Source organism: Pygocentrus nattereri, chromosome 3 (genome assembly GCF_015220715.1).
Source record: "Pygocentrus nattereri isolate fPygNat1 chromosome 3, fPygNat1.pri, whole genome shotgun sequence".
Lineage (NCBI taxonomy): Eukaryota > Metazoa > Chordata > Actinopteri > Characiformes > Serrasalmidae > Pygocentrus > Pygocentrus nattereri.
The window spans coordinates 26,023,745-26,095,833 of NC_051213.1; the positions used below are offsets into that span (position 1 = coordinate 26,023,745).

General features: G+C 39.4%; 2 protein-coding genes across 3 annotated transcripts in view; one reads left to right on the plus strand and one right to left on the minus strand.

Annotated features, from left to right (window-relative positions):
* Positions 1–12,529: 12,529 nt before the first annotated feature.
* Positions 12,530–42,494, minus strand: emc2 (ER membrane protein complex subunit 2). Of its 2 annotated transcripts, XM_017709191.1 has the most exons (11): positions 42,408–42,494; positions 41,422–41,535; positions 37,252–37,316; positions 36,065–36,150; positions 33,282–33,339; positions 25,914–25,999; positions 25,695–25,754; positions 22,422–22,503; positions 22,066–22,176; positions 20,071–20,175; positions 12,530–13,161 (listed from the first exon to the last, which is right to left on the minus strand). In XM_017709191.1, the coding sequence occupies exons 1-11, from the start codon at positions 42,445–42,447 to the stop codon at positions 13,075–13,077; spliced, it is 894 nt and encodes a 297-aa protein (XP_017564680.1). In that variant the 5' UTR covers positions 42,448–42,494; the 3' UTR covers positions 12,530–13,074. The 2 variants fall into 2 exon arrangements, with proteins under 2 accessions (XP_017564680.1, XP_037393043.1); XM_037537146.1 differs by lacking the exon at positions 20,071–20,175.
* Positions 42,495–64,961: 22,467 nt separating this feature from the next.
* The window catches only part of eif3ea (eukaryotic translation initiation factor 3, subunit E, a), a 31,962-nt gene continuing 24,834 nt past the window's right edge, over positions 64,962–72,089 (plus strand). The window contains exons 1-5 of the mRNA XM_017709192.2: positions 64,962–65,113; positions 65,844–65,961; positions 66,089–66,206; positions 70,464–70,506; positions 71,129–71,233. Coding sequence (XP_017564681.1) covers positions 65,024–65,113; positions 65,844–65,961; positions 66,089–66,206; positions 70,464–70,506; positions 71,129–71,233 — 474 coding nt within the window. The 5' untranslated portion in view covers positions 64,962–65,023. The remainder of the gene's footprint in view (positions 65,114–65,843; positions 65,962–66,088; positions 66,207–70,463; positions 70,507–71,128; positions 71,234–72,089) is intronic.

Here is a 72,089-nt window from a genome sequence, read left to right on the forward strand (position 1 = left end):
CAAGCTGTGGCCAGAAAGACTAAGAGGGAGGAAGGAGAGAAAGCACAGAAAGAAAGGTATGCTCTTAAAAGTAAAGGTTTTTATACAGTTCTTGGCTTGGATGTAGAACCATTAGGTGATGTGGAGCTTCTTTAAACTTTACAATATTGTTTTTTTTAAGAAGCACACATTGAAAATGTGTTTCTTCTAAGGCTGTCACTCCACGGCAGACTCCTATTCAGCACCATTACTGTTAAGAGTTATGAATATGATAGTTTAATAAAAGTATGTTTTCTAGATGTTGTTTTACATAGTTCAAGTGGTGCAACTTTACTGCCCAACAAGGTGCTTGGAAAAAAGATACTTAAACTACGAGAACTACAATCAAGGAAACAAGTGGTGAATTCATAGTGTATGATCAAGCCATATTGTCACTATAAACCTGCATCAAACAAAACAAACACAAGAACCTTCACCCTCTGAGGTCTAAAGGCATATTCTTGATTTTTGCATATCTTCTTAAATTCAAGACACTTGCACATAATATGATACCCATATGTTCCATATCAAAACGCTTTGTTATCTTCATTGCTACTTTCCGAAACTGCTGCAGCAACTTCAGCGACTGTAAACTCTTTGCACGCCAATTCATATATATCTCCGATCATTTCATGTGCCTTCGAAAGCCATTTCACACATATCTCCATTGTCGCTTGAATGAAGAATAGAGGGTTTCTGACATGATGAGTCCTTAGTGATTTCCTGAGTGTCCACTGGTAAATTTCACACAAAATGTAGACGGGCACACAAATTCACTAATTACACACGGTGAGATTTCAACCCCTCCTCAGAGTCTCATAACTCTGAATGTATGATGTTGCAATGAGTCGAAAGGGTAGGCTCTAGAGATTCAGGAAATGTTCAAACCGTATTTCTTTACTATATTATTGTAAGAATAGAGTAATATATATATATATATATATATATATATATATATATATATATACACACACACACAAACATTTTCTAAACTGCTTATCCCCCTGGGTCACAGGGAGGTGCTGGAGCCTATCCCAGCAGTCACTGGGTGGAAGACAGAATGTAACATATATAGAAACATTAAATTTGGCACACAGGTGAGTTTGTGGCCCCCAAAGGGTTAAAGAATGTCTTAAATGATAAAATCCTCATCCATCCATCCAGGGAAGAAACTTTTAAGTTAAAAAAAAATCTACTCAGGATGTTGTGGATTTTTTCTTTTCTATAATATTCTTATTTTCAAAGAATAGGCCTAAAAAGAGAAGCCCGTGTGCGGAGCTTTACTTGTTTAGCATTGCATAATAGGCTTGCAAGGTGCAACAGTGCAGAGATGTTACCTGTTCACACTACTGAAATTCTGCATTAGCTTGCCCTAAAAACATATGTGTGCAAGCTTGGGCCTGCAGCACAGTGACCGGCCTGTCACCCTGAACATTGTATGCCCTACAGATGTGCAGAGGGATCTGCCTCAGGGAGCGAAATCAAACAAAAAAGAGAGGGAGAGAATGAGCTAGAGTTGTTTAGATCGTATCCATGGGGTTTTTTAAACCCTTCCATGTCTCCCAATTATCATTTTTTTAAATTAGCAGTGGCCAATTACTTCCAATCCTGTGGACAAACTGAACCTCTTCCATGAGGAAAACTAAACAGCCTACTGGTAAATCAAACCATGCGCATCCACAGTTATCTTCAGAACATGTGGAGGCCATCAATAACACTGTTGTTAGTTTAAGTGCTGAAAGGAGCGTGCGCACACACACATATGAACACATGCACATACATAAAAAACTTTGAGAAATGAAGTAACTTTGGGAAATTAAGTCATCCCATGATCAACTGCTTAAAAAAAAGATGCAAAAAAGGTTTTCTGTGGAGCAACATCATAGAAGAACAAATATGACCCTGAAACCAGATTCTGGTCCTAGATTTAATAATTACAGGTAAGTATAACACTAGATGGGCAAAAGGTCCTTCAGCAGTTAAATTAAAGGGGAATCTCCTCAAACTTTTCACAATTTTTGCACAAATAAATGATCAAGATATAAACAAAGTCATTCAGAGTGGTTTGAAATGGAATGCGCTGTTCTAGAGAAACTTACCGAGTCAGAAGTGTTTACAGTGATGGTGATAGGAACCAGATGTCTGAAGAGTTTAATGCCTCTAAAAGCTTCCTCAGAAAGTTATTAATGACGTGGTTATGCATATGTTGTCTGATTCCTAAGACTTTGTTTTATGAGAGAAGCTTAGAGAAAAGCTTTTGGCTTGAAATGTATTTTTTCAAATCCATTAATGGTGGCGAGATGTATGCATGCTGTTAGTCAAAACAAGTACCCAAAGTGTCCTTTTTTTCAAGATTCATGACCCCTGGTTCTTATCACCACTAGTGTGAACACAATCAGAATCAGTAAGTTTATCAACAATGCACCATTTGACATCAAAACACTTGAAATACATAACATAAGGTTCTATACTAATTAATGGTTTTTCCTAGTACTGTATGTCCAAGCCAGGAGCCCTGTAGGACCCTTTGGGAAGAATATTATGATGAGAAGTTGCCATGTAAGCTCAGCTTGCTGAGTCATGATTTAAAAAGTGCGATATGTGTGCGTCTACTACTTACTGCTGTTCACAGGATATCAAAACCTACGAGAGGAAGCATCAACGTCAAAGCAGGGAAATGTGGAGGAATTCCCTTCACCCCCCAAATAACTGCCATCAGAAACTTCTCTGGCACAATTCTAAAGGCTCCTTTGTCCATGAGCTGAAAGGCATTATTGTTGTGGAAGACGAAATGAGGAGAGAAGTGAACTGGTTGTGAAGAGGAGCGCAGAGCTTAGCGTGTGAAACTCAACACGGATTCAGATCTCCTTAGCAGAGCTGAACATGCTTCGGCCTGAATACCACTCACAAAATCCTGCCAAATCCTTGTAAAGGAAGGTTCCTGGTTTGAATGTACAGTTATATGAAAAACCTTTGACTGGTATGGAACCATTATATTACATGTGGAGGTTTTTTAAACTGTAAAAGCATCTTCAAATGGGTGGAACATCTTTGTGTATACCTTTCTCATCACCAGAAGAGAATGGAACACCACACCAATGGCTTTGAACTAAAATACAAATATTTTCATACAAATATTGTATAAAAAATGTAAACAGTATACTCACCTTGGCCCCTATAAGAAAGGGGATCATCCACAGGTGCATATTCTTATAGAGGCTGGGAGGCTCCATGGTAATCCTGGGAGGGGAAGCACAACCAAACCTGTAAGAGAAGAAATATTGTTAAATATTATTTTTATGAGTATATGAGGGCGGCACGGTGGCACGGTGGGTAGTGCTGTCACCTCACAGTGAGAAGGGCCTGGGTTTGATTCCCCGGCTGGGCGACCGGGGTCCTCTCTGTGTGGAGTTTGCATGTTCTCCCTGTGTCTGTGTGGGTTTCCTCTGGGTTCTCCGGTTTCCTCCCACAGTCCAAAGACATGCAGTCAGGCCAATTGGACATGCTAAATTGCCCATGGGTGTGTGAGTGTGAGTGTGTGAGTGATTGTCTGTCTGTCTGTCTGTTTGCCCTGCGATGGACTGGCGACCTGTCCAGATTGTATTCTGCCTTCTGCCCGATGACCGCTGGGATAGGCTCCAGCACGCCCTGCGACCCTGAGGGAGAAGCGGCTTAGAAAATGGATGGATGGATAGATGGGTGGATGAATATATGAATGAAATTAAACGAACACTATGTAGGATTTCAGGATTTGGAGACCTCTCTGGTGGAAATATGTAATTACATGCAATGTGCGTAAAAACATTTCGTAACATTGATTGTGCTTTGGACTCCCACAAGTGGCTGGATCAGACTTTCACAAGCACGTTGATAGAATATTTGAAGGGAATGTGTCTTCCATGGATGTGAATGAATTATCTGCTACAGATCTTCATCAGTATTTGCATTTAAGACCTAAACATTAAGTCAAACCTTGTTTTTTTGTTTTTTTTAACCTGTGTGTGTGATGTTAATACATGAAGATGTATGACTTGGTCTGTTCCTGTCAAATCTATCTCAGTACCTCTAAATGAATATGTCAGGTTTTACAGGGCGACTCGCAGCAGCACACACACACCATATTTTAGTGTTTTCTTTTTTTACTCCATACTAGTAATGCTACTTTTTCATTTTTAACAAAATATTACAAGGTGTGGTTTTAACATTAACTGTAGCTAAATAAACACTATGGAATTAGAAACATGTCTACAAAATTGTTAAATTGTAAATATTCTGCTGTATTGAGAGATAGTGGTGGGATACAAACCCTAAATGAGGGTGAAGTTGGGATCAAGTGTGTTGAAAGTTTCCATGTAGTTGGATCTAAATGCTACTACTGTATGTGTAGTCTGTTTCACTTTGCAGTCAGACACAGGCAATCAAACTGTAATCAAACTGTTTTTCACATCAGCAAAAAGAGTACTGGAGCATACCTGGACAAACTTGTCTGGTCCAGCTGTAGTGAACCCACTCAAGCGTCACACAACATCACAGTACACCATTCGGAATTTACCAAGCTGCAGCTTTTCCTTTCTCATGTTCTTTTCCTCCTCCTTCTCCATCATATAACCATCCTATGGATATAAAGTATCTCTCTGTGGTCACCAGTGATGCTCACCCAGAAGGCTTAATCAGAGGCCAAGCTAATTTTTACTCCAGGTTAGGAGGCTGGTGTGGGGCATGCTGCATGCCTTAAGGCTCAGACGACGATCCGTGAGGGGATTTGTGGTTTTGTGGGTTTAGGGTGGAAAAAACAACTGTGCAGTGAAGCCTGGAGCACAAGACTTTCCTTCCCATCCTCTGATGTGACACATGTCATGGGCTGTGACAGAGGAAGTGGAGGGGGTGCTGTTTGCTGGGCAGTTTTTGGACTTGAGCATCTTAAAAGAGGGATGAACACTTTAACATAAAGCATAGAAGCTGGCAGGAAAGCAGATTAATATGTCAATTACAGTCCTTTCAAGAATTTGAAGACAGTATTTTATAAACTTCACTTTTTTTGCTTACTTTAATTAAATGTTTAGATCTTGTTTACCTTCATGAGACCAAAAAGAGCCACTGGAGTTCCTAGAATAGTTCTCTTAGGAAAAAATGTTCATTACTGGTCATTCCCCCTGCTTGTAGCTGAGGTGAAATCCAGATCATTATACTCTGAATCAGCTTCTAACCAAACTCAAAACCAAAATGTGCACTTGAATTTTTATTTCCATCACATTACAACAATATGACTTTATTACTGTCTTTTTGAGGTTAAACCTCAATGTGTAATTTGTAATTTTGGGCTGTGTGTTATGTAAATCAAGGATTCAACTTTGGTCTAATGTATGTTTAATGAGTTCATACAATGAAATTACAACTTTTAAGTTGTCATTTTACATAAAGACATTGTCTATAAATATGCAATTACAATGTAATAAGAAAATGCTGAGCAGTCTGGACTCACTTTTTCCTGCTCAAAAATTAAGATTTAGCATAGCACTATTTGCAGTAGAAAGAAAAACAGCAAAAGGAATAGTATAGAAATGTATACATGATTAATGTTATGTATGCATTGTTTGCATTTTAGGAGCAATACATATCTGTCCTTCATAGAGCAGAAAACTACCTCTTGCAAAGGCCATTCTGAATCAGTCAGGCCTGGAAATAACCTTCTTACCCAGTAGTTAATATGCCTTGGTATTGCATAAATGCTTGGACAGTTTGGTAAATGAGGGGTAAACTTACAAGACAACGCTCTGTTCGAAAACGTCTGGGGTGTTTTTCATGGCCAGCTCTGTTCTTGGAGGATCATTACTTATGAAAACACATTGTTCCAGGAAACTGTGCATTTCACTCTGAACAACAGGAGAGTCTGAAGACAATGAAATATTGTTGAACAAATGTAACATATGTTTCTTTGCATGAAGGACCAGAAAAATAGCAGCCTTTAATAATAAACTGTAGCATTTAATAATAAACCTCCTAAGCTCTACAGCATGCTAACCAAGCAAAAACACATGCATTGCCTTCAAACTTTGTGATAGTGTAACATCTTTGGATATTATAAGCCAAGCTAGGACATCTCCAAAAAAGGTGGGGAAGTATGAAAAAAAATCTATCTTTTATTAGAAATTGACATCCTGAGAGGAGTCCGTGTTGGTAGACCTGTAGAGCTTCTCTTGAGAGTCAGACAGCAGAAACTGAGAGAATCAGTCAAAGAGAAAACAGAGAGACAGACCACATTGGAGCTGCCATGGTCTCGGAACATTTTGCCTGACAAGACAACTTCATGGCTGATTGCTACGCTGCCAAAGAGCTCAGTTCAGACACTGGATGCGATCCTGTTCATCCACGAAGCCACAAATAATTAAATTTTCTATGCAAAAGATTAAAGTCTTACTTGTGGTTCTAAACAAGAATTCTAGTCATTTTCTTCTTCTTCTTTCGCCTTTTTCGGTGGTATTCATGTTTATGAAGTGAACGTAGGTCACCAAGTGTATATGTATATTACTGTTCAACAGTCTGGAATCACTTTTTTCACTAACAAAACCAATTTTGTTGTGGAGATTAGGAGTATATTATTCATGATTGCAGTACATTATTTATCATGCAGCAGCTTCTTGGTGTTCCCAAGAAGACTGAAATGAGTAATTCTGTGAAAAGAGCCATTTCACTCCACAGCATCTGTACCTCAGATGCAAAGTGTACTTCAAACTTGAGTTTAAAAATTCAAAGTTCATTGTTGATATTGTGTATGGAAAAAGAAACTTATTACAGGTTCAAAAGGGTATGTTTTTATTTATAATTTTATTCATTTTACAGCTCTGTACAAACAGCCAGACTCATTTATTACTTAAATAAAAAATACATTCACATCCAACCTTTGCATTGCTATATACATCAAATTAATCCAAAGCATATTAATGGAATATAACAATTTTCTGAAAAAAAAAACACAACTCTCTGTGTCCTTTGAGTTTTGTACCACACTGCCACACCAATTAATTTAGTAGGTTTGTATTTCATAAATATAATGTCAAATTAAATGACATAATGAAAAGCAGGGGACATCATTTAAGCATTTAAAGGGGCCAAGTTCAAAATGTGGTACATTTTGTACCAGCTGTATTCAACACTGGTAATTTGTTGTTTGTCATGGTTTGTTAAGCATATGTTCATCCAGTCAATCAAAATAGACAGAGTAAAGCAATATTCATAGAAAAGTGAAGTGATTTACTGTTCAAAACTGACATTAGAATGTCTGACCTTACATAACAGGAAGTATGGCCAATTTTGCATGAAATACTTTACCAATTCATAGTAGTACGATGGCGCTGGACTTTTTTGTCTTAACTGGCACAAAAGTGAAGATGCTTATGGAGATTTCTTTAATAGAATGACTCAAATATTAAATAATACATGTTAAAATAGCTTGTAGTGTTATAGTATTTCAGCCTACACTGTTTAGGTTTTATATACATATATATATATATATATATCCTGAAATTTACACAAAATATAAAGGCCAACAGGCATTTTCAATATATATATCGCTGCTGCTGGAACAAAACCTCGCATCTCCATTTTTGCCAGTTTTTGAGATGATTTGAAAATCCCTGTTGGCCTTTATATTGTGTATAAATTTCAGGAAGAATGGACTAAAAGAAATGGCCCAAAATGACTTGAGGAAAACATCTGGTTCCATCGACTTACATTAAGAGTAAGGTGTGTGTTTTTTTCTTCTCTTGTAAAGTTACCATTTTGGAGATACAAGGTTTTGTTCAGACAACAGCGATATGTATACACACACACACACACACACACACACACACACACACACACACACACATATATATATATATATATATATATATATTGGGGCTCTTATTGGAAGGTTGTCCAGGGTTACAGACAACTGCACTAGACACTATAAACAATACTTCATCATTGCATGTTTCATTGTAATCGGTCCAGGTACAACAAGGTGCCCAAAAGGGTGCTGTGTAGAGAGGTCATAGAAGAACCACTTTTGGAACTCTCCAGTGGATTGTTCTCAGTCAGTCAGTCTCAAAACAGTTGAAAACAATCAACTAAAAGGTTCTTTCAGACAGCAAAAGTGGTTCTTGAGTTGCTTTCCAGTTTGTATTTTTAAGGGTGTATAGTTCAGCAAAAAAACGGTGATCTATCATCGGCACTTCTAAACCCTTTCCTAAAACAGACAGAGATGGATGTACCACTTCTCTTCACCAACCCCATTCACCCTATTTCCGATCTGGAAAATGGCTCCACCCTAGCCATGGAGAGACTCGTCTGTTTGCACCCTGTCTGCTCTGTACCCTTCAGATCACTGGTTTTTCATCTTAGTGAAGAAGCTGCTTGGACCAAAGGAACTCTCTCTCTCTGGATACTGTTGCTGTTGGTGTCTCCTGCTCTTTCAGTAAAAGCTGGCGCATATGGTGATGAGATACAGACTACTCATGATTAATACTGCTGTTGCGTCATCACCTGGGGGAGAATCCACAGGGGCTTAAATGTATAATATATAGCAGACTTCCAATGCCTCCTACTAGCACAGAATCACCTGTTTTCCATGAATTCACTTTACTTTTGGGACAAAGCCATGCGGTTTGCCATCTTATCTGGAGGACACAGTAAAGAGTCTTGGCCGTGACATACTACAATTGGAAAGCAGCTGAGCTGGAGACATAACACCACTGAAAGACTCTGGGATCCTACAACCAGCACAAGTAACACGTGCAACAAGATAACCCCGCAGTCCCCTGTTATGTTTGGAAACAAAGAACTTGTGCTTACTCATTTAACACTACATCACTTTACTCAGACAGAACATGGCCCAGAGGAAACATTAAACTCGAGTTTTATTTTATGCTATCCTGCAATAGAAAGTGAACCATGCAGGATGTACAAAAATGGTTCAATGATGTAATGATAAAAAAATGTAAAATGCAAATACCATATAAAACAGTATATGGTATTTAATGACCTTGGTGGCCTACTAGAAATAGGATTCACAATTAATTAAATGATTTTTGGTTGAAAGCACACTATACACACTGGACACATTTATTATTGCACTGTAGCAAGAATAGCATTGTAAGTACACTCATTGTCCATTTCATTAGGCTATAGTCCATTGTTTTCTGGTCAGCACCCCTACAGATCACTGATGAACTAAGAATAAACCACCAATGAAAAATATCCCACCAACAGCATCCTGAAACTGACCACTAATGAAGGACTAGAACATGACTAACACAGATGAGCTGTTGTCTCTAACTTTACATCTGCAAGGTGGGCTAACAACTTAGGCGTGTCTAATAAAGTGGACAGTACATGGACAATTTAACTTTAATTTGTCTTTAACATACAGCACATCCCTAAAATGCAGTCAATACAAAGTGATGCATGCAAACCCAGTTTTGCGAGTTTGTTGGGACATGGCTCTGCTATAGAGTCCCTGATAACGAGCCTAGTCATGTCTGTTGATGAATGGGATAAAGGGGGACTAACAAATTACGAAGAGAAACCGATAAGAATACAAGCTATAACTGCAGAACTACAACATGCACCTAAGTGGGCCTGAAAAAATGGATGAGTGTGGATAGAAGGTAGCTGTACCTAACAAAATGATCAGTGTGTGTACACTACATATCGTTGCTGTTATATTAAAACCATCTCCATTTCCTTTCATGTTTCTACATCATTTGATAACAGGTACTGTCCAAGTTAAGACCATTTCTACCTTCTCCTTTATAAAAGTATTATTTAAAGCTACATGGTTTTCAAGTCAACGACAATATATTAAACGATTGGTCTGAGATTTAGTTATGGAAAGTTCACCTTGATTCCAGAGAAGCCCTCTTTGTTGTTTTCCCTTTTGTTGAAGGTCATTTAGAGGGTGACTGTCAGTGCATCCTGGTAGTTTATTTCAGAGGCACCTTCAGAACGCAAGATTTCTGCAGACACTGCATGATTTTCAGAGCGCTGTCCAGACCCTGTCCAGTCCATTCGCTCCAAGGCCTTTCTCAATGTCTTTTCAACATGGAGGCCTCAGCTGAGCTGGTCATCAAAATGAAGGGAGGCTGAGACAGGTCTTTATTACAGCAAATTCTTCATTTAGAAAATACATTGTTGGTTTACCCTCAATTCTTGATCTTTTCTGTATGCAGGATACCAGTTACAGATATACAGTTGGGCTCAGTAAGAATTCTAGAAGCCTTGTATGGTCAAGATGGGCAAAAGCTTTTGACATATCTGTAAAGAAGGCACAAAACACAGTGAACTCACCTGCATTTCACAAGTCTTTGTTGTACTCCGATTTGCCAGAGGGTCATTCTTGTACTTACACTGAACATCATGCTTCATTGAAACAAACTTGTCTAGGATTTTGACAGCACAAGAGGTCACTTAAACTGGGATTGGTCTTGTACTATGGAAGCAGTACACACTTAGCTGTCCTTCACACAGATGACAATTTCTGCTTAATGGGAGCTACAGACCAAGCACACCATGGCTAAGGCCTGGTCACATGCACACTCTTTGAGCACTGACAGAAGAATGCCATCTGGACTACTCTCTTTTCCTAGAAGGGTCTGCATGATGTGACTCGCAATTCTTTAACTTCCTCTAAAAAAGGATGAGGGGAAAATTATGTGGGTAGTATTTCCAGTCCAAGATTCTGCAACTAAATTGTTTAAGGCTTTGGCCACATCCTCCTCATCAACATTAATAAGTCCTATTGTCCCTCTGGCTGCCGACAGTCCATGTTTTAGGTTACTGTAATACTACAATTGTTTTGGATTCGTCTTTTCCAAGGCTTGAATTATATGTGTTGCTCTGTTCTGAATTTCATAAAGTAGCTTATTTTTCCTGTCTAGTTTTTACTGTAATTTCACCATTATATGTTTTTATGGCAGGTATGCCAAATCATCAGTTACCTGAAAGCACTTTGGTTTTCATGCAAATGACACACTACCCCCAGCCACCTCTAAATTTGGGTTAATCTGCGGATGGAAAATTGTTTAAGGTAAATAAACCTGTTTTTCCATTCACTCTTCGTCAGGTATAGCATAGTATGTAATTTGTTCAAGCCCCATGTCTGATGCTTCTCAGAAAACTGAAATTGAGGGGGTGGAGGTGTGGGGGGGGGGGTGGGGTAGGAGGGAGAATTCCACCCTTCCAGCTCCAGACTACAGATGGCACTATTGCGTTAGCTTTTGGTACCTTGAGTTTATCATTCACACATCAAAGTGATTGACATGTTCTTTTACAAACCACTTACAAGCATTTAATGACCTTTATAAGAGAGGCCATTCCCTTCTTCACTGCCCAGTTGCCAGGGAGACAGAGTTCACATGTAAATGATATTCTCTCTCAAATCAAACATCCTTGATGGCTCTTCAAAAAGGCGCGCTTGAGTTCAGTGGTTCCCGTAAAAACAACCGCTCTGTCAGTCTTCCCTCAAAAGTCCCTGGGCTTTCATTGGCTCTGCTGGATTTGGAATGCAGAATAAAACGCAGACACATCCACCGAGCAAAGTATTAAAACTGACGAGTATATGGGTTTCCACCGCTTGTGCTTCGAGCTCTCGACCCCTTTACAACAACTCTGGCTCGCTCCGCGACAAAAAATGAGAAGCCATAAAGTCAGCGCTCAACTTTTCCACCGGCCTGCATGTAAAATTATGAGACAATTGCCACGACTTAATAAACAAAAGAGATGGAAGTAGCAGCTGACCCTGCATGGGTGAGTGAGAAAATAAGTGGCTGGGTAAGGCCTGACGCGATTCAACAATTGCAAACCAAAAGCTTTGCAGCAGGAGAACCAAAGACCCTTTTCACAGCATCCCTCTCTCTCGACCGAAAAGGAACGCTCTTCCAGGTTTGTATACTGGATATGTCTTTGGTTTAATCACTGGCAGTGCTCTGCTCTGCTCTCCTGATGGCGTTTCTGTAATTGAGGAGCAGCAGTTCCAGTTGGATGGCCAGTCTGGAAGGCTGACTGCGCATGGGCCCGGCCTTATTTTAATGAGAGTTTGTGAGCCTCCTAAGTGTTCCAGCAGATCCCTTTCACACTGCCTGCAGGCTGAAGCACTGCAGCCCTTACGCTTCTCCAGACAGAGTCAACCGAGGGTGAATTATATGAGCATGGCAATGGTGATTATTATTCTCTTTATTACCATTATCATCGCACAGACGCACTCACAGTGGTGCGAGGGTGGTCTGATATGAAGAGTTGGTTGGAACAGCGAGCGCTGGGCCCAGACTCCCTAACCGCTGCTCTCCTCGTTGTGTGGAAAGGAGAAGATCTGCCAGACATAGGGAGCAGCTGGTCAATTGAAAATGACTTGCCAAATATCTCTTAAAAAAGAGGAGAGAAGGAGAGGAGGAGGGGGTGAACACTTCTCAGCGGTCCTACATGGAACCCTAGGGAATGGAATTACTAGGGAAATGTGGACACACTAGAGACTTGGTATGTTGGTCAAACAGTGAAATTCTTTAATTAGGCAGATGTGTGACCAGAACGGACACCAGTTATATTAAAAATGACATCGCACACAAAGAGCACAGTTTCAGTCTAAGCCACATCTGCCCCACCTATAAATATCATTTACAGTCTATTCACATTAGCGTCCTTGATCTTAAATTAGTCATCTATTCCTGCTGCCAAAAAACACTATTAGCCAACCCCAGCATTCCTTATATATCTACTTTCAAACTAAGCACACCTGTGTATGTAGTTTCTCATTTACTGACCATTCAGCCCTTGTTACATGAATTCAGAAGTGCCAAATTTGGAATAAAGTCAATATGTGGAATGACTAGGGGTCTTGATGAGGGCTGCACTACTAGACCAAAACAGCCTAGAAAAAAATGAAACAAAAGTGAGGAGATAGAGTGGGAAAATGTGGCGGGGGCGGTCGGGTGGTCTGCTCTGTGGGTGGTGGTGTGCTGCAGTGCGCAGGGAGAGCTGCCATGCTGTTGTGGTGATGGAGGCTAAAGAGGAGAGAGTTGAGGCTTAGGACATGGTGATCTGCATGGACTCCAACATCTCCTCTACCGCCTTCATTGAGCATTTGTTCTCCTTCTTCCCACGACCAGCGAGCTGCGAGACACAGAAGAGGGGAGCGAGGGGGAGGGGTGGAGATACAGAATAAAAAGGGTTGAGGCAAGGACATTGCCTAATTCATAATGCTTCTCTACAGATCATGGTTTAACACAAACCTTGTGGTTCATTTGATTCAACAGGAAAGGAAGATCACCTTACAAATAGATTATGTTAAATGACAAGTATTTAAAAACATTCCATATTTCACTGCATATATTGGACCAAAGCTTGAAAGGATGAATAATGTGCAATGAATGCAGTTAAATGGGGCCATAAACTTGCTATTAAGGAGTGGAATAGTTCTTCAGGTTTAACGCCAGCTCTCTGACCCCTGTGGATCCTATTCTGGCATGGCCTAATTGAGTTGTTGTATCAGAGGTCTTCGCTTCTCTTTTCATTTGCCCTGTACAGAGAACGACGTTTAGAAAAAGCACATCTTAATGAGTCACACACTTCTTAGCTTACGGTCACTTGCCCAAACATGCCACCTCTCTCTAACACACACACACACACACACACGGTCTGACTCATCTCGAGGACCACAAAGCACTTCTTTGCACTAATAAGAGAGGACAAAATTGGCCATCTATGCCATGCCACAACCTTTCAGATCCCTCCACTCATTAAGACAGCAGACTAATATGAAAAGGACAAAAGTCCTGCACTCCATTTCTCCTCATTAGTCCTGTCTGAAAACCAAAATCAATTCAGTCCCATGTAATGCTAATCTTAAACAAGAGAGACACAGGACTCAGCGCTTAGCTCAGCACTCTGCAGCTGAGGTGTGTGCGTGAGTGTGTCTGGGCTTACAGCTGTGGGTGCACTGGCACTAGACACGGAGAAGAGCATACAGTCAGAGTGAACTCACTGGGTAAACAGCAAGGGAAGCAGACAGAGCATGGCCAAGCACACTGCAGTGCTGTTTCTGGACTGCGGAGTGCATTTCTCTGTGTCCTCACTGATAACTCATTAGCCCCAGAGGAATGGTACTCCACCCCGCTGCCCCTTAGCGCACAAACACACCATGAAAAATGGTACTGTATTACTGGGAAACCTTTCTGGATAAATAGGACTGATGTGCAAGACAAACGCCAAGAGAACACAATTCAGCTCTCTCCAATGTGCAAGACTCTCCAGTATCGCTTAGAAGCAAACCATTTTTCCCTCCTAATTCAAGTATCCAAACATGCTAAGCCTCAACATGAACTGCAAGAGAGACAGGGGACAACTCTCTAGGCCCACAATAAAATGAAAAGAAAAAAAAAAACCCTGACAAATGCATTAGACTGCACTGTTCAGTGTGGTAGAGTATGGTACAATTACAAACTCACAATTGCGCGTTTTGTGAAAATTTGTGATCATTTGTTTTTAGTGTTAACACTAGTGTCAATTACGTTCTGTCCCACCTACTCTCACAATTCTGCTGTGCAAACACCTTTTGTCTCAGAATATTGCAACTTTCAATTATTAAAGAAGAATGTTTTGCACATTTTAACATCTAAAAGTACTGATTGACTATACTACACACAGACTGAGTTTCATTGCTTTTGCTCAGGGTATTTTGTCAATGTTTCCGTTGTTAATAAGTTTGAATTGGTCCTGGCCAGAAGCCGACGGGGTAACTGCAGTATAACTCATGCACAACATTACGAAATGGGGGAGTTTAACACTTTAAGACATGTATATCTCTGGGTACTGTCCCATCATTTCATCTGCCCTGGGTGAAGAAAGGCTCCAGTGCTGCAATCCTTTCCTAAATATGAGGTTCCATCAACATGGCTCATGACATGCAAAGAGGACAATGCACTGATAGCCACTGACAGCAAGAAGTTCTAGCTTCTGTCGAGTAGTTAAAGCAGTGTTTTAAAGTACAACATTTAAAAGCCCTAAAGTATTAACTGGAATAGACGAGCATGTGTATTTAGTTACTTGAGTATTTGCAAGGCATGTGTAGTTTGGAATAAAAAAATAACTAAGCATGCAACATAGACCCAAAGCAAAATGGCCATACCCAAGCAAAGGTATTATAGGGAAATGCCTCCAAAAAGTGACAATGCTGTATAACCAAGATATAATTTTGAAGGTCAACTGATATGCTTTTGTTTTTTATTTATAACAATGTAAAATATTGTCTCATTGGCATTCGACATGCAAAAATGTGGATGTTTGGATTGCAAAAATGGGCCATTCCTACTAACTTCTTTTGCACAGTGAAACTACACTCACTCCAAATGACTGAGTTTAGTGAGACTAATCTTCCCTGAAAAGGCAATGCTGACTGCAATGCAGTGCATCACATTCAGGCAATAGAGCTTGCTTAAAACCAGATGCCAGATATTACTTAATATGTATATGTCCCCTAAAGGTGTAAGTCAGAATTTCTAATAACATTCTAATGAGTGTAGTAACTGCATCAATGTGACCTCTATGGCGGTGGGAAACTTACTGACCTGTCTCTCCTGTCATATAAAGGCATGGTAAGCACTAGGTCGGCAGTCCTATAAAAACTAACTCATGACACCAGCACACTTCAAACACCTCCATAACAGAGTGTAACAGACAACCCCATGGTCTAGAGTCCTTCAAAGCACATTCAAGTGAAAACTCATCTCTCTTCCGACAAAATGACATGGCAAATACACCTGAGGTGTCTTTGACTGCAAAGTGCAAGCAGCACGTATCATGTTGCTTCTTTTGACTGGTTGAAGGTAAGCAAATACAATGCATATTCTACACCATACCCAACTAATAAGACCTCATCAAAGAACGTGAATGCCTTCAATGCATGTGGTAGTGATGTAGTTTGCCTGTTTCTCTTCTGACATCAACATTCAAGAATCACCTCCTTTAAGTAACAACCAGAGATGTCATTTAATGTGTTAAACTACGAATGCCACTCACTTTTTAACAAAGTTAACATACTTTCCTGTTTTGACCTTTTGAACTAGGGATGCATGTTTTTTTCACATCGAGTACAAGTACATGTTTTTAGTACTCACCGATACCGATTACAATCCCATAGCTAGTAACCCAACTGGAATCAAGTAGTTGTTAGTGTAAATGGGTGCAATTTTCCTTAAAATTAAATAATTAAAACCTGAAATGGACAACAGCAGGGTTTGTTCTTGTCAGTAAAGCACTTCTGTACAGTAGTACATTTTGTAGTTTTGATCCTCATCTGTCTCTTTCAATGACAGTCTCTGTAGCACAGGGACAGAAGAAATCACATTTGAGGCTAATGCATCCAAGGAGCTCACATTACATGTTGTTGGAGTCTATTGTTTATCTGGTTAAAATGTTGAATGTCCTCTAAGGCCAGGCATATACTTTAGAAATCTGTTCTTTGGTGTCTTACACTGTACAACTAAATAGACCATCATGTACAGATGAAGCCTACAATTTATATATTCACAGTGTACAAAAGTGTCAACATTTCACTTTGAGAGGAAACCCTCTCATTCACTGCTAGCTTGTTTGTTCATTAGTGAGACAGTGCACACTAGGCTTACATCACATGGTAACAGATGTTAGTATCACTGCCAATTTATTGAGGTTAAGTGTAAGTAAATGAGCAGTACTGGTATTGATGCATTCCTACATCAAACCATCCTTTGCTCCACTCTGAAGCCAAGCCACTTGAGTGATATTGCAATGATTCTACCCCCATAACCCCCTCATTTTAATAGAGCTTTTAAATCGCAAGACCCAAAACTCTCTTTAAAAGTTATCTGCAACTACTACAATGCTATGAATTTGTTTATTTCAAAGTATGTTACATTTCAAGTATCATTTATAAGCAAAACAGTGCTGCGGTCAGTAATACCAGTATCAGTAGCATTAGCACCAGGGGATGCCTTTAATAAACTGCACAGTGCCTGTGGGAGAATTATGGGTAAATCAACCAGCAGCAGAGTAATAAATGGAATGACAGTAAGAGCTTATGATCAGGAGGCTTGAAAATACAGCCACTGTTAATCTCACCAGATACTGGTGATAAAAACTGGAAACTGCATTAAACGTATTGTCAAGTTCACTTGCTTTTATTTTCAAGTTCATGTTGAATTACTGAAAGTAATAAATACATCCTGACTAAGCTGATTCTGTAGTTTCATAGCTGGAAAAATTATTCTCTTAGTGTCAAAATTGAGCAAATAAGACAATCTGTCATTATTAACTACACAAATTAATGTGATTAATTATTTTGACAAGAGATGCACCAATATCACTTCATCCTTTCTTGATCCTTCAGATCCTTCCTTTAACAGCCAATACCAAGTACCAACACAGACACTAATTCTACCTAAATTAGAAAAATTACATTTTAAAAATAATTTATTTTTGTAAAATCTATGCTTTGTGTCACAAATAAAACACTCAGCTTGGCTAGTTAACATTTACTTGCTGGATATTTATTAGATGCTTAAATCTTATTTTTCTTTATTTAAAGTATATATTTGGTATATAATATTATATAAGATTAAGTAATAAAATCTAAAATGTATTTATTGTGCAAAGCAGTTAGAACAGAACTGAATAGTATACAGATAAACCTATGGTGTTTACACATGAGTATACAGCAGTTTCTCTGGTTGAAAAAGAAGGTGAATTTTTTCTTCCAGCTTGTTTGAAGCGGCGGACCACCAGACACCGCTGCTGAGTGACGCAGCTGAACAACTGAAGTGCACGGCAGGCGGGGCAAGTGGACGCCTAGGCCCGGCTAGCAGGCTACTACACTAAAGGCTAAATCGAAGCTATCATTACACCGAGAACCCAGCGGTTCTTCCGTCAACAACATTAACTCAGATTGTAAGTGACCACACAGCCCCAGACGAGTGATCACAGAAATCCTGTTATAAATTCTGCCATGAGCATTTTCACTATACTGACTGCTGCGTGTCAGCCCACACCAGAAATTCATGGTGTCAGTCATAGGTATGGGTATCCCCATGACCGACATTGATACTGTGCATAAGTGCCAGTATAGGCACCAATACTGATGCAGTATCAGTACTAGTGCAACACTAATGTTAAACAGTTTGACAGCCCTAGTAAAAACACTGGCATCTAATGCACATTACCCTTTAAAGTACTCTACCTAAAAACAATTACAGTCCTCGCAAAGTTTACTGAGAAATAATTTTTATTAGCCAAAGTTTGTGTTGGCCAAGAGAGACATTTTAATGCATCTTGGGGCAAATAATGGAAGCAGAAATTTTCCCAACACTGAGAAAGCACTGTGCACAAATATTGTCATCCTAAACCAATACCCTTCTCTTTCAGTGAAGGCTCTTCCGAGAAACACCGGTTTCCCATAAGATTCAAGAAGAAAGGTCCCAGCTGATAATGCACTGATACAGGGGATTGTGCAAAGCAAGGGTGAAGAAATGAGCAATCGAGATAGATATCTGTTATGTTTAGTGGGGAAGTTCTACCTGCCAACTGCTGAAATTGTAATATGTCCCCAGGTCAGGAGGAGATCATGAGTTTGATATGTTACTTTTGAGTGGTGGAAAATAGGCCATGCTAATTGGTAAAAGGGCTTTAAAACCATAACAAAACAATACTTAGCCTGATCAGCATCAATTTACAAGTAAATGGTTAGAATTTTATCCCCTCACTCCACATTATTGCCTGTCTCTCTCTATATTCTCAGATGTTATTAGTCCTTCATTTTGGAGTAACTGGACTGTCTCTCTCTTTAAGGAAAAATGCTAGCGGCATGCTCAGACACCTCTGAGGCAATCCCATGAGAAGCTCAGACTTGCATCAACTGCACAAAAAAGGGGTTTCTGCTCCAGGAGAGTGACAGGAGTCCTCCAACCACACATGAACCTACTGTAAGTGTGTGTGGGCTGAATCAGGGCTTGGCCACATTTGCTGAGTAAGGACCCCTTTATTACACATTTAACTGTCAATGCTTAAATAAGCAATGTATATTGCCCTGATGGCAGTTAAGATTTCTATTAAATGTACATTTATGCTCCATGTGCCATGGCAACAGCATAAACCATTTTAGTGATACCATCTGAGCAGCACTTCAGTTTTTCCTCTCCCGGTCTCCCTACTTCTCTTCAGCTATTTAACCCCTCTCTCTGCAGCTATGCATGGTGTGAGCGTTGCATATTTTCCCCTTACCAGGCCCTGACGCCCATGTTTGGCACAGGCTGGTATGATTCATGCGGAGAGGAATCGATAGCAGTGCTTTAACATGCAAACATAGAAAACAGCTGTGTAACACAACGCTGGGCCCTGTGGGCTTAAGTCAACACATTAGCTGAGCCGGGCCTGGGCAGGAGTGCTGTGAGCCGATCCAGCATGTAGACAGAGCACACGCTCACTCGTCTGTCTCCTTCCTGTGCTCGCTCTTACATTCTGACTCAATCACCATGTAAACACCAGGGTTTTTACAGTTATTACTAGTTTTTATTTATATTTACTTTTATTTTTGTTTAGTTTTAGTTAATTTCAACAGCGCATTTATTTTTTTTTAGTTTTGTTTTCATTTTTTGTAGAGGATTTTTTTTTATTTTGCCACATTTTTAGTATAGTGAAAATTTAGTTAGCACATTCGAGTTAGGGCAGGTAATTCCAAGTCATTTCCTTTTTACCACACTAATTTAGAGAGTAGACTATGCTCAACTATGTTAGCGTTACTCAAAGACATCATCTCCAGGGCATTTAAGACCTGACACAGAAAGAATCCACTTTTAAACCAACCTTCATGCATTGAAAACGGAAAAGATTGTTTTTTGTCTTTGTAATACTTTGTAATTAGTTTTAGTCCGTTTTGCAGTGAACACCGAAGTTTTGATTTGGTATTTGTGTTTTCAAAAACTGTTTTGCTTTTTTTTAAACTGTTAACTACTCAGATTCACTAAGACACACAGAGGGCTTTATAGTACTCACCTGGTAGGCTCTGTTGATTTGAGAAGCAGCCCAAGCAGCATACTTCACATTGTCCTTCTTTACCTTTGCACTGACTTTAGGACTGCCTGCTATGTGACTTGCTGACTGGGAAGTGAGAAAGAATGAGATGAATGAGAAGAAGGCTTTGAGACAGGCATTTCTCTCTCCAATGGGACTTTGGACACATTCACATTGTTGGGAATACGTTGCTATGTAAACAAGACAACAGATTGCAAATAATGACCGTTATGTAATGTGAGGAGTAGTGTTTCTGGGAATTTTTAGTTCAAGTGTAGCAAACTAGGCATACAAGGGATGGATGATCTGAAGAATGGATCAAAGGTCTGATGTATGGGAGGAGGAGTGAGACAGAGACAGAGAGAGTCTCTGACTCTTAAAATCTCAGCAAACTGCTGAGATCAGAATCAGAATCCTTTATTGATCCCAGAGGGAAATTGCATAAACTGGTTCCTCATCATGGAAGGATGGTGCAGTTGAGATGGCACTACACAGTAGGCTTCAGAGGAAGGAAAAAGTGAGTGCTTCCCTACTGGTTGGGTAAAAGCCCTGGTGCTGCATGTCCCTTAATGCAGCCTAATTTCTCCAACAGCAGAGATAAACGGTGCTGACAGGGAAGCGAGTGTCTGGGAAGCGGTGTGTGGCTAGTGTGGTGCAATGTGAATCATGTGCTCCATGCCGCCCAAAGCTCTCCCTCCACAACCACAAAGCCCATGTCTTTCCCATGTTACTGCCATCAGCCCCACACAGCAAAGCCCAGAGGAGTCCACTGGGTAGCACATGAAAGCCCTCTCCATGGACGTGCTGAAATTTTAACTACACACCAATCAACCTCTCCTCCAATCCGGCATAAACCTTGTTGGATTCTGGGTTTTTTTGGGTGATATGAACTTTAAGTGTGATTCCCAAGACATAATTTAAATTTGAGATAATTATCATGAATAGTGGAATGATTTCAGTAGAATACTGTGAGTCCATGTCTCACAGTGGGTCAGAAATACATAACAGGATTAACAAGGCTACAACTCTGCATTCTAGGCATAAAAGTCAATGGTACTACTTTTGCACATTAAAACTAGGAATGGGCAATATGGCAAATATTAACTATCCTGAAAATGAATGACATTTTGCCATTACATGAATATTTAGCACAAAATTTCATTTCTCTAAACTTTGATCAGTCTGAACAGACACAAATGTTTAAATAGTGCCACAACTTAAAATGGTAATAAAAAGAATGAGCACAATCACCAACCCTTACTCAAGACAAGGCAAAATAGCCCTGTGCGGAAGCTAAACAGAAGAGTGGAGCACACGCAGAGTCTTGAGTTCCTGCAGAAGAGAGTGGAGGCAGCCTTTTGGTGGAGGTCTGTTCCTGCTCCTGCCATGCCTGTGACACATGCTAATAGCACATCAAAGCAGCGGGACTGCCTGGGCCCGTGTTTGAACTACTGAAACATGCATGCGAGTATGCGTGTGTAAAAGAACAGAGCGTGTCTGTGTGCAGCTCTCCGCACACCCTATGCCTTCCTTCTGCTCCCAGCTGGCTGTTTGTGTTCCTATGTCAGGAGTCACTTACAAATGATGCATTGGTGTTAATGGACAACTTCCTGTTTAAATAAATACGCAGATGAAAGGCTTATTCAGCGCAGATACGACCCAAAGCTCGGCAGCCAGCCCACGTGGGATGGCGCAGTGGCCGGTCTTCTTCCATTCTTTTATTGTCGGCAGTTTATTTAACTTTGCCATAAACATAAAAATGCTCCGCAAAAGGCAGAAGAGTTACATTTCAGGAAAAATATGTGCTGGGGCTTTTTGACATAGGGCTTGATAACAACAACTGAATCAGCAGTGATCTGCCCCATCTAAGAACTCATCCATCTCAGAAACCTGTCCAGAACATCCATGTAGCCAGCAGAGAAGGTGGAGGGGAGGAGGTGTTTGTTGTCTTTAGCTTTGACGCGAGTCGTGACTCACCATGTATAGGCCAAACAAGGCCCTCATGTTTCTGTTGTTCAGCTTCAGTGCCTGTGCAAAATACTTCCTGGCCAGCTCCAGGTTCTCCAGCCCCCCTTGTGTGTACTTCACCTAGGGTAGCGGAGCAGAGAAAAAAGAACAGTGGCACTGTGATCTTATGACACAGACATATGAAGAGCTACATCACAGCTAGAGCAAACCGTTTTATCTCTACAAACAAAACCTGACTGATACAGCAAGTCTTAAGTAATGGAGACACCCAAAACAAGGGTACAGTACAGCTCAGCCAGTCTGTAATACAGACAGACAAGAACATTGTAAGACAAGCAAGAAAAAAGTACTGCCAGCTAGTGTACCTCTGCATACTGTTCACAGTACAGGTGATTGTGCGGGTTAGTCATCATCAGCTCCTCCAGGCAGAAAGCGGCTTTTGCATAACTAGAGAGAGCAGAAGAGAGAAACAGAACATATCTAAATAAATAAGTCACACAAACACACCTGTGATAAACCCACAAGGAGCTCCACTTCTGTATACTGTTGACTAAGTGTAGCTTAGTGGCTGTTGGAATAAAGTAAATCTTGGTCTTGCTGACAGCAAGAAAATGGCCCGCCTAAGGTTTTCCTTTTATCAGCCTTTATGAGGGCTGATGGAAATGTGTGTGTGAACATCCATATGGTAAAATGATGGATGTAGCTTTGCATCAGCAGCGGCAATTCTGGTCTATTTTCCCCCCATCTCTAATGTTCTTGGAAGCTGATGATGAGAAAGAGGAGAGAGTGTGAGATCTCCACCACATTTCTAGACACGTAGCATCAATCTGTCTGCCTTTTCCCTCCAGGCTTAATATGCAGTTATAAAGGCTGTCTTGAGGTCATTGTCGTGTGGCGGCGCGCTGTGTCACTCTCAGATGAGATCACTTCTATCTGCGGACTGCTGAGCTGTGGACCTCAGTCTGATCTGCAACCACTTCATGGGCTCAATCAGAGAGGACGACACACACAAACTCGCTGATACACGCAGACTTTCCAACGGCTCGCTTCCACCAAATAATCAAACAATTTTACGAAGTAATGCTCCACAAGGACTATTATGACAAAGCCGCAACACACAAAAATGGCCAGTGTGTGTCCAAAACCTGCAGCAGAGTTTAAGGGGCTGATTACCGCCTCCAGGGCCTCAGAGTCCCCAAACCACACGGTGTTTTTAGCTACCGTTGCAGAGGTCTCTCTCATATCTTCATGTGCTACATTCACACGTCAAGCACTTTAATGTACGTGCTTGTGCACAAACCGATTTATTAAAACATGTCAAATTCAAAATTGAGCACTGGAGAGCTTCCAAATTGGTTGTGGATGCTAATCTAAAGCAATCTTATTGTTGGCGAGCTGAGGGGGGAAAAAAGCGCTTTGACGCAAACAAGGTTCCTTTGGCGGGAACACAGCACTGGCATTACTCCCTCTCACGAGATGAAGAACCTATCAGACCATGTAGAGTATGTTTAAGAGACTTCAAAGATTGGTTTGGGGGGGCAGACAGTGAAGGAGTGGAGAGAGAAAGAGTGAGCACAGAGGAGGGGAACAGGCCATTCGGAAGGTTGCAGGCTGCTTGCAATTACCACTTCCTTTCCATAAAGACTTTCAGATGTGCTCCTGCCATGGCCAGGCTGCAGCAGAGTAGAGAAAGAGAGGGAGGGTGGAATAGCAGAAGGGGGAATAAAGGGAATGGGGGGCAGGGATCAACCACACTACCATGGAGCTCAGTATTCCCCACCTGATCTAACACTAATGCCAAATATACACTACAAGACTGCAGCCTCCATTTACACAGACAAGTTCTTCTAAGCACTTCTAAAGTTGATGACCACTGATCCTTTCCCTGTTCCTCTACTCCAGTCCTTAATGATTGATAGAATTGATTGAATCCTTGACATGACTATAATTAATTCACCACTGTTGGCATAATGCAGCATGTTTGTCAATTTTTTTCTGGGTTCATCAATATATTGTATGAGGAACTTTAATCAAGGATGGAGGATGGAGAGAAACACCTGTGGATTGTTTCAGATTTCTCAAAGATAAAAGCTTTAAGTAGTGTTTATCTGATAGTGACCGCTCTGGTGGTCTACCTGGTCTTGCAGGGTTGTTAGGAGTCTCATTCTCCAGTTTTTTGGATTTTCTGGTTTTTACTTTGTAATTCTTATTGCAGATTATCTTAAGTGTCCACTCAGAAATATCTCCTGAAAAAAGTGTAACTTGTCCTTAATGGCCAAACACACAAACACTTACTAAAAAGTAAGCGATGTAAGAAATGCTATATGATGATGAAATGATATGCACATGTGTAAAATATGTACACTAATATCAACCAGTTTAAAACATAGTGAAAACTGAAATTTCATGAGGCATTGAAGAGATTCTTAAAGAACTGTAATCCAAAGAGACTGTAATAAACCTACAGTAAGATTTACACATCTGCTATTAGGTAAGCTGCCAACAGAGGGTAAAAGAAGGCTATATATTTAGGTGGCAGAGTGGCAGTGCAGTGATATGGAGGGAGTTTATTTCTCTTCATCTCTGCCCCGTGGGGCCTTGTTTTTACTGGCTGGGAGAGCAAGTGCCACCACCTTCTCCTGGGAATCATTCTCCCTGTGCTCTCTCTCTCTCACAGTGTGGAAAAGAGAGGTGATAATACACAGCTTGCAGGAAGAGGAGGGGAAGGGAAAAAGGGAGTCTGTGACCTAAAATAAAGCAAAGAAAGAAAAAGGAGGCGAAAAAAAGAGAGAAACTGACACGCCTGTAGATAGGGGGTTGTCAGAGTGAATAGTGCGATATTAGAAAAGTTGGACTAAGCGGGACGATAATCCTCTCACCCCTGGATTTCCTCTGGCCACTACAGCAATAAAGCCCTCACACAAAAACATGAGCCAGCCAATATACAGCCCCCTTACAGAGCTCTTGCATTCCTACAGCCAGTGACCTCCAACCAGGGTGACCACCTCTCTCCCAGACACACGCACACACACACAATAAATCCCAAAAACAATTAAAGAGGGATGGAGAAGAAGTGACATAAACAAAATGATTTTTCTACAATGTTTATGTCTGGCAGACACGAACCCCTGGCAACAGAGATATCAGTGGAGAGGGAGCATGAGAGGGGCTTAAGGAGTAAATCCTATTAGAGCCCTACTCCATGTGACAAACAGATCCTGAGCTCAATACAGGCCCCTGGCTGAGATTGGCATTTCTCTGGATTTCCCTGGGGCTGTCCCACAACCTCTCATGAGCCAGCACACATCCACTGAAGGATGCCCTGAGAGACTGAGTCTTAAAGTGACCATCTTTAAACCCTATATATGGGACACATGACGACCTGACTGGACACAGAATGGACAGTTCACTTGAAAGCACTTCTGAATGAATCTGGGGTAATACCAATTATTAAGTAGACAATAGGCTAATTTAGTCAAATTCTTCAATTACCATTAAGCCAAATCCAACCAAAATGGCTTTATATATTTCTATTAACAGTCAGAATACTTTAGCGTAACCAGAAAAACACAGTTTTTCAAATGATGATATTAGTTACCAAGCATAATGACTTTAGAAATAAGATCAATTGTCATTACTCATGTTCGTTGATGTAGAGTTCTGATAGCTCATGCCACGCTTCCTGGTCTCCCACAAACCTGCAAGACAAAGTGCCAGTTAGGTCCTTCCACAGACAAAAGAGGGGTTAAAGAAGGGCTCAGGGGGCAGCTCAATCAAATGCAAAGCCCCTTTTAATTAAAAAGTGGAGGGGAAGGGGAGGAGAAAATGGGGCCCAAATCCTCTTGTAAAACACTCACTGCTCTAGATATTCATTGAGCTCACGGATGGCCTCACTGCTCTTGCCCTGTGCTCGCAGAATGGAGATCTTGCGCTTCCTCGCCGCCTGTGGATTGACATCAACAGAAGATTAGCATGCTAAAGCCTTAAGTGTTTGGTTGAGAGAGAAAAAGAAAAAGAAAGAGAGAGAATGTGTAAATGATCAGGGCACTGAGGAACCTGCTGGAATCCAAACTTCCCCAGCTATCAAAGACACATCTGAGTGCATACCACAGTCTTCTTATCCAAGTGTGACAATACTTAGATTAAATATTCTGTATCCATATAGGCAATACATAAGCTACTCCAGTATACTAGCATTAGTGTAACTTTCAATAAAAGAATATTATAAAATACATCAAAATTAAATTAAATTGTGTCAAACAGTACAAACAATATCAGGTTTGTAAGCACAGAGTACCAATACTCATGAAGCACTGGCTCAACTCCATGCAAACTATCATCTAATACTGCAATATTTTTATAAAATACAATAATACCAAGTACTGAATATCTGGTGACCAGTACTACAAAAAGAATCACATTTTCACATGAAAGGAATCACAGAGGTATTCTTTTAAACTAAACAGAACTAGCATTGCATAACTATTTTCAAGAGTAGGAAACTAAAGTAAGACTAAATGCACTTTATTAACATCGTTGCACTCAAGCCTGAATTACTACACTACATCATGAAAGGCAATGGCTTCAAGAGAGGAGAACATCTGCAGACTCCAACACATAAATCATTAGCCTGCTACTGAGGGGTGGACACAGGCTATGCACACTTAGCAAGAGTAGATATGCGGTGACTCATCCCATTTAAGTGGAGAAAATAGCACATTACCGAAAGCTCAGGGCTACATGCATACATATGCGCTTCTGAGCCCCAGCTTGCATCAGCCCCAATGAACATTTGCGTCTTTTTTTTTTTTTGGATGTTAACGTGACCTTCAGGCGGATTAGAGTCTCATCAATTTGAATCATAAGACATTACTCCTGCTTTCATGACTTTTCCAGAAGCCAGCTTTTTTCTGTACTTGCAAGTGCAGAGCACAGAGCAGCAGCTTTACCCAGAGAAGTGCGCAGTCTTGCCACAGAGATAATTTATGTACTGGCATTTGACAGAGCGGGTCTTCCTCACTCCCACATGGCAGATCAAACCCTGTTGAGCTGGGCATGAGTCAAAGCTGAGCAGCCATAAATCTGGAACTGTTCCGGCACTACTGCCACTCCAAATCCACTTATACATCACCCAGGCAGGCAGAGCCACCAGCTCTCCTGCCTGCAACAGGCCGGGATGTAGTGCTGACATACAAGGGCACCTTTCACACACTGAGGATGTTTCAAAACAGCTTCATATGAACCACCAAACTCCAACACCCTGTTCACACCTGGCATTAACATACAAGTAGTTAGACAATGCCAGGTATGTGCATGAGAGACACATTGTGATCCCATATATACAGCATATGCTTCTAAAGGGTCCTGATGCAATCCCAACAGCAGATGCAGATGGAGAACCATCTAATCAACTGTGTCACCACAGCAGCAGCTCTGTTTTCATCTCCCCTCCCGTTTGTTAATAAGATGCATTAGAAATCCATGCAATCTAACATTGGTAACAACCCTTATGGTTATATAAATAAGGACTCATTCAACACATTCTGGTTTGACAACAGAGATTAATTTAGTAAATATGCATGGCACCCCACTTCCATTCATGAACTCTGATCATACCTGGCCACTAGAGTCACTTTAGCACTCTAAGACTGGCAAGAAACAATCAGACCCATCAAAAGTGTATATCAGAGGTTCATAACAACACAAGACGCACCACTAAATGCCTGTCATTTATAGGCAGGATTTTTGCAATAGCAAATAATTTGCAGGTTATCAAATCAATCAATATTATCCACCAAACAATACATTAGTCAGGCCCTAAATCAAAGCTTTGGGTTCAGGGAAACATACATCTCATTTTTCTAATTGACTTGGACTGATTAAAATATGTCATGTCAAAACAGTTAAGGACATGTCAAATCATGTTAAAATACTCTCTCTTGCCCTTCCCCTCCTTGAAGTAACAATCTGGGAGAGGCTGACCCGGTCATTGTTGTGATTCTTTCTGAATTAGTGTTTGAGAGGCAAACACACTGAGTAGCTGAGCATTTACAGCAGCCCTGTTTCTACACACCCAGAGGCCACACGAATTACACCATACATGCATCCACTCACACTGTCACAATACACAAAATGCAACGTGATATCTTTGAGAATTGGTAAGTTGGAACAGACAGAAAAGTACCAGTAGTCACATTTACAAATACCATCAAAAACAATGATTCCTATTCAGCATTCACATACTGCACTGCACTAAATCCAGTTAATCAAGACTCATCACAGGGCTGGGCAATATCACAACATTTATCATTATCATGCAACAGAATATGTTTTCATGAGTATATTGCGGGTATTATCAGTACTCACGGAACACTGACCAACTGCACAATTTATTACAAAAATAAAGTTTTCATTTATCAGGGAAATTTCTCACTATCAAGATTTTCTATGTTTGCGGTATCACCCACACCCAATTACTCTCTTTGTAAAGAAACTGGCTGTTTTTCAGTGGTCTTTAAGTACTGATGATTTCCGAAACATGCTAGGAAAGCAATACTGTTATAGTATCACTACTACAATAAAATACGGTCATACTGTTCACCCTATATTAAGCTACAATTTTTTAACTTCTAGAATTGAAACTACAATTTTCATAGGAGGATTTAAAAAAATTAGAGACTGCACTCTTTTTTTCATTCAAACCGTCTTGCATGTTTTTTTTGTTTTTTTGAGAGTATCAAATAGAGGTCACTGATGCTTTGTCTGCGAGAGAAATCGTGGCTCAACTAATATATTTCATTAATTTGATTACTTAAACTAAATAATAGTTACAATAATCTATACACAGAGCCAAAACTGCAATGATTTATTAAAACGGTGCAAAGACTGACATGAATTGAAACAAACAAATCTTCTGAACCAGTTTCACCAACATGCACAAGTTTAGTGCTTTTTAATAACTATGTGGGCAAAAAGCACCCACGTAAATAATTGGACAAGCATTTAGTTGTAGTTCAGAAGAATCCTTCTTCAATGCCTGTAAACGCCATCAAATTCTACATAGTAATTGTGTCTAATCCCTTGAGAATTCTCATTGACCTCAGTTGCTTTCACAAGCAATACAATTAAATACTGAAGGGGCTGGAATTCAATAAATCATCTGGCCATCTGTATCATTCAGCTTTAAATAAATGACTAAGTTACCTTAATACATAGTATAGCAAGTGAGCAAACTAGTATCACTTCAAAGACAAGCAAGGGACAAAATATATACATAAACAAACACACACACACACACACACACACACACACACACGTGTGTATAATAAAATTATATATAAACATTATATATTTGAACAAAGAATTTCTCCAGATCATTGCTGTAGGTACTGGAACACAATAAACGGTGGAAGGGCTAAGAGTTCTAACATTTTTTGGACACCGCCATGGCACAGAAACCTTGAACAATTTTTGTTGATTCAACAATTTTGGTTAATGGGTACCACATCTATTCTACAGCCTATAATTACAACAGCTCAGTTTCCAATCTCAGCTCTGCATGCTGGGATGCCTCACAAGTCCTCACAGTAGTCGCCAATTTTCCGCCATTTTCTTGGCTCATCCCCTCTCTCCCTCCCCCTATTACACTAAACATGCTGAGAATAGTGTCTAGATAAGCCTCACTCAACCAACTTCCACAAACAGGTAACCTAGATGATGTCATCCTTTGCCGTACCACAACCTCAGGCACCCCACCTGCTATCCTGCCAAAGAGTGTGGGATGGCAAGAAAAAAAAGCTATATAGTCTGGTCGACATCACACCACAGCTTCATTTTGTTCCACTCCCGCCCCTAGGTCTGAGGAGCACTCTAGATTTGATGGGAGGAGACGGGTGTTCGGACATCAGGAAACAGGCTGATCCCATCAGAGACATCTGGGGTGGACCTCACTTTGTCAGAATGGTTCACAGGGCACCTGCCAATTGATATGACGTTCCCACAAGTGAGGGAATCCTACCACATAGACATGGACAATTCCAGTGCCAACAATACTTTTGCTGTTTTTGGCTATACTGGTTCCAACATCAGAAAATACATGAACTTGAGCTACTGCACAGGAGTCCAGATGTGACAATAACAAAAAGCTATATTGGTGAAGTTTGGAAGACAACAAGTTTTGCTATCAAAGCTCAAAAACTCAAGTACTGAGTACACTACCGGCAAACGTTTATTTATTGGAAATAAAAATATCATCATAAAACAGAAATTATGCTAATAATGGTATGAGTATCATGTATGAGTACAGTATGAGAATCATGCATAATCTGAATAAGCAGAATTTTGATCCACACACACAATCTGCATTCAGCCAATTTATTCTTTTCATTTTGGCCAAACTGTGTTGCAAAATCTTGCTGTGCTAAATAGCCCATTGCAAAATCATTGTAACACTTTTTTGATTATTTTTGCTCAAACCGACAACTAATTTTTTGTTAAAAATTTTTAAAAAAGCTAGTGTGACCAATCAAAGAGCAAATAATGATTATTTTTAAAATTGGTTATTGGAAAGTACTGGAAATGTATCAATGTGCTTCATATGTTTAAAAATTCTCGAATGGTGCATCCCTAAATACAACAGCCCTGATCTCTACTTGCCATGTAATCAGTATAGATGTGTGAGAGCATCTGTACTTTCATAACCTTAACCAAAAAAGCACTAGATTTCCTTCCAATCATTACTCACAGGGCACAAGGGACAGCATCATTAAGTAATTATGTTCTATTTGGGTTGGACTCCTTTGGCAGGCCTGACAAGCAAGAACTCTTAAGCTTCACTAAATGTACTGGTTATAGATAAAGGATAATTAAAAATACAACATTAAGCAATAAAACAAAAAATTGCAGGTACAAAACAGGAAGAGACACTTTCAAAGGAACAGGACGTCTAATACGCAATTTTTTTTAAATTCCAGTTTCCGGTTTGTTTTATCGAGGGTGCAAAAGGCATGTGGGGGGCTGAGGTGAACTACATCTTGAACTTTTTGACTTTTGAAAAAGCTTTTAAAGGAAGCAGAAACTCAGTGGTAAAGAAAAACAACATGGTTTGTACAATACATCCTACAGATAGCCAATAACTGAACACTTCATAGCTTCCAAAGGAACGACCCTGAATCAAAGAGATAGCTTAAGCATTACAATCATTTATCCAATGACTTTCTACCCTAATGAGCTGCCCACATCCATTTTAAAAAGACCACATAGATACCAAACAATTTCTAAATGTAGATTAATGTACTGAAACAAAAGGATATGGTTTCTCTAAGGCATGCACAAAGAATGTCACTTTTCAAAAGATATTTCTATTAATTATTAATTCCATGTTTTACCAGCATTGTTTGACTTGGACAGCATCAGTAAACTGGGAAACAGGTTTCTTTGGGAAGATATATTGTTTTCATACCCTCCGAATATCAACAGAGGGTCAAAGATGATTACCAGATTGTGAAAAATAATTTGACCACACTGGTTTAATGATATCTATTTCATTCCAGTATTTTCAACCTCCCGTTTACACCCTGCTCAATGTGCTTGCAATTTAACTGTGATGATGGGAATAGGGAGGGTGCCACGGGTAAAAAACCTGAAAAACAAACAGAGAGGATCTCTCGTTTTCAAATGGAGAAAGACTGATGTAGTCGCTTTGGTCCAACAGAAACAGATAGTAAAATAAATACCAACGGTAATGATATAATGAACGCAAGAGGCGATGGAGGACTGGCAGTGAATCTTTTTAGCAAGACAAGAATGATGATAGGTCAGAGGGCTGCAGCAGGAAAGTGGAGAAGGCGAAAGAGAGAAAGTGAAAAGAATGAGAGAGAGGTGACTGCTTGAATGCACATGAGGGTTTATTGACTTTGTCAACAAGACCTGTGTGTTTGAAACAGACAGTTAGGTGTGGAATCCTCAGATGGAGTCCAAAGAACAAATGTCTATGCTTCATCTTACCCAATTTGCCAGCCCAGAGAAAATGTTTAACATATCTAAGCAAGTCCATATGTCAGAGCAGCACGGGAAATATGTTCTTCTTCAGGAGAAAGCCAAAACAAATAAAATCTTGGTTTCTTTTGAAAACCCATCAAAACATTTATTTTCTTGTCGTGCCACATGTCTGTATGGAACCAATTAACAGCAGGTACAATGAGTTTTGGAGTGATGGCAGGAGCGAGTGGCGGTGAAGGACTGGCAAAACATCCAGCAGACTTGGGTGTTGTAGACGATTCAACTGAAACTCGATATAAATCATCTAATTGAAGAAACTATACCACACATCCATACTGCAATAAGCCTGACCCTGTTAGCTGATGTAACCTAATTATGAGGACACAGTTTGCAAAAAAAAAAAAGTATGCAAAAGTTTTGAACACTTGATTAAATTATCATTTGTTGATTTTCTATGTGAAAATAAGTATACGCATTTACAGGGAACACATTTAAATATGACATTTTTTAGAGCAACCTTTTTATTTATTTGTTGAATTTAACAAACTATAGATAAAATAGAAAATTTGCCATCATTTTTTACACAGGTCACATTTTTTGTGTCCCCCTCAGTATGTTAAAGTCAGCAAATAAATGATATTAAAATGTGCAGAAGTGTGTTCTCTGTGAAGGAACTTATTTTCGCTTGACAAAATGTGTCATTTGCCAAAGGACATTCAAACTTTTGCATAAACTATGCAGCAAGTAAGAACAGACCAATTCTAACACCTAAGGTCACCTGACAGCAATGGGGGTGATATTAAAGCAAAAAGATAAATCTCAGTCTTCAAAGAAACTGCATTTATTTTTGCTTAAGTTGCTTGACATGTTTAGTACTACCGAGGCACATAAATCAAGGCACTTTGTTTCCTCACACTGTGCATGTGTTTGATTGCAAGGGAGCAAAGCGGACAGAAGGGAAGAAAGAATGAGAGAGAGAGAGAGAGAGAGAGAGAGAGAGAGAGAGAGAGAGAGAGAGAGAGAGAGAGAGAGAGAGAGAGAGAGAGAGAGAGAGAGAGAGAATGAGAAAGAGAAGAGAGAGAATGAGAGAGAGAATGAGAGAGACCAGCATTGTGGTTGATGTGAAAATTTAACTAAACAAAGTCATACCGCTGCACTTCAGCACATTTTCATCACAATGCATTTTAACCACAACGTTATAACTTCAGCTTTATTTCTTCACTTACCGTATTAGTGGGATCGTCTTGTAGTATTGAATCATACAACTTGTTGGCATCGTCGTACCTTTGAAAGAAAAGAGAAAGCATGTTTCAGGGTCACCACCGCTCACACCAGTCATATGTTATTAGGCAGTGGTGAAGTCAAGCAAAGCTCGAGGCAATCAACTTGTGTACAGGAAAGCTTATCTCTATGGTTACGGGAGAACACTAGCACAAATCAGTGGTGGATCTAAGTCATCTAAGGAAGGAAATAAACAGTCATTACTGTAGCGGCTGCAATAGTAAGTAGTGAGAGCCTTTGTGAAGTTTAACAATGAATTGAGCTCACAAACAAATGTAAACAACAAAGGCAAGACTGCTGATCTGCATTTGCAATGATTGCATGTGCTTTGATTCACCCCTAAACAAATCAATCAACAATTAGATATCGCTTGGGAGTTGTTCTCCTGAAAGGGGCCACACTGGTTATAGTATTTCACAAACTGTGACAGAGGGGCATTCTTAAAATCAACCTGTAATCAAAATACACTTGCTAGTTCATGTCCCTGGTCATACGTAGCACAACTCATCATTTAAAACACATTAAAACACAAAACTGTTGCTTTCTCATAATCTTCTATCATAATGCCATGCCTTAATGCCTTTTGCTTGTCTCTAAAACAGTTTTGATTATATCATTTTGTACCAGCAGTTGTAGAAAAACAATATTAACAAAATCCCTCCACCTACCACCTATCATCAAGTGAAAGGGTCAGATAGCTCAGAGACCCTCCGTGATTCTATGCTTCTCTTGGAAATATGGCTTGGTATGGAAGGAAAATGCTTTATGCCTCACATTGAAATTAAATTTAAAAAAAGGCAGAAACTTGTTGCTTAATAGTAATACAGATACAACCTGGTGCATCAATAGATGTATTATCGCAACGTAAAGAAGAAACATTTTTTTTAGACTTTTGACCTCCATCATTGTATATGGAAATGTCAAGTGGCCAAAGCCTATTGCAGGGAGAAAAATCTCACATCTCACATTCAGTTCAGAAAAATCTCACATCTCCATTGTTGTTGATTTCTTTTTTTTACATAAATTGAAAATGCCAGTCGTCATTTACAGTTTAAAAAATTAATGCCAAATGGACCTATAAAAATGATCTAAAATTACTTTAATAAAATCTTTACATTGATTTACACTGAAGGCTAAGACTGTTTCTGGAGATATGAGGTTCTGTTCAGAGAGCAACAATATCTTACCTCAGGTCTGGAGGAACACAGTCCCTGGCTAAGTTGTAGTCTGTCAGCAACATCATATTTATGTTACTGAGGTTGCTACAACAGGCACTATGAATCACTCACTACTGTAATTTTAGACATAAGCTAAATAATTTAATTTTATTATGGTACACAGTATGCAAAGTAAGACCATAGTTACAAAACATTGCTGTTACATCATTCAGCCACATCACCTATCTCTATCACACACCCTGCTCTGAATTGTGAAACTAAAGCACAAAACATCTCAATCATGGTGGAATCAGTAGGTTGGCCCATGAACAGTACTGTACCACAAAAACTGTTTAGAACCATTTATCTCAGCTGTTTTCGCCTAAAAAACATGATACGTTTGGTTCCTGACAGCTCAGCGTCTCAAGTCTTATGTATGATTTTTTTTATTCCAACAACAGAACAAACCATTTAATATAATAAAGTACTGATTCAATGACTCATGTATTGGATGGTCACTGTAAATACTGGACATCATCAAGAGGAGGTTTCGAAATAGACAGGCCACTACGCTTATCAAGTATATTTATTTGCATTTATAGAATTTTTTTGAACAAATAAATGTTCACTGTGCAGTAAGACAGTTCTACAGCTCTACATATTATTTTCCCAAGTGACCTAAGCTCAGTACTGTGTTTCATTTGCTAATGTCAATCAAATCAATGTGCCAGGATGGGAACAAGTTAGTGTTTCTTGTATGGGTTGTATTTTTCTCTTTTCACTTAAGCAGGCAAGCTCAGGCCTCATGATCAAAACCTGTTTTTGCCCACAGCCAGCAACAGAAGCGACTCTGGTTCCTATTATCACTGAACAGCTCCACTTCCACTGCCACTCCCACCCTCACTTCTACTTTATTGCTCAACGGCTCTCTGGCACATCTGACATGGCACTAGGCAACCACGCCACCACCACTTTGCTTTATTTACGTACGATTCAGGCATGTTTTTTGTATATGTGCATGTGTGTAGGGCTTCATTTAAGCAGCACGTCTGCTGGCAATTAGCCCCAAATTTGCAGTTTATTTAATCTCACAGTGCAGGAGCAATCACTCTCAATTATGGCATAAGTGATAAACACGTTGATATGGTTCACAGACCAAAACAAACAACTCATGAAACATATTAGCATTGTTTTTAATTCCAACAATTCTTTTGAAGAAATGGAGAGATGTCCAAGTGGAAACAAAGGATGTAAACATGTGGGCTAGAGACAAAAAGAACCCAGGCAAGAGAAAGAATAAGGAGAAAAAAACAGGGACCTCCAGAATAAAAGTGGGAGCCACCACTTCCTTCCTGGGAATTCCTCACTCAGGCAAAAGAGCCACAGGACGACTGAGCACTCAAACTATCTTTCTCTCTCCCACTTAGTCAGTGGAATGGTGGCTTACTAAATAAACAGGACCACATCCCACTCATCCTGCCACTTATGATCCACTTACAGATCACAGTACCCCCACCTCCACCACATACCCAAGGCCAGGTTGCTAAAGTTGGTGCTGGTGCTAGTCTTACCTCTCCAGAGCCTCTAGCCGCATGCCTGCTAATCGCTTCACTCTGTGACTATCTGGAAACTGCCTCTTCAGCTCCTGTAGACAACTCTGAACAAAATGCAAAAACATTTTGAATTAGAATACATGTAATATACCTGTACTTATGACTAAAAATTTCATCAAAAAAAGCTAAGGAGATGGTTTTTGACAAATGTCATCTATCCTTCTATTCTCACCACATTCAACAAGTGACACAGTGGCTCTTGTCCAGAGTTATATCACCCTGCATGTTATTTCACATCAATCAAGGGCTATAAAATACCTTTGGGCTACAAGCATTTATACCCAAAAATATTTAAACTTCAAAAAGATCTACCATAGAACGCATGGACTGGTTGGTTTGACACAGCAATATTACACTTAAGGTTTTTGCTGACCATAAAATGAAATAGAGTAACTTTCCAGTTTGCGGTTTCCATGATAAACAGGTCAGCGATACAGCTGTGAGAGAAAATGTGAAAAATTGCAACTGACGTGGGTGAGAACTTGAGAGTGCTGGTCTGCGGGCACCCACAATTCCACATCGGCTACTATAAAAAGCAGAAACAGGATGCTACTTTTACCAGCTTTTTCCTTCTCCATACAGAACTGTTCCTTGTTTTTTTATTTATCTTTTTTTTTTTTAACACAAATAACTTGGGTGAGGAATGGTTTTAGTCGACTCTAATGTTTTCCTGTTCAAAATGAAAAGTTTGTTCTAAGTCACAACTCAGTTGACCCATCATGGTCCTGGTCCACTTCTTTTGGCCACTGGTAAAAACCTCAGAGTCTGACTAAGTGTTTCAGTTGAAGACTCTCTTTCTACTTGCTTCTCCACATATAAAAAGCCCCAATAGTCAGAACTAATGGAAAGATAAATTATTCTAAATGTCTGAGGCTGTGAAAAGAATGACTGCATTTATATATATAATCCCATAAAGCTGACACCAAGGCAGCTCAAAGTAACTCTTGTGCTTCAGAAGTCATTTTTCACAGTCCTGGGATTAATCTTCAGCAAACTGTTTTTCCAAAGTACAGACAGAGTGATGTTTTCTGGCTGAATAAAAATCATTTTACGTTTGGCAAGCAGGGTGACAAAGCAACACCGTGTGTGAGAGATGAGGCTTGAGCTGAGTGGATAAGGGAGGGAGAGAGACTGTAAAAACTCACCCAGGCCAAATCATCTCGACTACAGTCCAGGGCTGCGATCATCACCTGTTCGTAAATTATCCAAACTGGGCGCAGGAGAGAAACACACAATGACACCATTCAATAAACCTATTTTTAGCCGGGTAGCAAATATGACAAAATAAAAATGTATGCTGTTTGGCATCACCTCTAGAAAAGATTGATGTAGCGTTTAACATGCATCATAAACATTACTGCTAAAGGATTCTGCTTTTAATATTGGTCTATGTAAGGTCTTTTTATGAGACTAGGGAGTGTATCTCTGTAAAGTTACCATTTTTGAGATACAAGTTTTTGTTCCAACAACAGGGATATGTACACTTTTTAAAGGGCTACCACTTACAACCATAAAAACCCATTCCCTTAAAACACAGCAATGTGTTTGCTTCACGATTCAACTTCAACAATAAAAACACACAGATTAATGAGTTCAGCTAATATACCCAAATTAGTGGAATTAATGCTCCATATCAGGCCAGTGTTTTAACAAACGGAGCATGCTTCATCAGTTGAAACTTGTTAATTGAGGAAAAAAAAACAAACAAAAAAAAACAAACTATAAAATTTTTCTGAACAAGAAAAAGCGATATGCCAAAAGAAACAAACGCCTGCAGCTTTTTCTAGCTGTTTTTATGATTCCAAGTCTCGCTTTGATAATTACCATCTTGTTTCACAGCCAATTTAAGAGCTGGTTTCAATAAAACCAGGCGGTGTTAAGTGTTTACCCCTCTCCTTAGAAGACTGTATGAATCATAAAGACAGCAGCAGCCAAAGCTAAATCAGGTCCCAATAAAGTGCAACTCATCACACAGCTTTAACTCTTTCTAAAGATCAGTGTATTTTGAGTGTTAAACTTCCATACTCTGAAAAATGGAACACTGACTTTTAATCTTTTTGTACCACTGTTTTCATTTATTAATAATTGGTTTTTAAATGCTTTTAAAGCATGAGATGAAGAACCCCATAGCATTGTAAGGCCTGTTACATTTGCTAAGTTTTCTGTTACACATGCTGATCTCTTAACTAACGCTCCAATACTACTTGGTTCTATCCATAACCAGAAGAAGCAGGGTTGAGATGGGGGCTGCTGCACCATCTGTCAGTGCACAAAAACTGAATAACATATTTGGGGGGGGAGCAGAAAACATATTTAAAAGATAGTTTTGTGAAATGTGGCTAAAAAAGTATGACAATTATGTTAATAATTTTTTGTATTTTAGGTATTGACTTTTAACTGCTTTAACCATTTTAGCTGCATTCTGTGGATTTCCAACCAAACTAATTACCATTAACATTTTAATTGCCATAATTACCAGAACATTAATAGCACCAAGAAAGGTGCTTCAAAATACCACTAGCAGATCCTGCTGAGAAAAAAAAAAACCCACACCAGTGAATACTGTGCTATATTTATAATATTTAACAATGAAAATTTTAACAGTTGCATCAGCCAGTTTCTCACTTAGCTCCCATACTCAGGAAAAATCTGCAGCTTGATTTGGACCACAGAAAATAGAGTAAATGCCTCATTGAGTGCCCCCAAAAAAATATGTATACTCTTTTCACTCAAGAGATGACAGAATATTTACCAGTATGTCAATTCCCACAAGATTAGCCTAGACTTTATTTCTACAGATAAGTTTATATATCAATTTTATCATTTTAAAGCTGCTGTAATTTTTACAAAAGTACTCAGTTCATAAATTTTGCTAACATTATGATCCTAGACAGGGCTAAAGTCACAGAATATTCAGCTAATTATACAAAAAGTTACCAAACAGAAAGTATAGTATATTCAGTTGTGGGCAATACAGCCAAAATTCTGGTACGTTGCAATATATTCATAAAACAGCCATGTGGTGATGTCCAATCCAGTGAATTAAAATAACTTCAAATTTATTTAATCACATTTCATTCCTTTTTCTTTTGGAACTCGCTATACTGTGAGAGAGCTGAATGACCAATTATAGGCTTAGAAAATTTCATGGTTTAAAAATTTAAGTAGAGAGTAGTGCTAACAACCTAATGGATGCCATTTCCCTGGGTTATTATCTCAGCATGTCTGGGAGCCAACTAACTGCTCATGGAGCCTCCAATTGAGCTGTGTAGGTACAAAATAAAATGCTAAGTTATCTTCCAAATGTCTCATAGTTAGGAAATGTGATATTTTTATCTGTGTTTAATAGTTACACTTTACATGGAAATGATGTAAAGTTGCTCTAGGATTAACGGTACTGTTATGCAACTGTTTAACTATCGATATATGGTCTTAATGATTACATCTAAAGATGATATGCACAAAGTCAAAGTTAAAAATGGTGATACAAGAGCACTACTACAAAAAAGCAGCACTACTGTGGCTGTCTGCCACATGAGTTCTCACATGGGCCTGGGTCGCTGTACTGAATGCACTGCATGACAGACAGCAGTCACACAGCATCACTTTCATTGACTGAGAACAAAACGCAAGTCAAGCTGAAACAAGCAAAGAATTAAACAACAACTTTGTGGTAATGATGGCAGAGAGTTCATAACCCAATCTGGCCAAAGAGTGATTTCCACTCTGAGCAATCTAAAAAGCCCTGTTGGAAATACTTTGGACTTTGATCAGCAAAATTGTGGAACTATGAGACAAAGTTGTATGTAAGCTACGTAAGCTCGAGTTAGCCTTCCATTCCAGCACAAGCAACTTGAAGGGACATCTCAAAAATATGAACCCAAATATGCATGGCCTGATGTCAGGAATTCCACACAGTCACACCTCAACTCAGATTTTACAATGCCCATCACAAGCTCAATATCTGCAGCACAAAAACTGTGCAGATCCCCCGACATTTGACTACTATTTCCTGTTACATGTCAAGGAAAAGATAATTGTCGTTTCAGGTTTAACACAGCACAGCTCCCTCAGAGCGCTGAATGTCCTACTACATACCATCACAAAATAAACAAAATAAATAAATAAATAAGTAATGTGTAGGGAAGTAGATCTTTTAAACGATGTGCGTGTTGTAATAAACACACCTATACAAGTAGTTATGTCTCTTGTTGTATTGATTTGCCCTCTTATGGACATTACAAGCAAAAATAGATTCAAACCAATTGAATATCTACAGGGTTTTTTAGAAGGAACAATCAAATGTCATTTTAGGCTCATTTTAACAGCACTAGTGTGTTTGATCTTACTCAGTGCCCTTTCTCCAATATTTGCATAATGGTGGCAAATTTCTTTCACAAACTGAGGACTTACTCATGCCTTCAACTCTTTTAACTTTAATTTAAACTGAAGTGTGCTCATCATGGATGTTCCAAATGGAAAGCAACAGCAGGTAAGGATGTCCTGATCAAATCCAAAGGATGAGGATATGAGGCAATACTGGTATTTTTTTAATGGGCCAAATAACTTGCACCTCTGAAGTAACTATAAATGTTTTCCATTTAAAATGATAAATGACAACTTGTAATATCTGGTGCAAAAATAAAAGCCATCTATGTTGCACTGCTTTTGGTTTACACCTGGCACTAGCAGTAACAGTATATTCAAAGCTAAGAGAAAGGAGCAGGCTACTTCGGGCATGTTAGAGCTATTTGAAATCATTGCATATGGACTATGCTATAAAAGGGTTATTTGATATAAGCAGTACAAAACAAAAGGTATCTGTTGTGCCACATATAAGCAATACCAAACAAATTATAAGTAACTGGCAGCAAAATCATGAGATCAGACCATCTAACCACATCTTAAATGAATATGAACATTACTGAAACCGGTCGACTTACCATCACACTAAACCAATCATTTCAAAATAGCTGGCCAAGAAACAACATATAAATTCAGAGAGTCACATAATGCACATATTAACCAATTTTCAGAACTTAACCGGAACCAATTATCAATAGCACTGACATCATTTACAAACTAATATCATTACTGTATCATTAACCAGTAAAATCTTACCTAAGGTGGACTGGTTTAACTGATACTAATGTCCTTCAAGTGTGTAGTAAGTAGCTGTATTATCTATTAAAATGCAAATATCAGAACGGTATCGCTGGATACTTAATATTCAGGGTCGCAGGCGGGACACAAAAAAAACCTGGATGATGACTCCTTTAGGATCAGAAGGTCACAATGTTCCAAGTTCTACTTACTGTCATCTCCAAGCTTTGAAGCATGCTCATTGATCAGTTCCTCACCGACATCCACAATCTGCTCACTATTTCTGTAATTCTCCTCTCTCCACTTCCGGAGTTTGTCACGCATCTCTGAAAGATAATACACACAAAAACAGTGGTTCATATTAATCAAGCCTCTCTAAGACCCCACTAGTACAGGGCTAGAGTCTGCCATTACCATCCTACGTAATAAAAAGGGGGTTAATCCTGACGCGCACTGTAAATGTAAGGCTATCTGAACAGTATCCATGTTGTGACCTAACTTGTTACGCCTATTCAAAGAAAACAGGGACTTCACCCAAACTGGCACCTAACGATTCGTGATCCTGCCAGCTGTTTTGAAATCCAGCTAGCTGTGGTTTCTTGTGGCGAGGCTGCATCCGCAGTAAAAAAAACGTCTAAACTTTAATCCTGAGCGCTTGCTACGCTAGCCATTCTCCTCTGTTTTAAAATTTAATAACAATAACCTGCTACACTGACTTCTCAACAGTATCCGAAAGGTAGAGAGACTAAATCAACCAATTAGCAACAGCTAAGCTAAGCTAGCGGTCTGTCTGTAACTCTGCCTGTACAGACCCGCAGCTCTCAAGCTACAGGCTAACGTGCTACCGAGGTGCTAACGCTAATGGCTCCTGAGGGCAGCTTCGTTGTACAGATCTAACATGTTTGCAGTCTATGGGGAACCAGTTTGGCAAATCGGGCAAGACTACATTTCAGCCAGTCTTCACTGAAGCTCGACCATAAAGGCTGTTATTTGGTTATATAGCTAACCAGCATTAGTTAGCTAACGTTAGCGCCTGAAGCTAGCTGGCCCAGCTTGTTCGGCCGTCTTTAAATATATGAATTAAGACGCCACTGAATAACTTAACCAACCATGTAAAACAAAGCACTTGGTTAGTACTAACGTACTTATGATATTTAAACAGCCAAGTCAACACAGTTACAGAAAAACTGCTGTTTACCTTCCCAAGTCACATCGTACAGCTCCGAAACAGACGCCATTGTTCCTGCGAGCTACAGACGTCACTGGCTGACAGCTGATTGGTTGAGCGCTACTGGTCAGAAACCAGAGGAGGCAATAAAAACATCAGTGAAGCGAAATTATTCCTTATGCTCCTAAAGTGCAACCAGTTCTCGAAAGCATGTGGTCTGACCCCAAGCCTTCGAAAACGCGATGTACTGGGTGTTCATATTATAAGCTTTATGATACATTGGAAGCTGTACAGAAATCATTAAATCATTGGCTCGTGCGGGACTTTTCTATACTAGGTTTTTAGGCTTTTGTTTATTTGCCCATGCCATTCGTTATGCATTTCACCGAAAGCAGTAAAGTTATCTAAGTTCAATTAAAATTCATATGGAAGAACAAAACTCACTACCTACACACATCACAATTAGTCAGGGAGTATGTTGGTGGGAGATTAAAAGCCATTGAGCTTGAATCTGTAATTGAGTCTAATGGCTCAGAATGTATTTCCCAACCTCAGTCAATGTGGTACCATATCCCAAACAAAGTACTTAGTAAGGCTGGAGGGGCTGACTTTTTGCTCAAATGTCTAAAATTCCTGCAAAGCTGTCTGACTTGCACAAATAACTTTTACATTATGGTAAAATTATTTTAGACGCTAATAGAAAATCCATTTTTAAAGCTGGTTGGTATGACAATGGAGTAAATTTGTTTATGATTTAATGAATTCAGATGGTCACCTATTATCTTTTGAAGATTTAACCAGAAAGTCTAAGAAAAGGCTATGACAAAATATGCAAAGCAATTTCTATCCCTTTACTTCGAATGATATAATGCAATATGCTTTTTTCTGCAATTGCACCTTCTTTGCCTTTTCTAACAGTCAGTGTTGTTCATTTGTTGTATGAAAAAAATCTGATAATAGAATAGTTTGTTTGGTTTTCAAAGAGAAAGTTTTGGGGAACATTAATTCATGGATAATACAGCAGGTCCTTCAAAACAGAAGTCATTTTCCTTCATATAGCATGTCCAATTGCTCCTAAATTCAAAAAAACACATTTTTAAATCATCAACCATATACATTGTTTGTGATTTTTTACATAAAAAGATTTCAATTTGAAATTGATCCTTGCATCTTTTGTTCTATTGAGACTGAAACTGTTGACCATCTACAACCCCAATTCCAATGAAGTTGGGACGTTGTGTAAAACATAAATAAAAACAGAATATGATGATTTGCAAATCCTTTTCAACCTGTATTCAATTGAATACACTACAAGGACAAGATATTTAATGTTCAAATGGATAAACTTTATTGTTTTTTGCAAATATTCACTCATTTTGAATTTGATGCCTGCAACACGTTCCAAAGAAGTTGGGACAGGGGCATGTTTACCACTGTGTTACATCACCTTTCCTTTTAACAACACTCAATAAGCATTTGGGAACTGAGGACACTAATTGTTGAAGCTTTGTAGGTGGAATTCTTTCCCATTCTTGCTTGATGTACAACTTCAGTCTCAGTTGTCGTATTTTGCACTTCATAATGTGCCACACATTTTCAATGGGAGACAGGTCTGGACTGCAGGCAGGCCAGTCTAGTACCCGCACTCTTTTACTACGAAGCCACGCTGTTGTAACACGTGCAGAATGTGGCTTGGCATCCTCTTGCTGAAATAAGCAGGATGTCCCTGAAAAAGACGCTGCTTGGATGGCAGCATATGTTGCTCCAAAACCTGTATGTACCTTTCAGCATTGATGGTGCCTTTACAGATGTGCAAGTTTATCCGTTTAAACATTAAATATCTTGTCTTTGTAGTGTATTCAATTGAATACAGGTTGAAAAGGATTTGCAAATCATCGTATTCTGTTTTTATTTATGTTTTACACCACGTCCCAACAATCATTGGAATTGGGGTTGTATTTTCTAAATGCTCAATTATCACTTACTTTGGCCCAATATTTATTTGTAGTTGTCATTAAAAGTGGATAACATTCCTCCATCATGAATGCAATGATATAATCTTAATACTTTAAGGACAACTTAGATTCTAACATTTCAGATATTATAAATCTTGTGAATATTTTGGGTAGATATATACATATTTGTATGTGGAATGGCCATATTCCCCACTTCACTGCATTCTTACATACGTTTGACAACTATCACTGCAAAATATGGGAAAAATGAAAATATATATCTTAGTCCTTGCATTTTTCCACTTCTCTTGCTTTGCTCCCTTGTGCTCTCTGTATGTTTTACTTGACTGTCTTTTCTTTTTTTTTTCAAACCTCTTATCTCTGGTTTTCTGTGGGCTCAACTGTGTAATAAATATAATTCCCAGCATTGCTGTTTAAACTTTGTCCATTGCAATGTGTGTCTGTTCCCTGTCACGTTTTGTATATCATGTATGTATTTTGTATACTGTACGCAGAGTTCATCATGAATGTTTTTGGAAGATTCTGATTTTTATTTTCTCCAAAAAAAGCCAATTGGGCAGATGGCTCAATGTTTGGCTGATTTTTATTAACCTTTTTTAAACCCACATTTTTGCCATAAGTGTAGCAGCAGCATTCAAATACAGCAATAATGCACATTGTCTTCATCATAAAATTGTAGCACAGATTGTCCCAATTAAAAATAATCAAGTAAATGTATGTTAAACACATGAGCAAAAATCTGCTGATTCTGAGCAATTACAGAAACAATCCTACAAAAAATCTAACTATCACCAAACTATGATCTTTTTTCTATTTTTGCCTTAGTCATAGCCTTGCCACAGCTTTAGTCCTTTGCTTTTTATATGCATCCATCTAAACCAATGACCACGCTGAGGAATGATTAAATCAGTGTTTCATAGAGGTCATGGTCATAGTGGTCTCAGACTGATTTTCTGAGAGCTACCAGATATGAGCAGCGCAATCTGTTATTGAAATGCAAAACATCAGATCAGCCTCTCATTTTACCCCTTCTAGCTACACACCATTTCTCAGGTGGACATTCCAGTTAGTTGTTCATTTAAATAATATTTACCACTCCAGTCCACTGCGACCGCAGAGAATCATAGGAACATTTACAAAGGTTACTGCGGTTCCATGTGCTGGGTCTATTTTCCTTCTCTGTGAGTTCAACTGGTCTCTCTGGGTTGTGGATCTGGCACCAAATGTACTGTACCTCTAGCACAGTCACAGAAGTGGGCTCAGCACAAACTGGCCTATGTCTGATGTCATACCCACTGTTAGACCTAACTGGATTGTCTGTGGGTTTCATGAGGCTGGCCTTTCCTAAAAGGACAGTGCTAGTGTAAGAGCATAAGAGCACCATAAAATATCATCATCTCTCCAGTGATACAAAAAATACACAATGTGCGGTTCATCTTACGTTAAGCTCTAGCGATTCACGGACATGTAATTTCCCAGTCTGCAGATGGCAGTCAGTTGATATGTGGTCAGGCGTTTGCTGGAAACCCAAACAGTGCTGCGACCACATTAAAACAAGCAAAAGCTGGCCTTTGGATCGAAAGGGCTTTTCTGGGGCTGAGAGGGCACTGTGTTAAAGGCTGGAGGCCCTCTTACAACCTGCTCAGCAGGCTGGACTGTGGAACCTATATGAGTGAAGGTGAGGCTTGGATGGGAGATGGTCTCCTGAGTCCTGTTTGGAAGTTTAATGATTTGCCTTTAACCTTGGTGACTTGAGATGCAGCTGGATCCATATAACCTGCAGACAGTGAGAACTAACACACTGTGTTTTATTATGTGAACTAAAAGTTTTATTTGGGAGTCTTTGAGCGAGCACTTGGCAATGCTGTCACAGGCAGGAGAGATCAATAACCACTATTTGAAAATTCCTGTCTGGTTTTTGAGTTTTCATGTCTTTTGGACAGAGATAGCCAACATGAAAGGAAGACATGCGTTTTATGTGTGGTTATACACTTTTGGTATGTTGTTCTTTAGAAAAAAGAAAGAAAGAAACTTTGGCTTTTGGTATTATAAAAAAAAAACAAAAAACAAAACACACACATTTTAGGGTTGTATTAAGGTCTCGTTTTTTGTTCAGTAAAGCCCGAATTACACCATTCTGAATGGCTTATTCATCACGCATTAAGTTTAATTCATTAGTATTAGTACGTAATTGGGAGTCTGTTATTCTTAGTCTTAAGGAAAATAACTGTTACCTAAATTCACATCTTGTTAGTGTACAGTTTATAGTTTATGCTTTGTTGTAGCACATATCTTGTATACAGTATATATATGTTGTATATATATGTAGCACTTCTTCTACAGAAAACACACTTCACAAATTTGAATGTACTACAAACTTTATTTATTTGTTTTTTTTTATTTAATGCATTTGTGTTAAAACAATACAAACATACAATGTGGCCTGTGCAAATGTTATAACAGGTTTTATATGTTATGTTTTTTTCCCCAATGTGTTCAAATCAGCAAAAAAATAGAAACTGTGCACTAAAAGTTTTATAAAATGACCTGTTTCAGTTGCAATGTAAGGGATGTAGTAACATTTTTATGTCCAAACTTTTACATGCAAATGTAATATACAAACACTTTCAGTAAGTGAATATACACATGTATATTCACTTACTGGTAACTTTTCATGTCTAATATGTGATAATTAAAACTACACTTTAGATAATGAAACACATCTTGCAGCACCAGTGGCTTATTAGCTCTACAGTAATAAACTCCAGAAGTCACTTTACACTATCTATAACCTATATGATTCAAGTGCTGCCTTATGATAATTTATGCTCAATAATTTGCAATACAAGGTGTTTAAAATTGTTTATTGTATATTATTATGTTGAGTATTACAATTATTAGTGATTTTTCAAATAACAGACCTCAGCTGCAGAGAGAATAAACTAGTTAGAAGTGTGTAAATTGGGATTTACTGAAGAAAAAAACAAAATTTACAAGACACAAATATGCGGTCCTTAAAATACAGTGTTACTCTTTTTATTATTTTAACCCCATTTTACAGCAGTCATAAAATGTTATTTGACCTGTTTTAGAGGTCCTTCTGTTCTGCCTTTTTTCTTCAGTAACATTGAGGGAATATATTTAAATATGTTTTTATTCTTTTTAAATGCTGTTTTGCATTGTGGCAGTTGTACACAGTGGTTTAATATGAAGAGAGTTGCAGTGGGTTGTATGTTTTATCTCAGTACAGCTGTCTTTGTGGAGAGGTGTGAATAGTTTTGATAGCAGGGTGTTGTCACTCCTGCCCTTTTATCTCCCATTGCTTGCTAGCAGCTCAACACAAGATTCACACACAGAGATTAATTAAGACACAACAGTGTCCTGATAATGTAGTTACAGGGAAAATATGTTTGATTATATTCATTAACATTATCTACATTGTTTCCATTCTGCCAGCAGAGTGGCCAGTGGGGGGCCTGCAGAAAGAGGCTAAAAAAAGCAGTCAAGGTGGTGATCAGCTATGCTATATAAAAGTCAGGTTGAGATGCCTTGTCTTAATCAGCCCCTAAGATTTACAGATTTTTTTCTTTGAAAAGTATCTTGCAATTGCTGAAAATGATATGTTATGATATGATATGTTTACTTTGAGAGTTGATTTTAACCCCTGTCTCACAGGACCACATTTGTCCACAGTCAAATCTCATTTCTCATTGTCTGATTTCAGCTATGATCCAACTTTGTAAGGACAGGATAATTTTCCCTGAGCATCTTTGGCCAAAGGTCCACCAAAGGCAGAAGGCAAGGGTCAGGAAATTGTGGCACATTACATTTAGCTATCCATCCCCCACTTTACACATACACACACACACACACACACACACACACACACACACCTCATCTTGTGAGGTGAATGCCAGGAACAATATTCCTCTCAGTCAATCTGTACCTACTTACTATCGACGTTGCTGAGATGATTTGAAGCTGTGGATGTATAGTTCCCCTGACACCTGGAGTAACAGTGTAATTGTTCAGGGTATTACCACATGCACTACATTATGCGCTGCTGGAATGGGTTTAATGGCTGCCGTTCCTTCTCATTAAATTCAATTTAAACAGAAGTTTTAACGACACCATGCATGAGATGACTTTCAAAGTCAGCGCTGCTCGTGCCTTACGTGTGCACAGATGTGTTCACACTTACAAGTAATCTCCTGAAATTAAGTTGCCTAAGTATTAACAGAGTAGTCACATTACGGAAAGCGTACAAAGTTTAACCACATCACACCAATTTTGATAATTCACTTTGACACAAGGGGTGTCTAAAGGCTATTAGATTACAGACACCTGATCAAGAAATTACCGCTCAGTACAGTTCTTTTAGTCCTCACTGATCTTGCCCCTCCAATATCTGTCTGAGTTGGCCTGTATTCTTAAATCCTCCAGTTGTGGTTTACTTGTGGTTCTCAAGTTTCATCTCCCGTCCATGAGTGCCAGGTCTTTAGTGTAATGGCACCTTAACTTTGGGATAGACTCCCCCAGAGCCTGCATAGCATCTTAGCCCTCAACTCCCAGTTCATGGCTTTTCTTTTGGTCTTATTTTCTCCTTTTGCTATTATCTAAACAAATCATGCTAATATTGATGTTGAGGTCTATTGCCCACTCCCCTGTATATGTTTTGTTTCCAGATAACCTCTGTCTGTAGATCTGTTCCTGTTATGCTCCTGTTAAATGGAAGACCTAATAATTGCTGTGATTTCCTTAACATTTTCCTTTCCTGTTTTTGCAAGCAACCTTGAGTTTAGGAGAGGCATTACAAAAATGAAACTCTTCAACATTATTTCTTAATGTTCATGCAATCCATTTGATTATTTTATGTAATAAACCACCATCTAGGCAGTTCATCATTTTGGGAACTAACTGTTGACAAATGCTCCCAGTGGCACACATTTGCACTGGCTAACGGTGCCTATAGTTTAATATTGCTAATCTAAGCTAACCTGGTTACTTATGTTGAGAATGAAGGCTGGGGTTTCAGTGCTTTGTGAACAATGTTTCCAAAATGGGTTGAATGGCATTGAACATTTTACAACTAAGCGCTCCACAAAAGGTAATCCATATAACAATGTTTGTAGGCAAACTGTAAAAAAGGACAGAGGGGTATGTTTGGAACAGTTAATTTGGTTAGTTTAGAGGCTTTAGTGTGAGTTAAATCTTTGTCAGAAAAGAAACAGAAGACATTTTGACATATCTTGATGTCAAAACAAGGAATAATAAAAACAGACAAGTAGCGATAGACTCAAAATAGCATTTAATATGTTGTTTGTCATGTTATGTAATAATCTCTAGAGCAACATTCCAACCCTTGTTAGTTTGATAGAATTCATGATTTTGCATCCTTTTTTGTGTGCCTTATGCAACATCCTAAATGTTACATCACAACATTTATTGAGAAGTCTCCCCAAAGTGATGAAGAAATCTGCACTGACAGCATAGTCACCAATGGAGAGGCTAAGAAATACAGAAGTGATACGGCTTCCTTATAGTAATGTTAGTTTTCTGGCTTCCTTCTGCAGTAGTGAAAAAGAAAAGGCCTGACCTCACATATTTGTCCCAAAGCCATTGAAGTTTTTAAAAGGTTTGTCCTACCTTCATAGTACATTATGACTAGAGACTTTAAACAGGAACATCTTGTTTCTAAAGGAGTTTCTCTGCTCTTTCACTCTTATATTCTTGCTTCTACCCTCACTGTAGGAGTCGAGTATGCAGTTCCATTTCAGATGGAGTTACATTTTTTGTTTTGTGCAGAAACTCTCTGTAATTTACTTAAATAAACCATTAAGAGAACAAAGAAGACAGATTTGTTAAATTTAATCACATTTTCATTATATCAGTGTGAGAACTCCACGTAATATCATACAAATTCAACAGGATTAACTTCCCATATTTTTGACACCCATGGAACATATAGAACTCTCCCATCTCTAAAATCCCATAACCCCTGTTAATAAACTAATGTTTAGAAATTTCATCTTACAGGTAAGAGAGGAAAATGGAGACTTATAGCAAATGAATGAAGCAGAGCTTGAACATTGTCTCTCTCTAAACTCCACCATGTGTGCCAAAGATGTAAGACCGCAACCAAAAAGCAGCTCATTTATGCTGACAAGCTGAAGACCTTTTTCCTGTTGTGAAACACTTTTTAGGCTCATGATACTCCACATTAGGTCTTGTCTTCAATTGGAACACTTTTTTTTGTGAAATGTCCTGAGACCAAATGGGACATGCATCAGTTCCTGTCAATATGTGGGCGCATAAAAGCATGACCCACAACTCATCCATGCCACTGAAATCACTTTCTGCACTCAGTTCGGTCACATCTTTGGCAGCGTGGCTGAGCACTTAGGGCCTAATAACAGTCAACATCAAATGTGTATACCACACTGATAACATGATGTCGTGGCAGTGAAACGTACTTGTCATAAGCAGTAAGCATAATTAACAGACAAGTGGGGAAAACAAGTAACTTACTTCTGCAGCTGTGGTAGCTTGTGAAGTGCTCAGTGGTAGACAGTAATGAAGTAACTGTAATTACGGTAATTAAGTAGTTTTTTTCTGAATCTGTACTTTGCTGAAGTATTTCCATTGTGGGTGACTTTTTACTTTCACTCCACTACATTCCTAAGTCTAATAGTTTTACTCCTCTACATTTTGGAAAATCTATTGTTCCTTTTGGTTTCTGTGTGTATAAAAACGTAACATGTCAAAACAAAAGAAGCGCAAAGCAAGAACACCAATCAGGGCACAGCGGCACTTTGTTCTGAGCTTATTTTGACCTGTTGGTCATAGCAACCCAGTGCAGCACACGGTTCAACGTCAGCACAGCAGCATAAAAATTTGGGAGAGTCTATTCAACATTAATGATGAAATAACCTGTAAATAGTGTAAATAGAGCACAATATAGAAATATGTACATATATGCAGTTGTGACTGGTGTGCCTTTTTCTGAATTCCATTTTCCATTTCATTTTATAGTAAATTTGTTTTTGTTAGTTTATGCTTATGAACAGAGAACTGCAGATAAAATATAGTAAAGGAAACTCATTTGTGAGTTTAAAGCAAGTTTTTATTAAACTTAAACTTGCAACTAAGTTGCAAACAAATCTTAAACTGAAACTTTGCATGTTTGCAGAAAGTTATTTCAGAGCCACTTGGTTCTACCTGATGGAAACTGTTTGCCTTCAGTGTTTTGCGCTTATGATGATTTTTATAGACGTCAGTGTCAGACTAATTAATCACATTCTATTAAAGATTGGTTTACCAAGAGTGACACTAGAGTATTTTCACCTAAAATTAGTTAATGAATCAAGAGTCTTGTTACAAAAGTGGTAATAGGACATTAGAGCCATAATTAATCTTTAATACTTTCACTTTCGATACTTAAGTACATTTGAAGGCAAATACTTTTGGGCTTTTACTCAAGTGAAGGGAGGACTTCTACTTTTACTGGAGTAGTATTTTACCTTGGGTATCTCTACTTGAACCCAAGTACATGATTTGTGTACTTCATCCACCACTGGTAGTGCTACACTCCAACATGTGAAAAAAGATGGAAAGTCACAATGCTTTCTCAAGGTTTAAGCCTTCTTCCTCGCAGAAAGCCCTTCATGTGCCAGTGGTCTGGCCCGCAACATGCAGCTATTGTTATATCTGAAAACATGGAGAGGTATCTATGTTCTCGAGGGATCTGCAATATGTTGAGGTTTTGTTGCACAAAACAGTTGGTGCCCATATCACTTTCAACAAAACCTTTATAGGCCTCTACAATTATTACAGCATCCCATTAATAATCTATCCGTTGGTTTACGCCTTCCCTCTTTTTTATTCTCATTTTTACAAAACAGTTAGTTATTCATTCTAGCCACTGAAAATGCTTATGATTGCAACTTCACAAATGCCAAGACCACCATTATGTTTATTCTTTTCAATGTTTTATTTCATCACATAACATTTCCCTTCAGTTTTTGTTACACTTTTAAAGACGTTATATAATGCTTGTTATAACTGTGCTGGCTGTGGTGTATTTCAGACAAGCTCGTGTAGACTTCCTCAAATACGTTTACACAGCCAAAGAAAAGGCAAACCGAAGCTTTTCCATTAAATCATTAAAAGGCTGGAAATGCAGTCTCAGATTCTCAGGGTTAGGACTGTATTTTCTCGATGTGCTTGGTTACATATGCGGTGCAGATGTCTTTCTGGGTTGGTGCAAAGGGAGGCTCTGTGTGAGTGTGCATTGTTTGCTGGCCCCCTTGGCTCAGCGATAACCCAGGACCAATGGCACTGAGCATTACAGCGCTGAAGTCAGCATCGGGCTCAGGATCAGCAGTCTGCTGATTTATATGTCGACATGGCCAACAAGCGAGATGATGCATATCTAAAAAAAAGGCTGAATACATAGCACTGGCACTTGGGGCTTGAAGTGCTGAGCAAAGAAGCATGTGTTCAGACACTATTGATATGCATTCTTTCTCTCTGTTGTTGGAATAAGACGCAGTTGGAGAAGGTGTCTGGCAATGTCATTCACTCCAGAATTAGTCTCTTCAAGAGAATCTTTCTTTTCACAGAATCCTTGGCTCCATTTTATTGTACAATATTCTCTTCAGTGTGTATTCTGTCTTTCTTGTGAACCTTAAAAGCATGAGATTTTATTAAAATATTAAGTTGTTGTCTGGATAATTTTTACAACTACAAAAGCTGCCAAGTGAAGCTTTAGTCTGTCATGTGAGAAAAGTTGGCAAACTGGATCCATGGATTTGATGTACCACACTCTAAAAAAGAAAGAAGTCATTCTTAAAGAGTGAAGGTTTTCTGCAACGATGCTGTAGAAGAACCATTTGGTTCCCTAAAGAACTTTTTAAGGGATGGATCTTTATAACAAAAAAGTAAATCAGACATGAGCGTGAGCAACCTACATAATATAGAGGTTCTATACCAATTAAATGTTCTTCGTATAACCACTCCCTTGTACCATCACTCGTGAACAAGACCCCGAGATACTTGAACTCCTCCACTTGAGGCAAGAGCCTATCCCTGACCCAGAGAAGGCTCTCCGCCCTTTTCCACCTGAGAACCATGGTCTCGGATTTAGAAGTACTGATTCTTATCCCGGCTGCTTCACACCCGGCTGCAAACTGATCCAGCGAAAGCTGAAGTTTGCGGCCTGATGTCCCCAATAGGACCACATCATCTGCAAACAGCAGCGATGTGACACTGAGGTCACCAAACCAGACACCCTCCATCCCCTGACTGCGCCTAGAAATTCTATCCAAAAAAATTATGAATAGAATCGGTGACAAAGGGCAGCCCTGACGGAGTCCAACTCTCACTGGGAACGAGTCAGACTTACTGCCAGCTATGCAAACCAAACTCCAGCTTTGTTTGTACAGGGCCTGAATGGCTCGTAGCAAAGAGCCATGTACCCCGTACTCCCGAAGCACCTCCTACAGAATACCCCGGAGGAACACAGTCGAATGCCTTCTCCAGATCCGCACTGCTCTTCCTATAGGCCGGACTCTCTTCTCCAGTACCCCTGCATAGACCTTACCAGGGAGGCTGAGGAGTGTGATTCCCCTGTAGTTGGAACACACCCTCCGGTCCCCTTTTTTAAGAAGAGGCACCACCACCCCAGTCTGCCAATCCAGTGGCACCGCCCCCGATGTCCACGCAATGTTGAAAAGGCGTGTCAGCCAAGACAGCCCCACAACATCCAGAGCCTTGAGGAACTCAGGGCGGATCTCATCCACCCCTGGAGCATTGCCACCAAGGAGCTTCTTAACTACCTTAGCGACTTCGGCCTCAGTAATGGACAAGCCTATTCCCATGTCCCCAGACTCTGCCTCCTCACTGGAGAACGTGTCGGTGGGATTGAGAAGGTCCTCAAAGTATTCCATCCACCGCCCAATGATGTCTTCAGTTGAAGTCAGCAGCACACCATCTCCACTATATACAGTGCTAGTGGCACACTGCTTTCCCCTTCTGAGTCGCCTGACGGTTTGCCAGAATCTTTTCGGAGCTGACTTAGAGTCACTTTCCAAGGCCTCACCAAACTCCTCCCACACACAGGTTTTTGCCTTGGCGACGACTGAAGCTGCAGATCGCTTGGCCTGTCGATACCTGCCAGCTGCCTCTGGTGTCCCACAAGCCAACCATGCCCGGTAGGACTAATTCATCAGCTTGACAGCATCTCTCACCTGGGGTGTCCACCACCGGCTTCGAGGATTACCACCCCGACAGGCACCAACTACCTTACGGCCACAGCTACAGTCAGCTGCTTCAACAATGGAGGAGCGGAACATGGCCCATTCTGAGTCAATGTCCCCCACCTCCCCCGATATCTGGTCAAAGTTCTGACGGAGGTGTGAGTTGAAGATCAATCTGACAGGTTCTTCTGCCAGACGTTCCCAGCAAACCCTCACTATACGTTTGGGCTTGCCTGGTCTGACCGGCATCTTCCCCCACCACCGGATGCAACTCACCACCAGGTGGTGATCAGTTGACAGCTCTGCTCCTCTCTTTACCCGAGTGCCCAAAACACATGGCTGCAAGTCCGATGACATGACTACAAAGTCAATCATTGAACTGCGGCCTACGGTGTCCTGGTGCCATGTGCACTTATGGACATCCTTGTGTTCAAACATGGTGTTCGTGATGGACAAACTGTGGTTTCCACAGAAGTCCAAAAACTGAACACCACTCGGGTTCAGATCAGAGAGGCCATTCCTCCCAATCACACCCCTCCAGGTCTCAGTGTCATTGCCCACGTGAGCATTAAAGTCCCCCAGTAGGACAATAGAGTCTCCAGGAGGAGCACTTTCAAGCACCCTTCCCAAGGACTCTAAGAAGGCTGGGTACTCTGAACTGCTGTTCGGTGCATAAGCACAGACAACAGTCAGGACCCATTCCCCAACCCGAAGGCCTAGGGAAGCTACCCTCTCGTCCACCGGAGAAAACCCCAACATACAGGGACCAAGTCGAGGGGCTATGAGAAAGCAAACACTTGCCTCTCACCATGGGCAACTCCAGAAAAGAATAAAGTCCAGCCCCTCTCAAGGAGATTGGACCCAGAGCCCAAGCTGTGTGTTGAGGTGAGCTCGACTATATCTAGCTGGTATCTCTCAACCTCGTGCACCAACTCAGGCTCCTTCTCCGCCAGTGAGGTAACGTTCCAAGTTCCAAGAGCCAGTTTCAGCAACCAAGGATCAGAATGCCAAGGCCCACGCCTTCGAACACTGCCCGATCCACAACGCACCGAACCCCTACTACTGCCCCTCCCATTGGTGGTGGGTCGATGGGAGGGGGGACTCATGTAACTCCTTCGGGCTGGGTCTGGCCGGGCACCATGAGTAAATGCCCAGCCACCAGACGCTCGCTGGCGAGCCCCTCCCCCAGGCCTGGCTCCAGGGTGGGGCCACGGTAACCCTGTTTCGGGCAGGGTACATAAGTCCTGTTTTCGTCTTTTCATAGGGGTTATTATGGATCACACTTTGTCTGACCTGTCACCTAGGACCAGTTTGCCATGGGAGACCCTACCAGGAGCTTTTGCTCCAGACAACATAGCTCCTAGGATCATTCAAGCACACAAACCCCTCCACCACGATAAGGTGGTGATCCATGGAGAGGTCAAACAGCATTTTAATTCCAGTTAAATGTTTTGATTTAAATAACAAGCCCTCCAAACAAATGTGTTAAAAACCACACATAGTGTTTTTAAGGATAAAACATTTTCTGTTATTCTTACTACAAAAATGTGTTAAAACAGATAACAATATAACGTGAAAAAGCATTCTTAAAAGTGATTTATTAGAGTGCAGGGATCTACAGCCATTGAGAAACTCTATAACTAGAGGCAGTTAAAATGTAGGAGATATTCGGTGTATTCTTAGTTACTGAACTACATCCAGGGCTTCTCACATGTGCTTAAATGTGTCTGTTTACAGAGACTTTGATTGCAAGTTAGCCACAAGGCTAATGATCTTGGGCAAATGACAATTTTTTGGATCTCCTAAGTGAAAATAAGTTACACATCCTCTACACAGAACACATTTCTGCACACAATTTTTTAATTAAAATTTTTTTTTTTTTTTTTTTTTTCTTTCAATATGATAACCAAATAAATGGAAATCATGCTTTTAAAATCGCAAATAAAGTGCAATATGTAAGTGTGTTCCCTTTAGAGGACGTGTTAACCTATTTTCACTTAGAAAATCAAGAAAGCATTAACTAGGGGCGTTCAAATTTTTGCTTACGACTGCATAATACTGAGCAGCTCAGTCTCTGATAAGTGGAAACCATTACCGTGTACTGCATATGATTTTCTATCAAAGCCTAAATGTTCTTTGTCTTTTTATTTTTGAAAAAGCCATCTGCTTTTGCACTGTGCAAACATTTCCTGGTTAATGGACCAATAGAAATGGCCCAAAATGAATATAACACATTAATGCACCTTAAAATAAGAAACAAAAATATATTTTTACTTCTCCTGTAAAGTTAGCATTTTGGAGATTTTTTTTATTTTGAATTTTTGAAGGTTTTATAATGCCACTGACAACATATATCACACTGAAGAAAAATATCTGGCATTTTGCCAGTACAAACAATATATAGCGTTACAGTAAATAAAAAATAAATATAGTAAAAAGTAACAAGAATGTTTGGTTCTAAAAAGTTAATGTAGCCATCATATGGATTTGTTCAGTTCCATCAGATGTTCACCAAAATTCATAAAGTACTGATTAGCTGCACCAGGTGTTGGATGGTAACTATAGGATTTCCTTGAGGGGAGCTTTGGAAATAGTTGAGTGAACAAAGACACACATCAAATCACAATGTATATTTTTTATTTGTTTATTTGTGTGTTTTTTTTTTTTCATGGATAAATGCTTGTCCAAACAAATTTTTGTACATATGATTTTCTCAGATGCCTTTCTTAGGAGATTTTTACACACTGTTACTGTCATACCAAAACCTTATATTGCCATTTACTTACTTATTTGTTCTTTTTTTATGTTATTTGAAAATGTCACTTGCCCTCTATGTGAATATTTCACGATGAATGTATTTTTTAAAAATGGTCAAAATTCCTTGGAATAAAATCCCTTTACTATAACTTACATTAAAGTTAAAAGCATACTTAAAATTGCACAGACCTCAGCTACAGCACCAGGTTATAGTCAAATCAGGCAGCTTTACAATCACTGGATACTCCATTTCTTTTTTACACAAAGACCATAATGTAAAGAAGGCCTCTTTGGTCATCATCAGACCATAACAATTAAGGGAAACTGAAATGGCATGTTTACAATGGAGTTTTCAGGGCAGTGTTTTACAAGCATTCACTCTACTTTAGTCCTTCCACCATTACTGTGCTGTGTCTCTGGCATTTTTTTCCTCTTATTCACAGTCTGGGGCTGGGGCTCCTCATTAAGGCTGTTTTCGTCTCTCCCAGGTTGGGTAGACTGGGGAGCGCCTGGCAGCAGTAGCCCACACAAAGGTGCAGAGAAATTGGCCAGACATGGCTGCTCTGTGGACCACCCGTCCGCCACCCTACAGACTTGGATAAGTAGCAGCAGGGGGTCTCCTCAACGTACCGCTTAACAATAATTCCCTACAGCTAAGAAGGCGCCTACAGGGCTTTATAATAGACATGCAGAGGGCATGATGCCAGCGATTTCCGTACACTAAGCGTATCTGCCTCTCAATTCTGTGTACCTTCGGTCGTCTTAGGCCTGGATACTGTACAACTGGACAAGTGTATAGTGGTTTCCTAGCATAGTGTTGTGTAGCAACAGAAATAGTGAAATTGTCTACTAATATCAAGAAGTGGACAGAGTATCTTAAATTCAGTCTCCAATCCAAATCCAATCTAAATCCAGACTGCAATCCAAGTATTGCTATGATGGCGAAATAATGACTTGAGTAAAAGCAGTCAAGCAGGAAACAACATGAGTAGATAAAAAAAACCTCAAGTACTGAGCACTTTATAGAAGTGCAGTGGAACTTCAGCACCACTCAGCATAGAAACTGAGGTTTATTCATTGTAATTGCATTTACTGTAATTAATTGATTCTTCACCATAGTAAAAAAGTTGTTGAATTTATGATTCAAATGTGTGCATCGGTTTCACACAAATAAAATGTTACATCAAAGAAAATTAAGAAATTTAACTAAGCACTTACAAGTAGTAATTATGTTGATGTAACATGTTGAGCTAATATACACAACTAAATATTGTAAATTTCACATAACCTTTAAGAAACGTAAAGTACATTGAAGGAAAAAGTATAACTTTTGAAAATGCTTGATTTTTTAACTGAAGTACATCATTGAATGTTACCAGAGACATAATAAAGGACTATCAAAATACCAAAAAAACATTAAAATGCAATAATAATATTTGCAGTGGGAAAAAACGATATATATATATATATATATATATATATATATATCCATCCATGCATCCATTTTCTAAGCCGCTTCTCCGTCAGGGTCGTGGGGGGAAGCTGGAGCCTATCCCAGCAGTCTTCGGGCGGAAGGCAGGATACACCCTGGACAGGTCGCCAGTCCATCGCAGGGCAGACAGACAAACACAGACAGTCACTCACACACTCACACCTAGGGGCAATTTAGCATGTCCAATTGGCCTGACTGCATGTCTTTGGACTGTGGGAGGAAACCCACGCAGACACGGGGAGAACATGCAAACTCCACACAGAGAGGACCCCGGTCATATATATATATATATATATATATATATATATATATATACACAGAGTCAGGTCTACATTTTTAATTAGCTTAGTAAAGAAATAAATATGAAAAGAAAAAAACATGACTCTGCTGAAAAACAGTACAGACCAGGAAGCATTCTATGCTGGTCTGGTGCTGGTTTAGCTGGTGACCCAGCATGGTCATGATTATACAACGTAAGCTGGTTTTGCTGTTGATCAGCATACTAACTTCTAATTGCTGATGACCAGCATACCAGCATCCAAAATACAGCTGCCACTTGCTCCGCTTAGTGAAAGAGCTTTGGGGGGCGTGGTATGCAGGACTATGCTGTGTATTCTGCCCCCCATCCCCCTTAGTGTCAAAGACGTTTGTTCTTGTTTCTGTTGTTGTAAATGTTGTTGTTCGCCAGTTGGGATGTGTATGCATTTAGTGTGTTGTGTTGTGCTGTTGGATTAATTACAGTGGGTTTGTTTCTTGACCATAAAGAGAAAGTGTATGGTTGGGCAGTTATGGGCATCTGTCACCGGAAGGTTGCCAGTTCGAACCCCAGTGCCGACAGTACATGACTGAGGTGTCCTTGAGCAAGGCACCTAACCCCCAACTGCTCCCTGGGTGCTGTGGATAGGGCTGCAAGTGTGTGTGTGCTCACTAGTGTGAATGTGGTGTTTAACTTCATGGATGAGTTAAATGCGGAGGTGAAATTTCCCTGTTGTGGGACAGAAGAAGAAACTACACTCTTTCTACCTGCGCGCTGAATGCTACTTAGTGCTAGTTAAGTGCTAGCTATAATGAGCTGAAATAACAAGCACTAGCTTTCTTTCACTATGCACTGTTTTCCCATAAATGCCATCAAGATGAAGCCAGAGGAAATGCAGACATCCGGAAGGAATACACCACTCTCGAATATATTTGACATCTCAGACTCTAATATCTGGTTGTCACATTACTTACTGTAGGGTTCTTTTGTCACATATGCATATGTAATTAAAGAGAGAGAAAAGTGAAAGATTGTTTAACAACTCAAAAGGTTGTAATGCTGCTAATTCTGTGACTGAAAAAAATGGCAATGCTACAGACTGATTTAGTGATTTAGTGTATATTTATGGGTAGCCCTCTATATAAAACTATAGGTAGGACATTCTGAAAGCCCAAATGATCTTATTAGAAAATGCTACCAGCATTAAAACTATCCATCCATTTTCTAAGCCGCTTCTCCGTCAGGGTCGCAGGGGGGGGTACTGGAGCCTATCCCAGCAGTCTTCGGGCGAAAGGCAGGATACACCCTGGACAGTTCGCCAGTCCATCGCAGGCATTAAAACTACAAGTGGGATATTTTCATTAGCCTAATAATATCATTAAGCTGAGCCTGTGTTACACACTTGAAGTAAGGATGAGTTAAGATTAAATACACAAAGAAATAGACAATAAAAAATACTATACTAATGATATGCACTGGCACGGTAGGACCACTTTGGTTGGTTTAGGCAACTGGTCAGAACACAGAGTCAGAGTTTATTGGGATATAACTGTGTGTCAGTTGCATTCTGATTGGTTTTCAAAAACACCTTGAATCTTTGAACACACACTCTACACAGAGGGATGGCCCCTTTTTTCAAAAACCAAATCAATGGAAAATGGCCAGGAAAAAGTGATTAACATACTAATATATGCTACTATAAGATATATAATACAGACATATTCTCAGCAGTTGTAGTAGTCTGTCATGGGTGCATTGCATTAATTAAAGTTCTGTTTTAAAGTGATAATTTCACTTTGAGGTGAAAAAGTAATCAGTGCTGAATTAACTTTGAAATTTTAAATTCAATCAAACTTAAAATGAACATTTTGAGAATGGATGCTGGTGATTTTACTCTCTCCCTCTCCTCACTACGTGGCTGTATATGTGTGTGTGTGTGTTTGGATTGGAATACTTAATTGTGCAAGTTATTATTATTTTTGTAGCCATATTCACCACTTTCCTCGGTCAGGATGGGTGCGGAAAAGCGTAGGCGTGTATGTGTATGTGTGTGTTCACTCAGGCCATTCTGGAGCATCCGCACAGTTCAGTTTCCAGACAGAACAGTAGTAAAAAAAACAGCAACAACATCTGGGGCAATCAGAACTTCTCCTGCAAACATTTTACTGTCTACCACAGCCATTTAAACCATCCATTTCCATATACGAAAACACGGCATGTCCAAAAACATCAAGAAGGATATTTTCACAAAATATTAATTGTGTCAGTTTTTTCAATCAAATTGATTTGTTGCGTTTTACTGGCAATCTTACTCCCTGCACTATGAGCTCATTCAACACTCCTCAATCAAATGAGCTTATAAAAATTTAGGTTAGAATTAGTTCTCCTTTCAAGAATCTGAGTTATAGAGGCCTAGAGGGACTCGGGTTCACTGACTTCTTGAAATTGCAAATGCAGACAGGTCTTCTATTCACTGTGGCACCGTATGTTTTCCTTAGTGGAACTTCAACGTGTTAATCACCTTAGCATTCACAGTTTCCCCCCACAGCACCCAAGCCACAATTAGGTATGATTCACGGTTAAAAAAAAAACCTTCCTTTTTAAAAATGGCTCTGATTGAGCTGAAATGACCTGCCACACACACTGAAAGGTGTTTTTGTACGCCAGTCCTTTTGCTCCACTTGTGTCAAGGATCACAAAATTCACATTTTTTCGTTTTCGTGGGCTCCATCTTCAAAAGGGGGTTTTCAGTGACCTGTGCTAGTCACTGGATTTCATGTGCACTTAACTGTCAGGGTCTATAACCACAGGCAGTAATACGCCATGGTTCCACGTGTTCTTAATCATTGCGTAATGTGGCAGTTTTAAGCACAGCATGCTGACAAATTTCTATAACGGAAACTTTCATTTCAAGTTATTGCAAAAAGGTTCCTTCTAGCAGGCGATATTCACATGTGAAAAGTTTTCAGCTGTTATATCACTGCTACCCTCCCCATCTCACCCTCTCTCATCAGTTAAGCAGCCACAGTATTGTTTTGAGGACCTCTTTGGGTTGCACATTTCCCTGTGCTAAGCTCAAAGAGGTCCCTTCATTAAAATGATTGGCTGGTTGAAACAGAAGAAACCAGAACAATCTGGCTTCAGAATAAACATGCATGCAAGATTCTTTGTCAAACAGTGTTTTACTTGTGGTATTTAGCCTATGGTTCAATGTATATATTGGCTACGTTATAAACAGCCCTTCACAAAGCTTCTTACTTTTCTCAAACAGTTGGCCACTGCTGGATCAAGTTCACATGACAAATACGAAGTTGTTGTAAAAGCTACATTTTTGTCAAACAAAGAGGCAAGCATGTAATGTATAGTGTCATTTATTGACTTTAGTGTATTCTTTAATACACTAATACACTTTAAAATGAACAGGCATTACTTGTTTATATCGAATTTTCTTTACAGTGGTGGTGATGGGAACTGGGCATCATGATGTCTATAACATAAATTTGATTTAACATCCAAAATGATCAGTGAGCTTACACAGAAGGTTTTACATTGCTGTTGTCAGGACAAAACATTGTAACCTCCAAAATAGTTATATTTACAGAGAAAAAACAAACAAACAAACCAAAAAAACTTACTTCAATGTAAGACGTTGGAACCAGAATTTCCCCAAGTCATTTTGGGTCATTTATTTTGGTCCATTCATCACAAAATTTTCACAACGTACAGGGCAACAGACATGTTCAAATTTTGATAAAAACTAAAAAAAATGACAAAACTGGAGAAACAATGTTTTGGTCCAACAGCAGCGATATGTGAGATTAATAATGGTAATATAGGAATAAATCCTAACAAATCAGCCAACAATTAATTTAAAAACACATGTTTCGGGTCAAAAGCCTTTCTCAAAATTATTGTAAAAAAAGCCTCAGGCAACAAGCAAGGTATTTCTAACCACCTCATGAAATACGTTTTGCAATGTAGCTTTTAGAGCCATTAAACTCTTCAGATGTCTGGTTCCTATCACCAGTGAGCAATTTTAACTACACCTATGCATATAATAATAATAATAATATGCAAATAATAATAATAATAAGAAGAAGAATTAATTAATTATTGTGTTATTATTTTGCTGTTGTTTTTAATATCACCTATAGATAATAGAACAAATTAACTTCAACGGTAATTGAAGTATTTGAAGTGTCTTTAAATAACCTTTTTTAAAGTTTCCTTTATTTAATTTTTTTTTCATATCAACCGTTGATCGTTTAACAGAAAGAAAATGTTCATAAAAAGATCTGATTATGGTTTATATTAAAATCTAAAACTCTGAAATCAAAGTAGCCTTTTTCTTAGTAGAAAACAGTGTAATGGGATACAGTCTTCTAGGAAGTTACTTATGAAAATGTATTTTATTTTGACTGATCTCTTTAAAATGCTGATATGAAATTCATGTGCATCATAAAATCAATAAAGCATAAAAATATAAGAAATTTGATGATGTGCAATCTTTCTGACCATCAAATCTGCATGGATATATGGGGAAAGGGGAAGGTACAAACGTGAGTTCATACTCTAATTAAAATCAATAAGACACAACACTGATTATCAGCAGAAAGCCAAAAGAAGCAGTTTGAGCACCAAAACTAACATCTAAAACATTTACTCAAATCTAAAGGGCCTTGCCAAAACACAAGTTCTCTAAACTCTCCTGAGACAAAGAGGACTTGATTTCTTTCTCTCTTTTTTTTTCTCGTGAGTATAAAGAGTCTGAGAGAGAGTACTGTCAGTTGGCCAGGACTGGCTGTGTCAGAGGCACCCAGTAAAACAGAATTGGCTGTGGTGGCAACTATGTGTTTATGACTCATTTCTACCTGCAGCTAGACATTAGAAAGAGAGTTCATTGTAACAAGAGGGAAATTGGTTTTGGTATCTACGACAGAGCCATGTGGTTGTCAAGCAAACATGGTGCTAGTGGAACCTATTAGAGATGGACCATTTAGTAGCTGATATCTCTTAGCTCTTCACTGCAGGGTATGGCCAGCACATGGGCATCTTTACGGGACAGCTGCAGAAATAAGGACTAAATCCCAGTGTTTGTTTCTCCTTTTTTGTCTGGTATGTCAGAGGCATAAGACACTGATATACAGTAATTATACAGTCATATGCAAAAGTTTTGGGCACCTCAGTTCAGATGACATGTTTTGTTAATTTTCTAAGTGAAAATAAGTTAACACATTCTCTAGAACTCACTTCTGTAATAGCAAGGTAAAAACTACTCCGTCACCGAGCAGCAACTGCACTGAATCTTCTTACTAAATCCAGCATTTATAAGCATAGAAAGTGAAAATTGTTAAGAGCTGTTCTTCTGTTTGAAGCATTCTAGGTCTAAAATAAAACATGTGTTTAAAATAAAACAAATGATCACACAAACAAACAAATAAACTACCAAACAAATAAAAAAGTGCCAGAACTCAACTGGCAAGAGTTCTCCTTGTTGATGAGATTTTTTTATCTTGGAAATGTACAACACAAATGTTCCTACCTGGACATACAGTATATTCCACTGAGCACAACATTCAAAGCTCAAGTTTAAATGATATTATTATTATTATTAATAAATAATTATATATATATATATATATATATATATATATATATATATATATATATATATATATATATATATATATATATATATATATTTATAAATATATATTTTAAATATATATATATATATATATTTTTTGTCATAGAAGATGGAAAATAATTTAACACATAAAGCTCGACTCTGCTCTGTCCCATCCTGGTCTAGTCTGGTCTAAAACCTGCTGTAGAACTCCTGTGCCGTTGGCTTCGCTCCTCCTAATAAAGTTTTACTGTTTTGAAGCGGATCCTTTCCCGTGGCCAACATGGCGGAGTACGACCTGACTACCAAAATTGCTCATTTTCTGGACAGACATCTCGTTTTCCCGCTGTTGGAATTCCTGTCTGTTAAAGAGGTACGCACAGAGTTGGCGTTTTTAAGTGAAAAGGTTCTATTGGACTGTTTGTTTGTGATCTAGAAGCTGTAGTTGAAGCACGTGTGAGGCGTTAGCATTAGCTCGCTAGCTTACTAGCTTAGCTGGACAAGATAAGGAGCCTCTTCATTCTTCCTCACCCCTCATTCTTCCTCACTCCTCCTCACCCCTCACTCTTCCTTACTCCTCACCTTTTCTCACTCTTCCTCACTCCAGCTTCTTCGAATTTTCCCGTTCCACCTTTAGTGGCCTAGCAGTTCCATTCTGGCGCCTTGATCTAGCTGCTGCACCACCCCATTTAAGGTGGAACGGTAGAATTCGAAGAAGACGCTGAAGCCGTTGGCTGTATGTCTCTTAAACATTGTAAAAATAAGTAAAAGTGGAAACTGTGGCGGTGACGCGACAGCAGCCGCTGTTATGTTGTTTTTAGGCTCGGCGGCCTTTCCGGTGTTGTACGGCGGTTAGCGTTAGCTAGATTAGCTAGCACAGCCACTTTAGTGCAAACTGAAACGTACGTTTCACAGTGAACCAAACTACTGTATACAAGAACGATCGTACATACTTATGTTACACTACTGATGATGGAAACGACACGAGTAACACCAAAGACGGTTCTGTACTAACACTGAATCGCGGGATGGGTCACTGCGGCTCTGCTGTCCGCTCTTCTGCTCAGCGTGCGACTTACTTGTTTACCTGCTTATCACTACAGATATACAATGAAACCGAGCTTCTTCATGGGAAGCTTGACCTTCTCAGTGACACTAACATGGTGGACTTCGCCATGGATGTGTACAAGAGTTTGTTCCCCGACAAGGAAATACCAACCTGTAAGTTTCCCTTCCATGGTGTGAAATCAGTTTTGTAGTCATATTAGCTGCTCTTCTGACTCCATTCATAACAGGCCATGACATTTTGAGAATTGGTCAATTTACAAAACTTTTGTTTTGTTTTCAGCCCTGAGAGAGAAGAGGACTGCGGTTGTGGCCCAGCTCAAACAGCTGCAGTCTGAGACGGAGCCCATTGTTAAAATGTTTGAGGACCCTGAGACCACCAGACAAATGCAGTCAACAAGGTGGGCTTGGGGAGCTTGCTACTAATTATGCGTACAACAGCACGGCACCAATTTTTCATACTCTGCTCCTTATATTTATATACCATTATTTTCAACTCCTATCCTGCAGTACAGCAGTGCGGTATAATCTGTAGTCTCGCGTCATGTCATCATTTCCGCTGCCAGTTGATCCATGCTGTACCTGAATGCCGTGCTGAAGCTGCGTACCCTATTTGCTGGGGAGCTGAGCATGTCGTACTGCTTAGAGCCTGAAATATTTGTCGACTGCTCACATCAGGTTTTGATGTCATTTTCCCAGTAGTTGCAGAGTTGAGTTCAAATTTCATGTTCACAGCCCACCTCTATCTTGCATTTTTCCCTTATGCTGGACTCCCATTGGTGCTGTTGACAGAATTTAGCCCAGAGATCCATGAGGCCCACATGCATGAGAAAATAGTTGAGCAGGAAATAACAGCAACAAAAATAAAAGTACAGATGCAGCCAAAGCAACATTTATTTATAAGATATCTAATGTTGTGTCATACAAGTTTTAGAATTAAACTGATGAATGTTAAGATGTTGCATCAGCAACACTCAGCACAATAATAGTGCAATATGGAAAGCTTTGCTTGAAGGATATATTTGTTAAAGTGCAATTTATATGTATGTTTATTTCATCACATTTTATATAATTTTGCATTTTGATTTATTTACGATCTAATGATGGCTATCATTGCTGCTATGCAGTAATGTAACCACTTCTGCAGGTTTTATTTGGTACTTTGGTAATAGGCTTTTCAGGCAGGCGTAATTTTGTTGGGCTCGGGTTTAGGCTCGAAAAGGTGTGGGTCAGGTCAAGTTGGGTTCAAAGCACGTTGTTGTATGTCGAGTTGGGTTTGGTAAAAAAAAAACCTCAAAAGTTCATGAGTTTTTGGGTTTTCACCTAAAAAGCAACAGAACAGCACATATGGGTGGAACCATTAGTGCAGACACAATCTTCACAGAATCACCCATCGTATCACTCAAGTCAGGCACCTGACATACAATAGCTAGAATCTTAGAAACTTCACTCTAAACCAAATGCAAAGTAAAAGGTATATTAGAACATGAAGCTCATGCATTATCATCACTTATCACTATTTTAATTTACTGGTTACAGTGCAAAACGACTAACTAATGATGGATATCACTTGAGCCTTCAGAATGAACTCAAACTTTTATAAGAGCAAAAGTTAACTAGTGTAGTTTATAGAAGTAACACAATTCAGCTCAGCAGATTGAGCTACTCTTAAGATCATCTAGGCTATCACCTTCCAGTGATAAAATAATTGTTATTTCACTGGAATGTATAGATGAAAGGTTGTTGCTGGTTTGAGGGAATTTGTGATGTTACAACATGATTGATTTATTAAATGATGTGGTCGTAGGTTATATTTGAGCTGATGAGTTTAAACATCTTCATATATCCATAACTGATGGTCCCTGTGGTTTGAACTTGCAGGTTTGCAGGTATGCTTTTTACGTAGCCTGGTGCAATTTCAAATGTATAAAGCAGTATTTATTTACTTACTGCAATGCAGTTTGAGACAACATGAGATAAATAGTGGTAGAGAGTAACAGTTAAACTGTCAGTAATTTTTATCCATAATATCCATAATATTTTATCCATAATATAATATCAATAATATTGTTGTCTACTCATCAGAACAGGAGGGGTGATGGAGTTTTTGTCAGGAGATGTGCCAAAACTAATTGCGATTGGAATAATTTAGTGTCTTAGTTGGGATTTGCAGTCAAAGCAGTGGTGTATGCTGGATGGGAATTACCCATTGAATTGGTCAGGGTAATGACCTCTTCTTTTGAGCTTAGAAAACACATTGATTAAAATACTATGGTAAGTCCTGCGGTATTAAGGCTATGTTTTTGGTGCTGACTTTGCCATAATTAAAATAATTTGGGAAAGCTCAGTGTTCAGACTTTGCTTAGGTCCTTGGCAAGATATTCTTTGGTTTACTAAAGTCTATTCTATGCATGTTTGTTTATTAAGAAGTGTAAGGATGACTAAAACCCAAAAACATTCTGTTCATTTTGAAGTGACAGATCATTGCAGAGTTGAGTTATTTTTCTTTTAGTCATTATAGTATTATTGCACAGTTTATTGTAAGGGCTTTATAAATCAATGCAGTATTGTGCTTGTCTATGCTGCACACTATATTTAAAGCCCAGAAGCAGATATGTGAATGGATTGTATAGTTGTCGTTTCAGTCAGCCCCTAAAGAACCGTGCAGGTTATATAATTGTTTTGGAATGATTTTGCCTTGACTTTAAGTGTTTGCCAGTATAATAAATACGTCATATACAAGATTTAAGTTGCCAAGAGTTCAGCTTAGATTTGTTGCTGTGCTGTTTTGTATTTATTCTGTCATTTGACTTTTACATAGACTTTTATATTATTTTATAGTTTGTCTCCGATTTAAAACAAGAAGTGACTAGATGAATGTATTTTCCCTAGAATTAAATTGTGTATGGTCATTTGATAGGCTTAAATTTTGTCATGTGTACAGTGAGCCCCTTTAAGTGAACTTGGACTTTTGAAAGCATGATCTGCTGCAGTTTGGCTGCATTCATATTGTAGCAGGTTGAACCTCCATTTGTAAATGTCTTTCTGAGAACTGCCTGGTTTGTTTGTAGATGCTTCTTGTTGGTTTGGGGAGAAAAACATTCAGCAGTGGGCTAGTTTTGTCTGCACCCATCTGTAACATGATGCGGTCACTTGTTCAGTACTGCTTTTCTTCATGTGTGCAGCACAAGCAGCGGTTCAGTCCGTCTCAATTTAAGTCTGATACAATGAGTCACTTTGTTTCCATAGGCCTTTATTTTCTCAGGAAATGATATAGAATGGTGTTTTGCGGGCTGCCTCTGAGCCTCATGTGAGGGACCATGGTAGGTGGTAGATCTATTAGGCATCTTTTGAAAACTGGTGTACTTTTCGTTTCTCCAAAACACGTTTATCACAGTCGAGGATTAAGCTGTGGCTTAAGAAGTGGGTGCAGTTTTAATTAAGCTACTCGGATGCTTGTCTGCTCCTAATTAACGAGCTGCTTTGAAGTTTACTTGTTCGATCTGAATATTTAGGGTTTCAAGCGGCATTTTTTGGTGTCTGGTGTCTCACAAGTTAAAATGCAACCAGGAAATCTGGAACAGGACTTTTATTTATTTGTTCCTGTACTTTTTTCTGTCTACTGAGTCAATTTGTGCGACTGCTTGTTTGCTTCGTTGTTCCTGCTCTGTTGCTCAGAACATACAGTTTTAGCAGGTGACGCAGTGCTTAGAGGTGTGTTGGTGCCTCTTGGTAGCATTGATGAAACGAGGACACTTGGGTGTAGGCGGGTATGATGGTGGGTGAGCTGCGTTAAACTGCCGAGGACTAAGTGTTCCCACCTACAGAGCTCAGCGGCAGCACCTTCACCTCCACAGGGAGGCCGCTGCGGTCTGCTCGGGATCGCTGCCCAGGGAGGAGCTGCTGGGAGCTGACTGAGTGTAGGTCTATGCTACTATCCCACACAGAAACGTGTGCAGACTAACGTGTGAGGCTGTAAACAAGAGCACATAGAGTTGAGGGATAAGGGTTGTCTGACTGGGAAGAAACTGAGGGGTGGTTGAAAGCAAAGATGCTCACAGATTGAGGGGCACTCATAAAGGGCCATTAAGGGAGATTGTTCTCCACCCTGAGTTTCAGCATCTGTTGGATGACAGTATAATGGCACAGAAGCAGTGCAATAGGAGAACGCCTTTATAAACAGCCTTTGAAGCTCCCCTCAAATAAAATAAACTCACGACCTCCTCTTTCTGTCTGGGGTGTTCAGAGACGCAGTTCTTTAGAGGTTGGCCACATTTGGCGGGGGTGGTGGTGCAGAAAGCATGGTTACCAGCCCCTCGTACCTATTTATCTGCCCAGAGTCACGAAATCCCACGAAAGTTACATGAGCAGCAGTAGGTCTGATGAGGAGACAGTTGTGGAATGTTTTTTAATTAAGTTTTTAAAAGGTTTTAATAAGTTTTTAATTATTTTCTATTCTATGCTGTCATCTTAGTTTTGAGTGTGATGCCATTGTTATTTACAATTTAAATAAATCTGATAAATCTTTCTCTTTCCTATATTATACATAAAAAAGAACTTGTTATAAATCGCTTACACATTGGAGATTACAACTATGAAAAGTTTGTAGAAACAGTCCAAAAAACCCCTACTAACCACAGAGTTTTTTTCTCTCCCAGGGACGGGCGTATGCTGTTTGACTATCTGGCCGACAAGCATGGTGTAAGTAACTCTGCTGTCTCCTCCACAGCTCCAAGGAGTTCTCATGACTTCTCGGTGAACCCAGCCTTGTTTTGGGGGGCTTACGGGAGGGGCAGTCCCGAGCATGGAGACGTTAAATGACTTCCCAAAACCTTAACTCATTTTCATGGTTTTTATGGCTTGCAGAAATTTCTGCGGACATTTACATTCTGTGGTGAATTGTTAAGAATAAACTGAACAGCTCGAGACCCGTGGGTCTGGCCGCAAAAATGCTTGGGGATTCTATATTTGACGTGACGGCACTCCCCTCCAACCCCGACATGCCACTGACCTGGGGCCTGTCCTCAGTGCACCTCAATTCACAGGCACTGGTGCTTTTACTGCACTAACACAGGGGTCATTCATATTAACAGTTTTCAAACAGCCCCCCAGCCCCCTCACACACTGCAGTTGCACACTTCACACTGGCCACAAGCTCAGTGCAGCCGAGTTTGTTAGCTGGTCTGTTTCTTATCCTAAAAGATACCTTCCTGCCACAGCATTTGCTTTGATGCTGCTTTACTGTAATGTCATTTGCTGAAAACTTTTATAAACAGCACTGACATTGTTATAAACATTGTTTAACCTTTCATTTTGTTTTTAGTTCCGCCAGGAGTACTTGGACACACTGTACAGATATGCCAAGTTCCAGTATGAGTGTGGGAATTACTCAGGTGCAGCAGAGTACCTCTACTTCTTCAGGGTCCTGGTAGGTCTTTGATTATATTTGTGGCATAATTGGACAGTAATGTTTTTTTTATTGTTATTTGAGTGGCATGTGTTCCCTCTGGTGGAAGGTCGTTGGTGGAATTATGACCATAATGTGGATGCTGCCTTTTTTGAAACCATTGAGGTCATTAATTTGCCCCCAATCCTCCTGCCAAAGATCTGCCCCTCTGCATAGTCCCAAAGCACATTTAACATGCTGTTCCCATGGCCCCTTTCTCACTTAATTCTTATGCACATGATCCATACACATTTTATGAAGTGTTTAGAACATGCTTTTCTTCAAAGCAATATTGAAACAAGTGTGCAGTGATATGGACTTTGTCAAAGCTAGTTGCCCCCAGGTCATCAGTTAGGCCTATCTAATGGGCATCTTAAATTGTATGTGCATCATGCAACATTTTAAAACATTCCAATAAGTCTCTCCCCTAAGTGAAGAATGTTCAGGTATTAAGAATTGTATTCGCTTTTAAAAAAAGGTTCCAGCTGCATCTGATATCTTCTCAAAGTTGATCAGCCTCCTCAAGAGTAACCCCCTCTGTTCTGTTACAAGTACAGGATTGAATAGCGTCCAGTAATCATAGACTTTTTTATGACTGAATGTAATATGGTTATTTTTTTCGACTACTTTTTGATCAATACTGTGGTTTTCAGACACAGTAATGCCCTTTTAGAAGTGATGTAGAAAAAGTTTTCTGTCCACATGTATTTTTTTTCCAGTCATAAATTGGTTTATATAACTTGTAGATGTCCTTACCCAGTTTACCAATTAAATAAATGTATGTAGATGACATTAGGACAGCAGGATACCTGTTTGCTTTAGTTTGAAAGATTTTACA

Bases quoted from the DNA above. Each gene is read 5' to 3' on its own strand.
- emc2 (XM_017709191.1), bottom strand. From the start codon at position 42,447: ATGGCGTCTGTTTCGGAGCTGTACGATGTGACTTGGGAAG. The intron at 33,340-36,064 runs GTAAGACTAGCA...TTTCTTTCAAAG, and splicing joins CGGCTAGAGGCTCTGGAGAG to GTACGACGATGCCAACAAGT. The intron at 22,504-25,694 runs GTAATGACAATT...TGCTCTCTCTAG, and splicing joins CTCTACATCAACGAACATGA to TTATGCAAAAGCCGCTTTCT.